General features: G+C 38.3%; 2 protein-coding genes across 6 annotated transcripts; one reads left to right on the top strand and one right to left on the bottom strand.

Moving 5' to 3' along the window:
* Positions 1-4,089: 4,089 nt before the first annotated feature.
* Positions 4,090-20,714, bottom strand: MLC1 (modulator of VRAC current 1). Its single transcript, XM_010395559.4, has 13 exons — positions 20,626-20,714; positions 19,972-20,109; positions 19,122-19,305; positions 16,929-17,018; positions 14,860-14,913; positions 14,595-14,696; positions 10,987-11,088; positions 10,031-10,102; positions 9,491-9,607; positions 8,711-8,767; positions 7,457-7,579; positions 5,858-6,025; positions 4,090-4,658 (listed from the first exon to the last, which is right to left on the bottom strand). Exons 3-13 carry the CDS (start codon positions 19,299-19,301, stop codon positions 4,584-4,586), a joined length of 1,140 nt encoding a protein of 379 aa, XP_010393861.1. The 5' UTR covers positions 19,302-19,305; positions 19,972-20,109; positions 20,626-20,714; the 3' UTR covers positions 4,090-4,583.
* A 3,209-nt stretch (positions 20,715-23,923) lies between these two features.
* MOV10L1 (Mov10 like RISC complex RNA helicase 1) lies at positions 23,924-59,403 on the top strand. 5 transcript variants are annotated; one of them, XM_019283527.3, is made up of 27 exons: positions 23,924-24,112; positions 28,108-28,289; positions 31,318-31,474; positions 31,870-31,982; positions 32,779-32,969; positions 35,032-35,172; positions 36,059-36,300; positions 36,434-36,629; positions 39,138-39,332; positions 41,463-41,577; positions 43,017-43,194; positions 43,796-43,866; positions 44,244-44,335; positions 45,054-45,112; positions 45,666-45,781; positions 46,884-46,911; positions 48,049-48,227; positions 48,745-48,891; positions 49,608-49,729; positions 50,527-50,626; positions 51,021-51,185; positions 52,567-52,740; positions 53,503-53,652; positions 55,327-55,434; positions 56,128-56,265; positions 57,060-57,151; positions 57,662-59,403. In XM_019283527.3, the coding sequence occupies exons 1-27, from the start codon at positions 24,034-24,036 to the stop codon at positions 57,669-57,671; spliced, it is 3,540 nt and encodes a 1,179-aa protein (XP_019139072.3). In that variant the 5' UTR covers positions 23,924-24,033; the 3' UTR covers positions 57,672-59,403. The 5 variants fall into 5 exon arrangements, with proteins under 5 accessions (XP_019139072.3, XP_020440820.2, XP_020440819.2 ...); XM_020585231.2 differs by having other exon boundaries at positions 39,267-39,332; XM_020585230.2 differs by lacking the exon at positions 46,884-46,911 and having other exon boundaries at positions 45,666-45,776.
* The last annotated feature ends 12,686 nt before the right edge of the window (positions 59,404-72,089 follow it).

The following is a 72,089-nucleotide window of genomic DNA, read 5'->3' on the forward strand; positions in this document are numbered from 1 at the left end:
AAGTATGAAAAGCAATTTTTTCTTATATTTGATGGAAATAATTAGATATTAACAAAATACTGATTAGGAAATAATTAGCCACAAACTGTTCTCATGGGCATTTCTTTCTTCATTGCTTAAAGATAGAAGGCATGTTTTTCCTTTTGCATGAATCTCATTCATCACAGCACATTCAGCTCTATCACTGTTACTTCACTCCTTGGCTGCCTTTCCTATAAATATATGGGCATAAAAACAGTTTACTGTGAAATATCTCAGAATTAGACAGGTAAAGGGGAAAAAAAAAAATCCAAAACTCATATTTTGAAGATACTTTACCTTGGATACTACTATTTATAAAATGGATTATACTAATATTTTCTTTTTCCTCAGTGTCTCCCTGAGGCACTTCCCACTCAGTAATAACCAAAATTACTTACAATGTTTGAAAAAACAGGAAATCATTATAAAACCCAAGCAGCTACCAGGGAAGCCTGACTATTCCAGTTTCTGAAACCAATTTAGATTCTGTTATTTTGATCCCATGTGTTTAAAAACAAAAGATCCAGATCACGAAACATGCAATCTTTTACCTGAGAGACTCCAGCTATTATTTACAGTGATCTACAGACAAACTGATTACATGGTCAGTTTGAAGTTGTCATTCCTGGTATGGATCATGTGCAAGTCTACTTTTTCAAACAGGGAATGGAGAAGGGCATATCATCAAGGCAAAACATAGACAAGGAATGTGATGGGAAAGGTCAAAAGAAGTGCTAACAAAAGACAAAAAACCTGTTGATCTTCCTCCAATGAGGTAGAAGTCCTGTTCTACATTCAGTTGGTATGAAGACATAGCCAAGATCTTATAGCCCCTATGAGTCTGCTTGTGTGCTAACCTGGCTAAATCAGCAGGATACTATTCAATTCTTAATCAATATTTATTTTCTGCCAGTCTAATAGATACCAGCCCCAGCTAGGACAAAGGAAGGGGAGACAACCCCATTCAGCACTGAGTTAGATCAGCTAATTCATCTTCTTAATATTATAAGAAATATCTAAAAAACTCCTACCAGTTTAGACTTACCCATGCAGAACACACGTGCATAAAAAACCCCATATGCATGGTGCATTTGGCACAAGGACACCCTTGGATACAGAGAGCTCTGCATTCCTGCTGTGGGAAGGCAGTGGGTCACTTCATCCAGATCTCTCATTCCAGCTGAGCACCCAAAGGCACTGTAAGCCCAGGTTCATATCAGTAGCTTAGGTCCAATGAACCCACAGACATATTGTTTTTCTAACCATTAACTAGTCAAGTGTCTAAACAGAAAAACAGTTGATAGAAACACCAAAGGTAAGATTTGATAAATTAGATCCAAACTGCAGTTTTCCCCCTCACGTGCCTGTTCTTATGAAGCAAGTTACTATGAAAACAAAAAATATATATCAAAAGTCAACAGTGTGTTCTTGTTTCTGGAGAGATGCTGCAAGAAATTCACCTGCAGAGAGGATCAAAATATGCTCTTAAAACTGCACGTTTTCCCTTCACTTTCCTAGCTTTTCCTAGCTAAATTTTTAGCTGAGGAAGCATTCATGCACCATGTGCACACAATTTTTTTTTCAGGAGATGCTTCAGTCTGCTTTTTTGCTTTATTTTACCCACGGCTATATCTTTTTAAGCTAGGAACCTAACTCCTGGTATAAGCTAAGCAGCAGCCCATGGCATTAATTCTAGTGATAACCAGCAAGGCAGGCATTTCCGAGCAGAAACTCTTCTAACCTGGCACATACACATTTACCTTACCAGGCTGACCTCAGAGAGGGGTATGATTTTTGTCCTTTGAACAGGCTTTCTAGCTGTGTTGTGGAAACAGATCATCTACCAGCAGACTCTAATTAAAGCTTCAAGCCATCTAGATTTACTCTCTGTCAAACACCAATACAAAAAATTCCTTGGTAAAGAAGGGCATATGGGAGGGTGTTGTTTTGAGTTACAAAAACATTGGCCCACAGAGTGATATTTACAGTGAAACTTTCTCTGCCTGAGAAATGCTTTTCATGTCAGCAGCCAGCCCAACATTAGATATGATTTTAAAAGCCTGCCTCTTACCTCCATGATTTTCCTTCTTGCAGGGTATGAGAAAATTCAGCCTCCGGAGGGGTATCCATGGTGGGGCTCCTAATTTACCAGGCATGCAGGGAGAAGTCCTGGCAGCTGGCAGATTGTCCAGGCTCCACTGTGCTGAACAGAGCAGGAAGGGAGCCATGGCCAGGCAGAGAGCCCTGGGGTGCTCATCTTCACTGGAAAGCAGAATCTATGGCTGGCAGCTCTATGACAACCTCTTTTTTTATTCCCATCTATTCCTTACCCTTGTTAATCTAAGATGACTACAAAACCTCAGATACAGTCATATATCTCAACCATTACTCAGGGTCAATCCATATTTTAACTCAATCATCCTGTTTAGCCTATTTAGTTTCCCTCTTTCTTTTGATGAATGCTATTTTCTTCACTTCTTAATAAAACACTAAATCATTTTAGTTCCCCAAAAGAAATGCAAGTATCTCCTATTACATATCCTGTCATTAGTTTCTTTGCAGTCAACCCAATAGCAAAAAAAAAAAAAAAAAAAAAAGGAGCTGTTTAAAAGAATCTCACTTTTTAGAAGAGAGCACCTCGAGCCATTTGACTCAAAAGGAGGTTAAAGTGCCTTTGTCTGCTTTGTTGGTATAAGCATTTTGTTAAAAGGAAATTCCATCAGCTGTGCAACTTCACTTAATTTCTTTTCCCACCCAAATCATTTACAAAAGTAGTATCTCCTTATATCTAACCTGGATAACCAAAGCTAATCATCACTTGACAGAAAAGAAACAGATAATCTCTGAAAGAACAAGATTCAGTTAAACAAAGGCAAAATGTTTTACCACATAAAGGAAAACAAAGCACTAAGAAAACAGTCAAGTTACATTTGCACTATTCTGCATATTACTATCTTTTCACTTTACAATAATTCATGAAGAAATTCTACACTGTCTACAGTCTTTCTCCACTTTCACGTATGATATTTAGAAAGTTGTTTAGATGTTTATTTTTAGGTAGAACTGTCATTATTTCTTTGCAGCTTTAAAAAAATAGTGTACCATCAAACCCTAACTTTTCCTACTTGCAAAATCAGTAGGACTGTGGCGGATATAAAATCAATTAGCTGTTAGGTTGAGAGAATGTTCACACAAGTACCACCAGTACAGGCATGAAATTTTGCAATGTTTAAGAAACAGCAGCTGCAGCCTCTGGTTGTTGATGTACTACTCTGGACCAAAAGCATAGCCTATTATTTTAGGTGGACAGGGAGGTTGCTGTGTACAAGCTCTTAAGAAGCACTGCTCTAAACTTGAAAGAGTACCCTCCATGTATTTAAATCCCATAATAACTGCCAGCTTTCCCAAAATGAAAAGAAACATGCTAGTGTACCTGAAAGGCTCTGCACTCTACACACCTTTTTCTTTTTCTTTCCCCTTCTCCAAAGCAAAGAGTTAAGCTTTACAGCATGCTCTGAACAAATGAAATTATCTGAGTTATTTCAGATTAAAAAAAGAATGAACTTTGAAGTCTTTAACCTCTCAAAAATCATCAATAAAATGATAAAAACAGGAAAAAATAATCCCACCACCATCTTGTCAGCAGCTATCACCCTGGTTACACCAAAATTCCTATTAACATGGAAATTCTAATAGTGTTTGAAATCTACATGATCATACACACAGTTCAGCTATAGGAAAAGGTAATCTGTATGGGGGACGTCCCTTGTTTCAGGGCAGCTACATTTCATAGGTTTTCAAGATAGTTAGGAAAATAAATAAATGAAAAGTAATATACCTAAAAATAAGTTTTCCTATGTGAAAAAATCCTCTTTTAATGTCAGTATTATCTCCCGTTATTTGGCCAATTGCTTCTGTTTGTTGGATGTTTTTGTTTTGGCTAGTAGCTTTTGTGTCCCAGCACTCAGAAAATGCCACTTCCCCTTTTAATAGTCCAGAAATTGAAGTTTAATGGGAAAGAATATTCTGTAGTCACCTCTCTGATTAGAATGTCAATCCACATTCTCAAGTTTCCACATAATAAAGACTTTTATTTATATAAAAGCAATAAGATGCAGAACAACTTTACAACTCCTACAAAAGTGAAGTATAAGCAAAAACATCAATTATGACTTGTACTCATAACTTTACAAAAGCATTTATCAGTCACACTGACTGCATAACTGCAGTTATAACAATCTCTTGCAAATATATGAAGCCTACTACGTATTGCAATATTTTACTTTGCCATCCGCATAAATCCATGTGACTCATTACCTTTTTCTAAAGGTATCTTCTAAAGCAACTCTAGACTACAGATACCAACAGAAAAGACAGATACGTTAAAAATATTATCAAGGTATTTTGAAATTATTAGAAAGATACATCATTTACTGTGTTATTCCATGGCTCCTACTGCTGCAACTATATTGCTGTTTAAAAATTGAAAAGTTTTTAAACCTTAATTCAGTTGATTGACTGTATTGGATTGTGCTGTATTGGCTGCATTTGTAGAATCCAAACTATTGAGCCATCTGCACCACAACTGCTTTCCAAGCTTTATCTTTGTCAAAATCCTTTAAGGTATTATTGGAAACCTAAAAGCAAAAAAATTTCAGACAAATGCAAACATGAAAAAATGTTTTGATTAAAACCTGAAGTTCAAGCAAATAAATAGCTGAGAGAAGCTAGGAGAATGCAAATGTGAATAGTTACAGCCAGAGCTATTAAAATATTCTATACGTTTGTAAATCACATAGTTTTGTATATTACAGAGTTTATATTTAGGATATAAAACATAATAGTGTAAATTGTATAATATTTGAAACATTTGGGTCAAAGAAATTTGGCCAAATTCCTATTTTAAACTTGTTACTTAAGATACTTTTTCGAGATTTTTTCTAAAACATGACTGAAAGCCCTCACACCTAAACCTTTAAGCCCAAAGCCAGAAGCAGCCCCTAGTGGTGCAACTGAAGCAAGACTCACCTACGTACATGCAAGCAAATTAAGGCCTTGCCTAAGAACACAGACTTCTGAGAAGCCAAAGGGACCTGCAACTTCACCTATAACATTATTCATGTGTTTAAATACTAAAAGGTAAGCAAAAAAAGTGTTGCTTTTGTGGAGAAAGTGCTCCTTTTAGCATTTAACTCGCCCAGTTTTTCAGTGACTCACAAACCAGGAATATTTTTGTAAATAATCCTCAGCAGAGACGTGTTCAGCCGTGCCATGACCTATGCTCCAAAATGTGACTTGCAGCAGTGAAGTGCTGCTGTGCTTCATCTTTTATACAAAACATAAGTCTCAGGACACAGATCCAGAAAATAAGCAACCTACACCAAATACCCTCAGCAGCCTGAGGGGACACAATTCCAAAGCTTCCACTTTCCATTAGCAGCTGTTTACTGACTTGACTGATTCCAGTCTCTGCTCCCAGTGCTTTCTATCCAGTGCTGTTTCAGTCCAGATGCTCTCCTTAGAGCAGGGACTGAATTCAGCACTCTCTTTCTAGTGCAGTAAGCATGAGTTACTCATGCTTAAGGGTCTTTAATCTTTAAGGGTGTGGCTCTGTACAGCAAAGAGGAAAGCCTAAGGGGTACAGTTCTGTGCCCTATGTCATGCCCAGTTATCATCCAACCAGCGAACTATTATCTCTTGATTACAAAATTCTGTTTCATAGAACAGCTTTTAATTGTTGTCTGAATTAAGATCAGAAATTAAGACCACAAAACATTACCAAAAGATTATTTTAAAATAGATATTTTCAAATTTTCTCATGGGTATAAATACATACCTCTGTTGTTCTGTATTCCTGTTTTTTAACCTGTGATGGTGTCCATGATGAATCTTGTAGTTTCATTTTTGTCTTGTAATTCACACACTGTATTACAGTTCCAATAGTAAGGCATGCCTGAATTAGCAGCATCAACATCAGAAGCAACAGGAGTACATCATAAGATTGCTGAAAATAGACATACATTTTTAACTAATAACAGAATAAAATATTTTATAATGTCCCCACCTCTATAAAGATTCATATCTAGATTTTTTAATTCAAATTATCATTTACAGTTTATTTCAGCATAAAGTTTCAACTAAAATTTTAGTGCCTGAGTTTGCTGAAAGTAGAAGAGATCTGTAATTTTTAAAAAAATGTTAATTTGCCAAATTATCTTTTCCTCTGGAAACAGAACAGAATTGAGGAAATCATCCTCTAAAACAGTGTCTTACTGCTGTTTCTGGCCTAAGCAATGTCCCAGCTATGCCTGGGCCTGGCCCTGTGCCTTGCTGGCCTGACCTTGCCCTGCTGACCTGAGTTCCTGGATGACCTTAGATCTGTCTCAGTACTGTAGACTTACCTGGCAATCACTGAAGCATTGATTGAACCTGGCTACCATGGCTGGACCTGCCTTGCTTAACTATTTTTTGGGGTGCTGTAGGACTGCCCTGCTTGCAAATGAAGTTACTGTTCTTTTTCTGCCTTGCTGTTACTCCTGCTCTGTTGTTCATCCTCCTGTGCAGAGCAGCCCACTGTTGCTGTAACCAGACACAGAGTAAGAATATAAGAAATGCTCTGCAGGGCATACCAACTGTCTAGACAGTGCAGTCATCTGTCTCCAACATGTGTGACAGGAGAAGCTACTTAAAGAGGGTATGTAAGCGGTGGCCACTCCTGAGGTTCAACAACACAGTACACTCCTCCAGAATAAGAACAGGATCACATACTCAGAAGCTGATTTTCCAGTCCCTGAGATACCAATTTAATAAACATTTTCCATCCTTTCTTCTAAAATTACAAGACTACTTAATGACTAGTGGATGCTAAGAGTAAAGACTCTTACTGACACTGGTCTAACGCCCATAAGTGGTTCTCTGAACATTGTCAGGGATTGGTAAACACTGCCAGTAGAGCCCTGGAAAGCTCTTCAGCAGTGCATGAGTAACACTTCATACCAAAATAATTTAAACTTTGCAAACTTTTTCTTCTCTGTCCCAATCCAGACTTTGAATGAATCCAGGTACAGACTTACAATCCCGACTATTAGTAAACATCCTAAGAAACAGAAAAATGTATTCTTCAAGGAGACCTAGAATCTTTAATTTAAATGCTACAAATTATAAAAGCCTCAAGGAGTCTAGCATATTGTATATTATTTTTACTGTGCCTTTAAAATAATATCCTACTTTTTTTAAACTCTAATTCTGGGGTGCCAATAGATGTAACATACTTTCAATTATATCATAAGTTAAACAAAAGTCGTTAAATATTTTCTATAACATTTCATTCAATCTTTATAATGCAGTACCTTGTCTTCATATATTGCCTAATTTACTACTAACTTGCTACTGTAATAGATAGAGGTTCATTTTTCAATTGCATAAAAACACCTACTTTAACAGCAGGTGGATAACTTTTAAAGATGTCAACCACTTGCATGATACTGAAGGATAAGTATGCTGAAGCGGTGAACAACAAAGGAGAGGTAACACTGCTAATGGCAATCAGGACCTCAACCTAAAAAATAAGATAATAAATGTTAAATAATAATTTTAAAAGTTAACTCTGGTTTGTGAATTGTTTCCTTGAAGCAAGCATAACAAAAGTGTGCAAAACTGTGTAAGATTACACATAAAAGGCAAATACTAAGAGCCATCCACATTTCATGGAGATACAGAAGCAAGCTTTGAATAACTTAAGTTTCCTAGCCAAAACACTGTTGATTTGTAATTCATATTTCATTCAATACAGATGATGATGTTTTTGCTTTATTTTACAAGTGCCTTTCATATGCACATAGAGGAAGCAATACCCAATCTGAAGAGCCAGTATAGAAGTACCATTTATTCTTCAATTTATATGAACTCATGAGAATTAACAACAGATATTGCAGATTTGCAACCTAAAAAAATCTTATGCAAATAAATTTGAGTTGCCCTGAGGCAAATTTATTGCCATACAACAGCAGCCAAGTTTCATTCAAATATCACCCCTACGGGGATTATATTCTGACTTCAATTGTGGTCATGCATCATTACTCACTTAAATATGGTTGCATGACTATTACTTGGAACAGATATTTTAAGGAGCCTTAACTGCACATCTAGAACATTCAAGGAATAAATGCACTCTACTAAATACACTTAGTTCTTGTTGCTAATCATGAAGAATTTGTTTAAAATAGGTTCTAGGTCCAGTGTAGCCTGCACACCTAATTTTCTTCTTTCAGAAACCACAACTGATAATGAAAGAAAAAGGGAACCTCATCTCACAAGCTTGAGAGCAGTTCTGGGCATACCATATGAAGCATGTCATTTTTCTATAGTAATATCTTTGCCCAAGGAATCACTACCAAAAAAAAAAAAAAAAAAAAAAAAAAAAATCCAAAACAAAAAACAAAACAAAACAAAACAAAACAAAAAAAAAAAAGAAACCAAACTCTTCAAATTCTTTTCTAGAACTGATGAAATTAAGCCTCCAAAGGATCTACCAGAGTTCTTTTAAGGGATACCAGCTAACACATTTCTGTCACATTTTGTAGAAGCAGCTAAAAACAAGTGAGCAAACTTGATTAGTGCCCACTGTCAGGCAGACTTTCTTAGCATTATTCCACTCTAATGACAAAATCCAAGAATTTTACACACTTACCAGACATTTACTTGGATATTCAGCAGCTACATGACTTGCAATAGCACTTGGAAAGCACTAAACAAAAAAGTGTAACAAAGTAAGTATTTATTGACTTGAAAACTACAAAAATTACAATTGAGTTACAGTAATTCCCACTATTCACAGCTTTTTTTCTTTTGTGAATTCTGAATGCTGAAAAGCTTGTTTATGAACTTTTCCCACTCCATGCAGAGGAATTTTACAGACACAGGAGCCATATATAAACCTAATCATCATTGTCTTCTTTCTCAATCAGTTCCTTTGTGGCAAGCAGGGTGGCACAACATCCTTTATGAATCCATTGCTCACAGGTACAGGCTGTTATTAGGGATAAGGGCTACCAATCACAGGCTCAGACTTTTAAAACAGTTAAAACTGAGAGGTTAAATAAGATGTTCTAAGGATTCTACCACGCTGAAACTAAACTCAACTTTTTCTTTTGCATCCTGAAATATTCTAGAACCTATGACTTTTTTGACAAAACACCTCATTTCTAATATCCTTAATACTCATTTCTATTTTACTGAATTGAGGGCTGAAAATGTATCAGAACACTTTACCTAAGTATTGCAAACCAAAACAGAACAAAAATATTGCATAAATATATTAAGTATATTGAAGTACTAATTCATTTGCTAAGCAGCAATTCCCAAACAGTATTAGAGCCAAATAAATACTCCGGTAGGGAGGAGAAAAGTGAAAAAAACATTAAATAAAAGCCATTGTTTTAAAAGAGTACCTTCCATTTGCACTACTTACAGCAACTAAGATCCAAAAGAACGTTACTGAGAGGTATGGACCTGAGACTAGAACATCCATATTCAAAGCAATTATTCCACCAAATACTGATGAAATTCCAATAATCACCTCAATTACCTAAAACAAATAAGACCACAGAAATTTTTAACAACGTATTTGAACGCAAAATTTCCTACTTGCATATAGAAAGGAAATCACTGGAAAGAAAAAAATGCATTTATGCTACTAGCTAGGCATGAAGTCTACTTTCTCACAACTAAAATATGGAAAAATGCTACCTAGCTTACATATTTATGCTTTCATTTATTAGCTCCACCAAACAACAGTTCAGTTTACACTATTTATCCTTAAGTCATTAAATAGTCTCCTTCCCATAATAAAGAGCAGTTATGATTTATCTTGCAATTTTACTATGTATCTCTCATTTTGTCTTTATTCTTTAAGTTCTTAACTACACTGATCTCATCCTGGCTTTAGAGAACCTTAGCACTTAGAAAGATGAAGTAATAAATTGATTTAATGAAGCAATGCTTTTCTTACTGAGTATGATTTCAGAATTCGAGCAGGAAAGCTGACATTGCTCAAAACAATGGCACTGTCATATGCAGTATTCTAGAGGGAATAAAAAAATCATGATAAAAAAATATACAAAGCCAATACATTTCTTTCTAATATCTTGTACAACCTGCTACAGATCCTAACAGTGGTATGCAACACCTGGTTGGCCCAGAAGAGGTGACAGTGACACATCAGGATGTCTTCCAGTGCCAGACCACATCAATTACATTAAAACAAAATTAATTAGTCCCAGATTAGTTGTTCCACAGCCACCATTTGATAACAAAATATTGTCATCTTGTCTCCCTTTTCCACTTTCTTCCTGAGCCTTCAGATTTTACAGATGTGGACTAGCAGGAGCCAAAGGAGGACAAGACACTACACAATTTTATCAGTCAGCATTTCCAATGGCATAGCATGTTTGCTTCATTCTTACTTAAAAGAAGTACTGTTGTAGAAAAATGAGTGGAGTTTGGGAAAGTACATGTGAATAAAAAGAATTTTATCAATAGCCCCAAATCCAGAAGCCAAGATTCATTGTCCAGATACCACGAAACTGGCATACAAGACAAATACTTCCTCTACATCAGGCTTCAAAAAGGTATTGCTTGCATACATACAAGTTATCATACTCTAATATTTCACACATGACCAAGTTTCATTCTATAAAACAGAAATAAAACATTTGCCATGCCCATTCGTAAGATATTCAAAGAACTCTGTGCTGTATAATTTTGAACAGGTAATTTTGCAGAGGGGTCACTGCACTTTTAAAAGATAGAAGAAGCAATAACTGTTTTGTATGGTACTTTTATTTATAGTTCAAATATAGTTTTAGCATGCAAAGTTATATACTAGAGTTGCCAATAAATTGTCAGTGTATGTAATACAGGAAAATGGAAAATTTTTGGACACACACAATCCTTAAGGGTACCTACTTTCTTTCTTGTACAGCAGTCTTCAGTAGACCTAGCTGAAATGATCACAGTAGTTGCCATGAAGATTTCCAGCAGAATAAGTAGAATCAAGTTGAAATTTATCTGTCAGTAAAATCCCAGACATAAATGAGTTATGTCTTCCATACTAAAAATAAAGGAAGGGGCTGAGTCTAGCATGATTAGGCAGGTTGTCTGGTTTCTGTCAGATTTAGTCATATCTATTGATTACATATTTCATTAACTATTTTATTGGCTCTTGATGAATTTCAAGAACAACTCAGAATCATATTCAGAGTGCCTAACCTAAAAAAGAAACATTTACTTCATTTATGGAAATATTCTGCCTGGATTTTATCGCTGTCTTCCAGAAGAGGAGCTTATGACAAGGGAGCGTTTGCTGTGCACATTTGCTTTTTGCAGGCCCTTCCACGTGAAACTGGAACACTGCAGCAACTATGGAAGATTCTTCGGGGAAGGAGGGCCACAAGTCACAACTCCTAGGCTGCAGTCCCAAATGGTGCGCTACCATAGTGGATGCTGAACAAAAACACAAACCAAAGAACTGCAGCAAGGATCCCAGTTCTGTGGCCTGCCTACTGCTAGTAAAGCATTCACAGACACTCTTCATGGTTTCATGACTCTCGCAGACTACATTGTTGTGCAAAAACATGGGCGCCACCATTGGTCATATCCAAGAGACAAGTAAGTAAATGCAATACTTAACATTGCTCTTTTGTTCCTTATTATTCTTATGAAAAGAGGTAGATACCTACACTAAATGGACAGAAACATTTCCTAGAGGCACACAAGTTAGGCAGAGTGGATCTCCCTTTCTTGTCTTCAAAAGCACCATGTTTTTTCCACCAGCAGCACAAGAAAACATCTGGTAGTCAGTCAAGCCACTGGGGCAAAGTACCAAAAGTCTAAGGAGAACTGACTCCATTCCAAACCATACAATTATAGTAAACCATTGTTCGACAAATTAGAACAGATTTATATTGTTTCCTCATGTCAGACCTGCTTTGTTGATGATGAAATCTCAGTTTTTCTCTGCCACCTATCTTGCAGCACGTGTTTTTTGAAAAAAGTAGTAAGTGGTAGATTTAGGAGGCTTCTTTGGACACTGAAATTCACTTTCGCTTAGGAAATGATAGTTGGAACTATGTGCCTTGCTGTACCCAACAGACTGTACAGTTGCACTAACTCCACAAACAGCAAAAAATGTCATTGTGGTAAACTTCTAGAAAATGTGCTACAGTGAAGAATACAGGAATTATTAGGCAAAAGAAGAGGTTTCAAATGTGTGACCCGCAGAACAATTTAAACCAGATTATAAATTCCCATGACTTAAGACATGTTTTAGTACAGCACTAATACTGATGTGAGCTGGCAAGGCCACACATCACACTTGGCAGTGCAGTGCCAAGTAGATGCACAAGTGTGAGTCCAGAAGCAATGTAACAAAACTGATGGACCATCTCACTTAGTACAAGTGAGGTATAACCAGGTACAAGAAGTAAATAACAAAAATTTAAAAAATAACAGTAAACAAATTAGAGTTTTATCTTTCCAGTATTACTTTCTGATACGACATATCTAGAGTATCAGATAGATTCTTTCACTCATAAAATTAGTTCAGTACACCTAGAACAATATAAAACTATCTCATCTCCAATTTCAGAGCTTAGATAATTTTCTTGAGTTTATTTCTCAAAAAGAAGTACAGCTAAAGCTAGAAGTACCTTCTGTAACAATGGGAGATTCAATGTTGGATTTTTAAGAGCTAAAGAAAATTCCCTGTACAACTACTACTGTACATAGAATCCATCACTAGATACAGAGAACCAGACTAGCTGTGTCCCTAACCCTCTTCCATGACTAAAGAACATGCAAGTGCAACTGAGTAGAAAGTAGTAAATTACCACAACTTTAATCCAATTTTCTCTGAACCTGCATCAGGTATTAAAATGTGGTTCACTGAAACTGTATGAAAGGGTTGAATTAATGTCAAGTTTAATAATTTTAAGTTCAATACAGTTGTTTAAATCCACACTTTTAATATGATTTAAGATATCCTATAGATGTTTCAAGACATCTGCACAGGTCTGACAAATGACAGAGGATCTAAAGGACACTGGTACCCTCCTGGACCAGTGGCTGCAGCAATGCAGGACAAGCAAGCACACACCTAATGGAGACACACATTTATGGTTAGGCAATCAAATCAAGCACCTACACTCCAGTAGATGCATGCACCCACATTCTCTATATTTCCATTACTGTCAGTGGAGATCTTTTCCATAAGAGAAAAAAGAGGGAGCCTTAAAAGCTACTGGGCCAAGCAGTAACTAGAGGTGGAGTTCAATTATACCAGCTGCATGGAGAATGTGCCTGCATGAATGGGATGTTGGACACAAGACTGAGGGGAAACCCTCACCCATCCAGAGTAGACACAGAAGTCGGCCAGAATATCTCACAGCACTTTTAAGGAAGAGAAGTTTAAGTTCAGGCCAGGGAATCCTGACTTAGCCATCTATGCTGAGGAAAACAAGATTGCAGGGTCCCACCGACTGTATCCCACAAACTATAATGAAGGTACAGACACTCAGCTTGCAAGGACAAAAAAAAAAAAAAAATGCATGTACACAATTTGGAGTTAATTTGAATCCTGTTCAAGATCTGAACACTTTCAGTTGCAGTGGCCAGCATGCACAAGGTTCCACTTATTTCTGTCCACCAGGTTTCTTATTTTAAGAGCTGGGAAGGAACAGAGTGGCAGCTTGGATCTTTACACATCGCATCCATCATGTTGATAGCAAACTAATGACAGAACTGTACCCTCCTGGAGTGGTCCTACACAGTCATGGACTAGGGCATAGCTCGTATCTTGCATTCCATCTATCTATCTAAAGTTATTTCATGGAAATATGTATCAACACAAGTAACACCAATGAGGGATTATCCAGGTCTTTAATGTGAATTGACTTAATTGGATAAACTTACCCTTTTTATGAGTCTTACTGCTTTTAAACTACCAGCAGTGATTTCAAAGACCTACTATTAGTTTCTTGTGCAGTTTCCCATGGGAAAGCAAAATAAATATGATGATGAAAGAATAGTTAGAGATGGTATTCCACATCTTCCTTGTACCACATGGGTAATGGAAAACAGCTGGCAGTGAACCGCCTAACAGTGAGACTGTCTCACTGGAACAGTACCCTTTGAAGAGGAGGGCAAGTCAGCAGCTGAATTACTCTTAAGACAGAAGAGTTAAAAAAAAGCATCAGAGCCAGATTTGCACACACAGTTATTCTCCCTTATCTTTCTTCAGTAATCAACCACACAGTATGGACAAGAAATAGGCAAGTGAAAAGAATTAAAATCACATAATCATGGACATCTTGTGAATATTATTGCAAGTAACTAACATTGGTCAAAGAGAAATGTAAAGTTATGCTATATGATCTCTCCTCACAGACCAAGCAGGAACACCGGGATATTGGCAGCAAAGTAATGACATGTGATCTCCAGCCACCTAATGTCCTGCCCCGCCTTGCTTTTTAACAAACATAAATGTATCACAATTAGTAATTGTTTTAGTAACTTACATTTATAGCTGATGGATTGAGGACAAGTTTGCATCCAAACCAAATTAAACACGTTGTTGTAACAGCAAATGTAGAGACAAACAGAATCTGAAAATTTGGTATCTGAAAAACAGTTTCAGAATGGGTTTCTCTCTCATTTGAAACACGTGGGGAATATGAACACACACACACACAGATATAGATATAGAGAGAGAGAGAGAGATACACAGATACATACAGACAGACAGATAGATAGATAAAATTGACAATAAAATTTCATACTTACCACATTAATTTTATTCCTTGCTATAGCAAAGCTCACAACTGCTGAAGGAATACACTGGAAAAATTAAAAGAGAAGACTAGTGGGATATTCTGCACAACAAATTTTATATATACTTTTATAGATGTATTTTATGTGTCTGAATTTATATTTCAGTACACTTAGACAAACAGAAGACCAAAAACTCTGAAGAAAATGTGTTACTTGACTGAGCTCATTAATCACAATCAGTGTCTGAGGATTACAAGAAGTTTAAATATACCTTCCATATCCCTCAGTTTTGATTAACTACCCAGCACAACGTGATGAACAAAAGAAAGAAAGTCTTTCATGAGGAATTTCATGGCTTTGTTAGTTTAAATTAACTCTAGAAGGCCTGAGATCCTTGAGCAGGAGAAAACAGTGCTACTCCCAAACTGGGCCTGCACATTCTTTAAACAGACATCATCCCAGTTGAGTAAGCTAAAATTTGCCCAATCTCAGAACAGTTCCGAAGGACCTTGCGAAAAATCTGCTGAGTCAAGATACACTTGGAGAATTGTGCCTGGGATCTCCACTCTGTTCACGAAAATCTATGTTTCCATACTTGAGGGCAAAGATAAATGGAAAAGTCATGCATAAATGAAAATTCTCGCAAAGTAATTTCTCTGTCCCTTAGCTGTTCCCCACCACAAAAGACATGGCTCCATTACAGATCCAACTCTATTTTACACAAATGCCTAAAATAGTAATTAAAATGTTCTTATATTAAATAATGAATCATGCAATAAATGCCACATTTCTAATTCTCCTCCCACACATCTGAACACTGACAGCTTAATAATGGAATACTATAAAGAGATTAATACTGATATGTAAAATTCTTGGCAGCACTTCCTTAACACCTAAATGACCTTTACTGAACATAATTAAAGCATCCTTTTATGTCCTGGATACATAGGAATCTCTAGAACACTACAGGACTATGTTTAGGCAACTGAGTCCTAGTACTAGTCCAGATGGTGAATGTCTAGAGAGCAATTGAGCTTCAGGCTAAATGAGATACTTGGTGGCCAGCTGGCTCCACATCTGCCTAGGCTCTTCTGACTGCACTGATGCCATTACCTGCAGTAGGAGCTCTAACACTTTCCTCACATACAGACACACAAACATATACACCTTCAAACCCAATGTGATAACAACCTGCATCCAAAGATCCAGCAGGTCTTTGGAAATTCTCAATAAACATGAAGTTCAAAGAGTCGAGATTAGGGGCAGAGAAAGAGACATCTCAGTAACTAACACTAATGTTGCAGAGAATAATGTATCTGTGAGGATACTGACTGCAAAAAACTACTCCAACTTTATTTTAACACCTTTAGTGGAAACTCAAGTGATAACTTATTCACAGAGTAACTCCTGGGACTTGTTTGTTCCAAGTAAAGCACTAGTCTTGGACCTAACTTAAATATATAAGTCAATTTGAGAAAATAACAATGACAGAACAGAATACTGCCATAAAGCAAGTACATCAGACTCATGAATATCTAAAGTGTAAAATACAGTAAAGATATATATGCACCCCTAAAAATATAGTAAAAAATACTGGGCTTTGGAAAATGTCAGGCATCTTTAATGCATACTTTACTAATAAAATAATAATATTCAACAAAACTTTAGTCTGCTTCACTACTTGGACATGATTGCAAAATAAACTCAAAAATCAATACTTTGAGATACAATCTGAAATAAATTTTGATACCATATAGCCAGAAAACTTCCCAAATGCATAGCAATCAAAATTTTCTTAAAATCAAGCACAGAGAAACTCCTCAGCAGATGAATATTGCATGCCAGTGGTGAGCTGATTAACAAAAATGGTAACACAAACCCAGTTGTCTTTATGACAACTGTTACTCCCTTAACCATGGGACAAAAATCCATTTAATGAACTGTTAAATAGAATTAAATCTTCCATGAAGAAAATTAGTTGTAAAAAAAAGACAGATAGAATAAAAGACATAAACCCACAAAAAATATTTACTATTCCATTTGCTGTCAAACAGCCGCAGCAAATAATTAAGAATGCTTACTGAACCTGCTGCACAACGTAAATAATCCATTTCAGATGGAAAAATATTTCCCAGATATAGTGAAAATCCAGAAGTAATAAGGAGGCAAGTCTGGAAAGCAAGAAATAAAATAAATTTATATTAATAAAACTATTTAAAAAGTAACAACTAGTCAGATAAAAATCAGTAATCAATCCCTTTCAAACTGAGCTACTGATGAACTTTTAAGAATGCAGGTTTTGTGTGAATAAATTTGAAGAAAAACATCAAAATATGCTGACTTCCAGCGATATTTTGCTGATTACCAAGACCTAATAATGAATAATGTTCATGTTTAAATCAAGCATTTTGTCCTGACCTGGCAAATACCTCAATAAAATACTGAAAAGGTAACTGCAGTCTTTACTGGTACAAATGTTTCCAAAACCTCAGCTATGGCTCTACTTTGCATTCTCTGCTTGACTCCACCAACATTCATTATGCATATGGGCAGCTGGGCAATTGCCAGCTAGAACACAGCAGCAAAAATAGTATTGGGATACATTAATGAGGTTTCTTCCACTATGTTCCTGCATCCCTCCAAATTCTCTTCCTGCTTTCATTCAGCTGCACATCCAAAAATGTTCAATTGCTCCTCTTCCCTTAATAAGTCTTCTGTTTATTTCATAACTACCACAGTTACACACTCTGCAATAAGTGATTAGAGTCTTCTAGTAACATTATTTTGTTTTTCCTTGTCATTCTTCTGAGTAGGCATTTTTTTTAAGGGGCTGGGGAAGGTAAGAGAACGGCTCTTTTGTTTTATTTGGGTATTTTTTTCATGTTAGAAAATTACTGGAGGTCTTTAAAAATCCTTGTTAAATAAAGACAGAAAATAAGGATAGTATATGTGCATGTATAAACACAGAGAGAACTCTGGCAGACTGGAAGAACAGTCTATGGACCACAAGCTGAAATTGTGCTTGAAGCTCATCAAATTGTTTCTGCACAAAACCAGCCCATCAGCCACTCTGATATCACTCTACAGTTTGCAACCGCTCCTTGAAGCATCATTCTGTTCACTATGACTTACGTTGCTCAGCATACAGACTTTCTTTTCTGGACACTGTCTTTCAGTAGAGCTGATAGAGACTAAATGCTTGGGAGAAAAATCTGATAGGAATTTATTCCATTAGTTTATGAATAAAACTGCATTTTCATTTTTCCATGAAGTTTATTCTTCTTGATAATATGACTTCAGCAAATTATCATTAGACATTATTGTCTCCAAAAATTTACAACAACTCAGTAAATTACAGGCAGTTGTCCTTTTTGACAATTAAGTTTGAGAAAATTTAGTGCAAAGAAGGCCAGCACTTCTTTTGCTCTCTTTTCATGTGAGAGTACATCTGAAAGGAAATCCAAGCCTTGCAGTTTGTCAGAAAGGAAAAAATGTTCAGCTGTTTCCACAAAAATAAGGCAATACTTTTATTCACTGTGTAAAAACAAGCAATTACCATATTAACAGTGAGACACTTTTAGCACTTAATAAAAATTACGCTTCAAAACACACGAGCTGACAGAAAAAGAAAAGATCAAATTCTAATTGCTATAATGAAGTTTAATTAACTTGGCTCAGAACATGGATAAGCATATGATGTACATGCAAGATGAGTATCCTGTGATTCTAGCAGTGACAAAAAAAATTCAAATCACTGTGATGTTCATGTAAGAAACACAAGTATACACCTCACTACATAATGATTATACCAAATAATTATGTGGCTATTGAACCCTGACAGATGAATGTGGCAAGTATATTTTTAACGCCAAAATGCTATCATGGCAGCCACAGTACATTTAATAGTTAAAAATATTTTTAAAAGAATGCATATGGTCAGCATACTCTATATGCTCTACCAAAAGGCACAGCTTATACATACACATGGGCTGGTATTTACCACTATCACACTTATTGTCTGCTTATATGATTAATGTTAATGATAAAAATAAGCCTCACATATCATCTCTGATTAGTAAAAAAATATCCAAAGAATACCAGTAGTCAGTGAATTACTACATTCCAGATTTGCTAATACGTTTCTATTTTTACAAAGATTTTTTTCAACACTATCAATGAAATTATGAGTCTTCAAATGATGTCAAACAGAACAGACTGCTGGGCACTAAGGCCTCACATATATTTTTAAATTTGGTATCATTTAAAGTACTTACTCCCATCAGCAAAGAAAATATCCATGTTTTGTAACTAAAGCAAGGATGCAGCCTCTTTGACAGCTGAAGGTCACTGGATTTGATATCTGGTATATAATTTCCATTCTCTTGTTTTCCTCGCTCCAAAGTTGCCATCCTGTCATAGCTAAATTCTTCTCTGTAACCTTCTTCCCTGGTCATAACACTTCAGAAAGGCAATTAAATAATAATGGAAATTACGAAGAAAGAGAAAAAAATATTAGTTAGATCCTTCACATACTCAGATCAGTGCTCAACTAGGTTTTTTTGTGTATTCAAGACAAAATAAATAAAAGCAATATTTAATTACTGGATGTATTCACATTTCAAAGTATGTAAGCTTTCTAACAACTTACTTGAATACATTAAGTAAATTACATCCTACAGTCACAGTTCATAATAATACAGTACAAGTACCAACAAACTGAAAGTTTGTGTATCTATGATACCTCAATAGATTCTTATTTCAAGACCTAAGAACCAGTTTTAGAGGTATTTAGTTAGTGCATACCTCTATAACCAAAGCTTTTTTCTTTTTCAACTCCAGGACAGAAAAGATAATCAAACAGGTTTCAATATAAATTCCATTTGATTTCAACACTTTTTATCACCTATGAGTCTTCCCTATGAGTCCCATGAACACACATACTCACAATAACTCAGCTACAGCAAACTGTTTCTAATTTACCCAGTATCAACCATTTCTCTCGTTCACTTCGTCCTTTTCTGTTCACCTCTCTGCTTGACAATCTGTTAAAATACCTTGAGGAGTATCTTATATTAGAATTAAGTTACTGCAGATTTTTCAACAGTTAAAAACCTTTGTGCTTACCTTCCACTGAAAAGTTAACTGTCAGTTTAAAACAGCCCTGTGGACACAGCTGCCTGTACACTTTGTGATATTCTCACCGTTCAGTGAGTCATGCCGGCTTTGAAAAGTTCTCCCTTACACTTTGGCTTTCAACAACATCTATTCAGATATGGAACAAAAGCACAGCAAGAACTTCAGTTAAGCCAGGGAACAGGAAAATGCCTCCTGAATTTTAATTAACAGAACACACTAGAAAATGACTGTACTACATCTCATAGGGCTGCTTCCAAATCAGACCAACAAATTAAAAGTTTCATGTCTCTTTCTTATTTGAATACTACGCCTTACTTAGCATCTTAAATAAAAGCTTCCTCACAGTTGAACAGTTTTAGCTACCATAATAGCCAGTGATCACAATATCCAACAAACGAGTTCTTGTTTCAAAAGAGTAAAATGTACTTACAATACAATATTCTCCTAGAAAAAACTACAAATAAAAATTCAAGTATTACAGTAGCTCAACAAGTTGGGAGGTTCAAAAGTTAGAGGTTAGAAATCTATCAACATTATGATTTTCACTGTAGAACACTTCTTTGTCCTTTTCCACTAACCCCAGTCTTCTGGAGTGGTCAGATAAACCCCATACACTTCAATTGTGCCATCATTTATACTTACAGAACAACCAGATGACTAAACAACATATTTTAAATCTAGCAGGCAGCAGTGACATGCAATGGCCAGCGTACTTTGGATCCAGTCCTCCTGCTTATTAGGCAATGAAAAGGGAAACAAAAAAGAACATTTTTATCTTGAAGATGTTGGCACCTTGACAGCTACAGCAATGACAGGGTCTTTTGTCTAAACTTTAAACACTCTTGTAACCAAGACACAATTAAATCTTCAGTATTCTGAAGGGCATCACCTTCAAAGTATGCTAGAAAAACTTCTGAACAGCACAACTTCTCAGTTTGTACAGACTGTAGATTTTCCTTTTTTCATGTCAGCCAATACTGAAAGAATATTAAAATGTTACAGTTGTTTTAATAGATTTAAACAGGGAAATTATTACACTATACACAGCAGTAGACACAGCTGTAAACTGTGCTAGAAAAGAGGGGGAAAAAAGACTGTACAGTCAAGCAAAATTGTCTGAAGTAATTAAGCCCTTCTGTTCCTCTGCTCATGGAAGGAACACTGCACAACTATTTCCATTATCTGTAACTTTCCAAAGACTATGGTTTAATGGAAAAAGGGTATTGTTTACCTGACAGCTTTTTCAATGAATGCTAACACAAATTATCATAGATACAAAACACAATCATATTTTAACCCTTCTGACCAGTTTAGGGAGAAGGTTTGTTTTGGGGGTTTTTTAAATAAAATTGGTGAGATATTCAGGTATTTGCTTGATCTAATCTCTTTGAATAAAAAGAATTTGTAAAGTCCTGTACTGCTGACCAGAGCAGGCTTCAAACCCTGAACAATTTGTTCACAATTCCAAGTGTTTGAGCCAGTATTGTACCTGAAAGTTCCCTCTCTAAAGCATGGTATTACAGTGTCTTCTCAGGTTATAGTGAAATTCCTCCTACCCCCTTTCCTGTGCACTTCTCAGTATTTCCCATTTCCCTTTTGCACAGAGGTTCACCACATAATTACTGTATCCTTTGCATCAGCATCAACAAAAAACACTTAAACTTCAAAGTTCAGCTTCTACTCTAAAAATTTTCTGGGGCCCTTATTTTAGGTTCCCTTCATTTCATGTTCCTAATTCCAGAAAAAGTCTCTTTTTTGCGGATACACAACTATAAGACAAGATCTGGTAACTAGAACACAAGTCACTGACCAAGACCTTGTAATGTTAAATAAGGTACAAATGTGCTGTACAAAGAGATTCCTCCTAATTCTAAAGAATGCATAGGAATCCAACACAAAGAATGCTCCATGTATAACAAATCCAACACAACATGACAGGCTTCTGAAAAGGATTTAAAAATTAAGTGTTTTAATTCTATCTTAGGCCAAAGAATGTCAAGGGACAACAATCAAATCAAACTGTGAGCAGCTATGAAGAACTACATACTTCCACCACAGGACTGACCACTGAACAAATGCAGCTGTAGCAGATACTTGGTCATTTGCCACAGGCTGTGCAATGCCCCCACAGTAATCACAAAAGATAAAAAATAGATTAACAGTTATAACTCAAGTGCCAAGGGATAGTGTGACGAATAGGTACATAAGCTTGTCATAGTCCTACTTTTACTATCAAAGACTAATGAAAAAGAATTCTGTCCTGGGCCAGGTTCCCTAGCCCTGAACAAAGGTTTGCCACATGTTCCCAAATCTAAATGAAAACTGCACCTGAAGCTCTGGTGAAATTTACATTTACCATCCTGACTAACTCTTCCATTTTCTGGTAAGTTAACAGCTGCACTACACTTGTATTCTTCCACACGATATTTAACTACACTATTTTAGCTCGTTACCTGTAGTCTTTGTTCAATATTTTCAGCTCTTTTAAAATCAGCTCTTTGATGTATTTTCTCTGAAGCTTATTCCTCAGTCCATGATTCCTAGCTCTTGTCTTGGGGCATGTACTGAACCAAGATCAAAATGTAGAGCAAATAGCTTCAAACTGATGTCTTGCTCCCCCAGAGTAACATTTACTCCCCCAGTATAATGCAAACTTCTTTGAATTTAGTCCTTCATGTAAACCATCATCTTCTCCAGAAACACAATTTCTTCATCCATCACATTTTGGCCAACTAACAGTCCCCTGCCAGAACTCCACTGGAAACTCGGTGAAAGAAAACAGTAGTTGAAATTCTTTAAACCAATGTATCAAAAGAGGCTAACACTCTCTCAGCACTTTTCTAAACACAGCATTGACTACAGAAATCATACATGTTTCTCCTTCCAATAGCACCATCTCAGTTACTTCAGAATGAAAACTGGAACCTCTGTGCAGTTACTAGCAACCAGAATTTATTCTGGTCTAAGAACTGTACAGAACTCTGTGTTAAAGCACCTCAAATGCATTCCTAGCCCTTCTTTGCCTAAATAACGCTGAGTGAACCATACAAGCAGAAACCAAAAAGTTGCCAAAGACAACTGGTGCTTCAGTCACACAACTTAGGCAGTGTATTCTGTGATTTCTACAAAAAAGCACACACTGCTCTGCTCAACCTCCTGAAACCACCTCCTCTAACAGCTTTATATGGCAGTTCCTATTGAAACTACTGGGATGCTGAGCTCGTCAACTCAAAAAGCTTTGCCTTGTGAAATACTGTTAAACAAAATGCAAAGAGGGCTTATACGAGATATCTGAAGTGCACTGTGTGAAGAGAACTGGCGAAAGTATGAACTACAGACATAGTAAGCAAGTCAGTAAAATTCTATTTCCGCTAGCACTACAGCAGCTCCTCCATTCATGATATTAAGACATAACCACCGGTTTTTTTCCTGTTCGGCAAGTTTATCATGTTCTAGAGCTTATCATTTTGAAACCGGCTGCTACAGAGAGCATCAAACCCCATCAACATGCCATTTGCACGTGAATACTCTTCCAACCCGCTCCGTTTCACCACACTGGAAGGACTCCATTCCTGGCTTATTCCCAGGGCCACGGAAGGGCACGGAGAGGTCTCAGCCCAGGCGAGGTGAGATCCTGTCCTTGGGTTCTCCCTGGGCGTCTTACCAAAGAAACCCCGTCACACACTACGACCACAATTTCGGACAGCACCACCAGCAAGCAACAAGCTGCACGCACCCCTTTCCTTTAAGCTTTTCTGTGGTAACCTCGTGCGACACCACCTCTAGAGTGCCCCCAAGCCCGCCAGCCAACACCCCGGGACAGAGACCGCGCGCCCCCCGCCGCTCCCCAGGGGCTGCGCTGAGGGCGGCTCCCGGAGCGACCCCTGCGCGGCCGCGCGGGAGCCCCCGCGGCGCACGGCGCTGCCCCGTGACCGCAGCGAGCAGCGCCATTAGCCGCGGCGGCGCGGGCTCGGGGCGCTCCCGGGGAGGTTTCACGCCTCGGCCGGGCGGACTTTGCAGCGCTCTGACCCTGCGCTGAGGCTCTCCGGCATGCTGTCTTTCCTTTCTAAGGCGGTCTCCTTCTTCTGGAGACGCGCAGATGACGAAGATAAGAGATGGGCTCCCTCAGGTAGGAATTCCGGGCCGGTTGCGGGTTTGTGGTGCAGCTTCTGAGCTGTTAGGTGTGCTTGTCCCCCACGTGAGTGCAATTGAGGGCAGACCTGTTTCCTTAAGAAAAGAAGCGTTAGGAAAATTAGTCCACAAACACCAGAGGTTTATGTCCAAAAAGCAGACGGAGGAGTCCTGTTACATTATTCAAATAAGGGGAGAGGTCTTGGGCATTTCCTATGGGGTCTCTCAGGCTGTTTGAGGACGCGGCCTCCTTTTTATCCTAATTTCCCGGCCGCATTTCCCTCCCTTTCCCCATTGGCTGAGGTACTTGAGAGGCACAGACTTCCCGAATTGCCTAGTAAAGACCCTCTTCTAATGTGTACCCCCCCCTTCTTTTCTTTTTTTTTTTGTGTCTCTGTTCTTTTTCTCTGAATCGAGGGATTTAACGAAGTCTTGAGTGACAGTCTGTGTCAATTAGTGGAGTTCCTGTGGAATTTATGGTTCCTCCCATTGCTTCTTTCATCTCTCAGTATCTGGCTTTATCTACAGCAGGCCCACAGTTTGTTAAGACACCTCCTTCTCACTCCTTTCAGAAGTAAGGAGAAGATTGAGATTATAAGGCATCATTTTGAGTACACAGCATGTGGAAGTTTTCCCCGAAGTGCTTTTTTGCCGTTTCCTGGGTAGGACAGGTTACTTTTGCTGCTGAGAGTATGGAGTGAGGTGTAGGAGCAGTGTTGTGGTGAAGCTTTGGGTTTTCCCTTGTGCTAGTATCCTAATGAATAAACTTTCGTTTTACTTGGGCTGTAGAATGGAGATGATAGTGTAGTTTTCATATTTCAAAATTATGTACATTTAAGAATGCTTCTAGTAGCATTATTCAATGTAGCAGGAAATGCCTTTTCATATTTATGAATGCTTGAAAGAAAAAAAAAACACTTTTTGTCTTGACTGTAAGTGTAGCAAGTAATATATTCGAAGTCTAAACTAGCATATTTCAGCCCACGTTTAAGTCTGAAGTTGCAGGGCAGTGCAGTTGAGTTGTCTGTGTGATACATGAGTAGATAGTACGTATAATCCAAAAGACTAAAAACTTCTAGGTTTACAGAGAAACATCGCTACATCTAGGTTCAGAAGTATATTAACTATAATATCATTTAAACAAATCTGAAGAATTAATTTGTATAGCTTGTTTACTTTTCCTGCTTTTTCAGTATAGAAATCTTAACTATGTTGGAGTCCCCATGCAAACAGTGCTGACGAGTTTCTTTTGCTGTAGGAAATCTTAAAAATAGTTGATGCCTCACAGCTTTTGGGAGAAGCTATTTAGTGTGCAGGTATTTATTTATTTATTTCAAATTTTTCAGCATATTTGAATAATTTTTTTTAATATATATATTTGTATTCAAGTGTCAGATTCTGAAATGGAGTAATCCTGGCCTGACTGAACAGAAGGCTTTGGCTGAACCTCAGGAAAAGAACAAGAGAGTTTGACTTTTGGAAGAAGGCACAGGCAGCTCAGGATAACTACAAGGATGTCATGTGGTTATGCAGGGAGTAAATTAGAAGGGGCAAAGCCCAGCTAAACGTTTCTGTAAATGTAATAGCAACAAAAGGAGGACTAAAGAGAGCCCCCATCTATTTTGGGTCTGGAGGGAAACACAGTAATAAAGGATGAGGAAAATGTTGAGGTGCTTGATGCCCTTATTGCCTCAGTCTTTAATAGCAATACCAGTGGTACCCAGCCTACTGAGCTGGAAGATAGGGGTGAGGAGCAGAATGAAGCACCTGTAGCCCAAAGGCATGAGTCCATGGGATGGGACAGGATCCACCCCAGAGCACTGAGGGAGCTGGCAGAGAAAGTCACCAAGCCACTTCCCATCATTTACCAGCAGTCTTGGCTAAGCAAGGAGATCCCCATATGCAAGATGGCAAATGTGACAGTCATCTAAATGAAAGGTGGGAAGGATGGTCTGGGAACTATAGGCCTATCATCCTGACCTCAGTGCTGGGGAAGACTGTGGAGCAGATCATGTTGTGTGGCATGTGCAGAACACCAAGGGAACAGGCTCAGCCAGCATGGATTTGTGAAACACATCAAGCAACCTCATCTCCTCCTAGGAGGTGACCCACTTAGTGGATGAGGAAAATGCTGTGACTATTATCTTTACCAGTGATCTGAAGGGATGAAGGGATCAAAGACACCCTCAGTTAGTTTGCAGATGATCCCAAGTTGGGTGGGAGTGTTGATCTGTTTGAGGGTAGGAAGGGTCAGCAGAGGGCTCTGGACAGGCTGGATCAATGGGCCACGGGCATGAGGTTCAACAAGTTCACGTGATGAGTCCTGTATTTGGGTCACAACCCCATGCAGAGCTAAAGGCTTGGGGCAGAGTGGCTGGAAAGAGGCCCAGCAGAAAAAGACCTGGAATGCTGGTCAACAGTGGCTGAATATGAGTCAGCGTGTGCCCGGGTGGCCCAAGGAGGCCAATGGCATCCTGGTCTGGATCAGAAATAGTGTGGCCAGCAGGACCAGGGCAGTGATTGTCCTCCTGTATGCAGCACTGAGGAGGCTGCACGTCAAATCCTGTGTTGAATTCTGGTCCCCTCACTACAAGAAAGACATTGAGATGCTGGAGCATCAAAGTGTCCGAAGAAGGGCAACAAAGCTGGTGAAAGGTCTGGAGCACCTGCTGAGGAGTGACTGAGAGAGCTGGGGGTTGTTCAGTGTGAAGAAAAAGAGGCTCAGGGGAGGCCTTACTGCTCTCCACAACTGCCTGAAAGGAGGTTGTAGTGAGGTGGGGGTCAGTCTCATCTCCCAAGAAACAAGGGATAGGATGAGGGGAAATGGCCTCAAGTTGCACAAGGGGAGTTTTATACTGGATATTAGAAACTATTTCTTCATGGAAAGGGTTGTTAAGCATTGGAACAGGCTGCCCAGGGAAGTGATTGAGTCAACATCCCTGAAGATACTTGAAAAGCTGTGTAGATGTTGCTCTTAGGGACAAGGTTTAGTAGTGGACTTGTTAATGTTAGATTTACAGTTGGATTTCCTGATCTTAAAGATCCTTTTCAACCTGAATGGAAAAAAAAGATGGGTACAGAGGCTGGACAGCACCTGTGTAGAATGAGATCAGAGAGTTTGGGTCAATGGCAAGTTGAATATGAGTCAGCAGTGCCCTGGCAGCCAAGACGGCCAACTGTGTCCTGTCCTCAGGCACAGCATCGTTGGCTGGGTGAGGGAGGGGATTGTCCCACTCTGCTCTGCACTGGGGCAGCCTCACCTCAAGTCCTGTGTGCTACATCAAACCATTATGGTAGGTCTAGTAGAGGCCGACCAAGATGGTGAAAGGTCTTGAGGCTGTGACTTAGGAGAAGCAGCTGAGGTCACTCGGCTTGTTCAGCTTGGAGAAAAGAAGGCTGAGGTGTGACCTCATCACAGTCAACACCTTGGGTGTGGGGGATGGTGCTGATCTCTCCCTGAGGACCAGTGATAGGACACAAGGAAGTGGAAGGAAGCTGCATCAGGGGAGATTCAAACTGTACAGTAGGAAAAGGCTGTTCTCCATTGGGAGGGTGGTCAGTCACTGGAACAGGCTTCCCAGGGAAGACACCAAGCCTCTCAGAGTTCAAGGGGCGTCTGGATGATGCACTGAATCATATTGCTTAGTTTTAGGTAGTCCTGTGAGGAGCAGGGAGTTGGACTCCATGATCCTTATGGGTCTCTTTCAGTGTGACATATTCTGTGATTTTTTTTTTTTTTTTTTTTTAAATGGAGCTTAGAGCATGTTGGTTTTAAAATGTAGTTTGTATTTAACTAGCTTTATTAATTGGTTGAAACCATAAATGGCAATAAGACTTCAAGTCTTAATTGTGAAAATAATTAGTTGGCAACTGTTGCTATTTCCATTTGGCTTTTTGATGGAATGGATGTCCCTTTTAGTAGCATTCATAACTTTTTGCATAGTTCTATAAACAAGTGATTTGAGTTTGTGAACACTTTTCCTTTTGATGCAGGTGATAAGGAATTGAAAAGGATACAAGGAGTAGTGACAAGACTTTGCCATGATTATGGGATGATAGATGACATGATAGTCTTCACGAAGGATGTTACAAAAAACATGCTGCTGGCTGTTGGACAAGAAGTCATTGCCACTGTGGAAGAGGATATAACATCAGGTGGCCTGAAGGCTGTCAGGGTAAGAGGTGAAGATAAATAGCACTCTCACTTTTTCCATAAGCACCTGGAGGCTTTGTTTTGGAAGTTGCTATAGTTTTAGCCTCACAAATTCTACAAAATAGGAGAAATCGCAAGCCCTTCACCTAGTGGGAATAAGCTGGATTTTCTGGGTTGTTTTATTCCATCTCCTTTCAAATTATGTGTAATACTGATTCTCTGAATACACGTGTAGATGTAGTGAATAAGAAGCTATTAGTTGAGATAGTTGCATCAGAATTTTAGTCATAGCTACTCCAGATCTGTACAAGTTTTCCAAGTTTCACAGTCAATTTTATGTTACTGTTATATGAATGGATAAGAAGATCAAAGCAGTTTGATCTTGTGCAAAGTTTGCTCTTTTTGCACTGAAGTAATTTATGTTCTTGTGAATAAGAACAGACATTTCAAAACTTCTTGTTGTAAAAATTGGCAAGTTAATGTTATAGACAACTATAAAAATGGAGCTTTTGCTACCTTTCTTGCTTGACATTTCATTTGCAAACCTATTTCAACCTTGATTATATCTTGTCACAAATTTTGAGGGGAGTTTTTCACAAGAGAAACACAAATGTAGTTTCACTGATAAAATAAAACCAAAGAAAGATTTAGTGGGGAGACAGTTTTATTCTGCAATCCAAAATTAAACGTAGGAGGAAAGTAAATGGGAAGACTTGTTTCTAAAGTATTACCAGCTCTAGTGCTATCAAAAACCTAGTGTCTTGTAAGATAACCTTATGGCTCTTCTTATTTGCTTCTGTTTCTCCTTTTTAAATTTAAATTACTTTCTTGCATAAAAACTAAGTATTGTTTGTCCAACAAGCAATTGCAATGCTATTTGGTAAAATAGTACTCACAGTCAGAAAATGGAGTAGTTTAAATCTTACTTTTTCTTCCTTGTTTTTCTTCTGACTGACAGCTTTCACCATACTGATGAAATACTGTCATTGCTCCAAAATATGTAAACCTGGTAACTGAGAAACTGCATATGGATCTACAAAGCAACTAGAATATTTTAGCAGCTGTGGCATGTTTTGCTGTATGTTCTAGATAATGGCAATTTTCAAAAGTACTTTTTTTCAAAAGCGTGATGATTTATCTTATTCCAGTTCGTGAGCCATAATCCTGCAGGCATCTTGGACTGTTGGCAGTGTAAGTTGGTGGCTGGGTGAAAAGCTTAGAGACAAGTTTATGTCAAGAGCTGACTGTACTCTGTAGAAAGTCAACGTCCAAGGGCAGTCTTAATACAATAAGCAAGAAGAAAAAGCTCATTTCATCAAAGTCTGTTCTAAGAACATAACAAAAACCCCTAAACTGTTCTGTACTTTGTGATGTATTGTGTTACTTTCCATATAGAGGCACAAACTTGAGATACTCTGAACATTTGATAAGAAGAGACAACAGTATTTGAATAATAGTTGTCTTGGATGGTGGAGAACTAAGTCCCTTTTAAACCCATAGTTAGAGGAGAAAATTTAGCTTCCTGACAAGCATAATTATTAAATACTATACAAAATGATGCTTGGATACCAGTACTATCTCCTTCCAGATAACTGAGATACTACCACTTAACTTTGTTTTTTAAGTGATCTAGAAGGTACTCCTCTAATTGCAGAGATGAGTGCAAGCTCTGCAGCCTGGACACTGCAGTTGGGGGGAGAATCTGGAAGGTGCAGTTTAAACTTTGGTGCTGTCAGTGTGGTTATGTTACTTGCTTTAAGAAAGAGTGTGGTCAGCCTTGGATGGCTCTCTGCTCAATGTACTGTTTCAGCTGCTCTTTGGAGGTTCTGGCCATGTGTTTTGGAAAGATCCTGGCTCGAAAGTCTGGATTTCAGTTTATTTGAGGTCAAGTCCTAATTAAACTTTGCATGAAATGATTATAGGTTCTGTAGCAAGCTTTAAAACCAGGCTGCTGCCAGAGGTAGTAGGAAGGCCATTTTGATCAAGTATGAGAAAGAACTTTACAGTTTTATTGGTAAGGAAAAATTGACAAGTATCAAAAGAAAATGTATGTTGGGAGTTTTAAGGTGTTTTCATGTCTTAAAAATATTTCATTAGGTCTACAAATTACTTTCAAGTATAACTCCATGTGTAATTTACATGAAATGTAAATTTACTAGTCTTCTGAGGAACAGTTTGCTTACTCATGTTCTATCCCTATGAAGCCATAAAAATCACTTAGGAGAAAGTTTGATATTCTCAGATCTTCTCGGTGAATGTGAAGATATGACTAGAACAAAACATAGATTTTTTTTTTTTCAGTAAGTTTTCTTGTCATCAAAAGGAATATTATGTAATAATAGTTCTTTTAATGAAGTAAAACAGTATGGACTAAAAAATAAATAGCTTTATATCGTGAACTGTAGTGTTTGCAAAACTCTGAAGTATCGGTAGACACAGGCTATTTATTACTATTGTAAATGGTAAGCGTTATGTTCAACAAAATCATATAAGAATTAGTATGATAGTATACTTCAGATTGGATCAGACTTCAGTAACTTACATGTGAGGTGGTGATATGAAGAGTCTGTAAGAAGTAGCTCTAGGGCTTTTCTTAATCAAATAATTAAAAAATGGCAGAGAGTCAGTTTGAAATACATGTAGTGTTTATAAATACCACCTTGAAAACATGTTTTTTGCTTTCTGAAAGAGTCATTTTCTAGTTCCAGCTGTGTGTAGTCACACTGCTGGGGATGGTCCTCTTGTTAATATGAAGAAAATTCTGAAGCAGACCTAAAGAGAGGAGTGTGTGAGAAAGATTTGAAAAATCAGCATGTAATTATAGTAGTTGTCAGCACTGCAGCGTGTAGAGTTGTCAGCACTCTTTAAAAGGGAAGTAACTGTTTGTTATTCGTTGTTTTTGTGTACAAAGTCACAGCTACAGTAAGTAATTCTCTAATAAGAAGCTTTGCCTCCATAAGCAGTTGAAATTCTGTATATTTATTGTAGCAATATATGCTTCATTCTAAGTATCAGCTGTTTAAATGTTGGGGTTTTTATTATATTAATAGGTAGACACCATCCGGAATACACAAGAAGATTTCAGTCCTACTTGTGACGCCTCTGAACTAAATAAGAAAACGTTAATTGGCAGTATTACCTCTCTCTCTGTGGATGGTGGCTATATTAATCAGAATACTTACTTTGCAATGCAAGACGTCTGGGAAGGTGTGTAGGGACTTCTTGTTTCCTCTTTCTTAATATTTGTGTGTATACAATAGAAATATCTTCTGATAAAGTTGCCATTGTCATCTCAAATAAGTTCTGATGGAGTATGCAGTGAAACAGGCAGACATGGATGAGGAAAGCTGCCTGTTGGTTCTCACTGAGCATGACCTGCATTTAAGCATAAGTTACATGTAAGCAAGTGTATTTTTCCACTAGCATCTCCTACGTAGTTTGTCATAACCAGCAAGGCGAAGGTCTGCAAAAAGAACTTTGGACTCGGTGGGCCTGAATAAAGCATTGTTCTGGCTTATATTTAACTTACACTAGTTCTGTAGGGGAGTATTGTATATGTTATCAATAGTAATTAACCTTGAGAAATGCTCTGTTTTGTATAGATTTCAAACCTTGTGAGGGTGACTGGGTGCAAGCAAAATATTATATTAACTCTAAAACATGGAAGAGTGAAGCAGTTGCTGTAAGGCCTTTGAGGTATAAACAAGTAAACAAGGTAAATGTTCTGCACATTGTTTTTGGCAAGAGGAATCTTGGGTGAAGTGAGGTTTCCAGTTGGTTTCAGTTTACAAATATTGGCAGATCTTCTATAACACATCTTTAATTAAAAGATAAAATGTATCAATTCATCCATTTAGAGGATGTTTCTAAAATAATAAGGCATTTTGAAAATGTATACACATTTTGGGTTGAACAGGAAGAGTAACTTACCTATTATGAATTGCTGATTTGTATGCTTACTGTTGGTTATAATGATGTCATGACTGGGGAATTTATTATGCTTCATTTTTTCAAGTGTTTTGGCTTAAAAACCACCATATTATGCCTTTTTTTTATTTTAATTGAAAGTATTTGTTCACTCTAGTAATGCATAGGCTATACTAGGTTTATGGTTTATTGTCTTTGTCTTAACTGTATGTATTGAATATTTGCATGTCAAGCATAGGAAAAAAATTCTTCTCATTACTGCTAGTATGGAAGTATAAATTAGATAAGTTGATATGTTACAAGAGTCATGATTAAGTCAAGTGCACATTTTGTAGTATGCACTTCAGTGAAACTTAATGCCTGTCTGAAGTACTTGTGTTTCTTTACACTTCTAAATCTGAAGACAAGCACAGGGATTCTGGGTTAGAACTCTATGTTTACCTCCTGTGAATAACTGTAATTTCAGAATGCCTTTTTATTAATGGTAGAAGGGCTGTTTCAGGGGAAAAAAAAATAGGCAATGTTGGTACGTCTGTTAGCTTAAGAAGATACTATCAAGTAACAGTGAATACAAACTATTACAGGTTCGCATTTCCAGCATCTGTGGAAGAACTGGGACAGTAGATGACAGTATATTTTTCACTTTGGATTCACTGAGACTTCCTGATGGTTACTCACCTCATAAGCATGATCTAGTGAACACGATTGTGGTGGAGAGCAGTCAGTCCTGTTACATTTGGAGAGCTCTCTGCTTGGTGCCAGTCAGCCAGGATGGGTAACATTGTTTTGTTCTCTTTATAACTGTTAGAGACATAGTGCTTACATACAGCTTACATTTCATTGCATCTGTTAAGCAAGGAATACTGTGAGTATTTCCCTAGTTGACTAGAAGGCGTAATAGACCATTGGAAAAACCAGAGCATGATATGATTTGGCTCTTTTTGTTGGTTGTTTTTTTTTTCCTTCTTCCAGTAGGTGGGGACGTGAGTGCTTACTAGAGAACCAAAACTGGTAGCAGCAGAGCTACTAGGAGCATGAGGGATATTGCTAGGCAGGAAAGGAGTTTGGCATGCATATTAGAAAAATGCCAAGTGCATGTGTTCCTACTAGAGGAGCACAATTCAGAAGAGACTTTACTGTTTGAAAACAATTCTCAGCAAAACTCATATAAAATTCATGTTTCTTTATTTGATTTTTGCTTAAGTTACAGTGATGGTTCAGATATCTGTCCTAAAAGGAAAGTTTTCATAATCTAAATAATAGAGATTCATTGGGCTTGCAGGTACTGAACTGAGAGGTTCTGCAGGCACTTTAGGTGTTATATGTGGTGTGAGGAGGATCTGAACAGACTGCAGAAGAGGTTGGAAAATGTAGATGGTGTTCAGTATGGAGAAGAAGCAAAACTTAGTGAAATAATCAAATACACAAAGGTAAAATAGGCAACTAGTCAGACCTCAGCAAAGATCTGGAATATGACGTGCGAGTTTAAGTGTCTGTCCTGTGAAACACACAAATATCACCTAAATAAATAGATCTATTACCTGTAAAATCTATCACTTTCCATGCTGAGGTCTTGGCAGGATTAGACAGTCTAATTCTGCAGGCCAAAAATAAATTGTCAATCAATTGGAAAGTCCAAAGGGGAGAGCAAAAGGACATTCTGATATTTTTTAAACATAGTCTTTGGGAGTTCTCTAGGAAATTTAGCCAAGGCAGTATGTAAGTCTTCAAAGGATCTATAAAGAATGGAATAAGCTGTTTTCTCTAGAGATAACAGATACAATAAATTGTACCTAGATGGAACTTGAAATGCATACATCATTTTGCAAAACAGTACAAACTGTTCGCATATTTTGTTCAGTTGCACCTATTTTTAGTGATGGATTTTATACATAAATTTATTACTAAAGCCAAATTACAAAAGTAGACTTTCGGGTTGATTTCTCAGGTTGAGTGTACATCCTACCATATCGAAAACTGCAGCTTAAGCTGCAGTGGGAGACACCTAGTGGGCTTGGCTAGTGAATTGATGTAGCTAATGAAAAGCAGCTGCGCTCACTTTCTACTTCAGTATGTCAGATAACTTGGGAATACTAAGGGTGTGTACATATTAGTGATATTATTAAAATATTTCTAATTTATTTCCATGCCACTTTATCTAAATGAATAGTTTCTTAATTACAGAATAGAAACCATGTAAAAAATTGTTTCTACAGGTAGAAGACACCAAGATGTTAGACCTGTGCTCAGTGTTTTTGACAGGAAAGAGCATGTGCCTGGTTTCATAGGCATTTTTCATCAGTTGTACGTGATAAAAGTTTTTAAGGGCACTTTTGGGTTTCCAGCTGTTTTTTAATTTTGACTTCAGCTTGCTGATTTCAGATTGGAACAGTAAGCAGAAGACACAAGTGCATAGGTTGAAACACTTCCAGTCTAGTCATTTTATCTCTTAGCTGCAGTGCTAATCATGACTCCTGCTAAGGAGCTGGTCTTTGTTGTGTCTTTGTTCAGCCCCCAAAGAGAGCCATAATGACTTCACTCACCATTTGATTCAGCTCTTCATCAGGGATTAGTTAACTTCTCAATCATTTTAGTCTTGCATCCAAAGTTTTATGCTGGTTTATTGTGCTACTGACAAAAGACTTGTTGCTGCTTAAATTAGTAAAGTTAATCTAATTGTCATCTAATAAATGAACAAAATGAACTGTCTCACCTGCTTCTTTCTAAATATTGTGACTATGCCTTGGTATAGTGTTTCTTAAACCTGTGCTAAATTAAAGATACTTGCTGAGTCTCTATTAGTGTTTAAAATTTGCTACCTAAAATTATTTTTACAGACAGTCTCACTCTAATGGAGGTAATATGGATGAAGCTTATGAAGACTTAATGAGAGACAAAGGAGAGTTGAAAGTATCAAGAATGACTAACTTTGGAACTCTGAAGCAGGGGGAATCTAAACAAATGATCGTTTGGATAGAGTAAGCCTTTCTGATTGTTTGAAGATTTCTTTATTTCCATCACTCCGCAGTCTGTTCGCCTGTCTTACATACAGAAGCCTTTTCTACTGGAGCCTTGTGGTTTGTGATCTTCAGTTAACCTCCAGATATTATGGAATTAAAGAATTTCATGCTGAATTTAATGTCTGTAGGATAGCCTTTTTGATATTGAGCATTTATCCTGCAGATAGTGCTTTGAGACTCCCCAATCCTATATCTCTTTTCAATCCTAGTAAAATCCTTCTTAGAACAAGGATTGAAGTAAAATAGATTACTTGGGTGTTTAATTTAAACTGCAGATAGTCTGCCATCTTCAAAATCTTAGAACAAGAGAACTGGTGCATATTCATGTATTAAAAGCAGACCAGATTTTTTTTTTCCTGGGGTTTTTTTTTTGTAAACTTTGATGCTGAAGAACTATGTTGGTGTATCCTTGGGAGGTTTTTGTTTTGGTGGGTTTTTCTTTTTTTTTTTTTGTTCTTCTTTTTTTTTTTTGGTTCTTTCTTTTTTACATCTGGGTATAAAGGCTTAAATGAATACACACGTGAATACCCATTATTTGTTCTTCTGTGTTCTTTCCTTAGAGTTAGTTACCTGAAGATGAATTTTAAGCTCCCATTGGTTTTTATTAAACACAGTATTTGTATATGCTTTATATGGTAGTTGATGTGACCTAGGAATATTAACATAAAGCAGAGGTACTTGTCCTCATGAGTTAGAAGCAGCAGTGCGATTTCTTTCTGATAGCAGTTATGAAATCAGGGTGAGCTAACGTGCTACAGACAATTTTATTTGACTTCAGGTAGAAATCAAATAAGAACATTTGCCATGAACTTAATTATGCAACTAATCACGTAACTACTTCTAGGAATAAAGGGAGTGTACCACAGTCCTTAATCAGCTGCAGATTAGCTGGATGGGTGAAAGACAAGCAGTTCAGTGTTGAGATTCCTCAAAAAGGTGAAAACAGTCCAGAACCATGTCTGCTATCTGTTCCAAAAAATCAAGAAAACCTCTCAAAAGCTGAAATTAATTCATTTAACAACAGTGGAGGAACAACATACGAGTCATTGAACCATACATCCATTATGAAGAGTGCAGTCATTCCAGGTACAGTGAAATGATAACATTTGAGTGCTGAATGTTAGCTCCTCAGAAGACCATTAGGTTTGTTGGAGAAGACTTGCCTATGTTAGCAATAGAAATTGTGATAACAAAATTTATTGTTATGTGTTTACTACAGAAGGAATTAATTTTCAAGATACAAATTTATCAAGGACAAAAGAAAACATTTCCTGGGTGAAAGATGAAAATCTACAAAATGGAGAAAGTGAGCAAAAAGATGATGTGGAGCAACCAATTAAGCACAGCAATATTACTGCAGAAATTGTGATACCGCCAGGTGAAAAAATATTCGTAGTGATTATATGCACAGCTGTGTAAGTATTTCTGTCCATTATTTCTAACTAACACAATGGCAACAAGTAATGAAAATAGACTTAATAGTTCCCTCATTCTGGGCATAGTTCTCTTGGCATGTTGTGCTTTAACCCCAGCTGGCAACTAATCCCCATTCAGCTGCTCGCTCACTCCTTCCAGCAGAACGGTGGAGACAATGGGAAGAGTAAAAGTGAGAAAACTCATAGGTTGAGATAAAGTTTAAAAGGTAAAGCAAAAGCCTCATACACAAGGAAAATAAAACAAGGAATTTATTTACCACTTTCCATGGGTAGGCAGGTGTTCGGCCATCCCCAGGACAGCAGGGCTCTGTCACACATGATGGTGACTTTAGAAGAAAAGTGCCATCACTCAGAATGTCCTCCCTTCTTCCTTTCCCCAGCTTTATATACTGAGCATGATGCCCTATGATGTGGAATATCCCTTGGGTCAGTTGGTGTCAGCTGTCCCAGCTGTGTCCCCTTCCAACTCCATGTGCACCCTCAGCCTCCTCGCTGGTGGGGCAATATAAGAAGGGGAAAAAGCCTTGACTCTGTGTTAGCCCTTTTCAACACAATAAAAACATCCCTGTGTTATCAAGACTTTTTTCAGCACAGACCCAAAACAGAACCCCATACTAACATACTTCATAGCTACTAGCTATGCAGAAAATAACTCTACCCCAGTCAAAACCAGTACATGGTGTAGTGTAAAGTAAGCCAATACATATCAGCAGATTATCTGGAAAACTATGTTAGACTTTGAAAGTAGTTAGCATTTTAGTGCTTGATCCTGAATATTTATTGAAAGAAAATGGTAGTAGTTAATGAAACAATATTAGTTGGAGTAGGTAACATCTCTAAAATGACACGGTGAGGTGAAGATAATGCCTACAGATGGATATATTCTTTGCAGGATATCCATTGTTCCATGAGCACTAGAGCTAATGCAGATTTCCTGGGAATTGCTGTGTTACGTCTGATACGTTTCTTCTAGTCTTCAGTATCTTGTATTGCTACATGCCCTGATTTCAAGTTTTCCTTTTTTGTGATAGGAGATTAAAGTTATGTATGCTGAAATAACAAAGAAAAAGCTTTCTTCACTGAAGATGTAATTCACAGAGGAAGTAGTTTGCAAGTCTTAGAAAACCCTTCAGAAACAAAAAATACTCTGCTGTACAAAATATTTTATTAATTTAGTTAAGAATGGAAGGTGCCTTTGTGGGAGCGCTTTCATTCATGTAGGGGTAGGAACCTTATGCAGCAAAGCTTACGTTTGTGTACTTTTCACTTATTTCCAGCTGTAGCTCTGCAGACTTTGTGTTCCACTGCCATTGATTCCTAGGATGGTAAAGTAAAAAATTGGATAGAGGAAAACCAGGTTTCATTCATCAAAGTAATGCTGCAATAGTATTCACACTACTTCTCTTATCATTTTAAATAGCGAGGCAAGGGGTAGAAAATTTCTTAGGAGGATGATTTAGCTCTAGTTTGGAAGAGCTCAGGCCTGGCTTGCCTTAATGGAGATAGACATGAAGAAAGAACAATTTATATTTCACTGTAAATCTGTAAAAGCCATAAAGTATAAAGTCTTAGAATATTCTAATAATAGAGAGTAATCCACACAAAACTCCATGGAAGGCTACAGCATGAACTTAACAAGTGTTTGCTGTCCACTTAAGAGACCGTAGAGGCTGCAAACTTAGACCATAAATTTGGACACTTCAGTGTCTGGTTTGAGTTTTTATAACAGAGAAAAACCAGGCTATAGTTTTAACCTGAGCAGGTAGTGTTAGTTGGCAAAAGGTTAAGAAGTGGCTCTCCTGCCAAAGAGAAGGTAAGCTGGAGTCCTTCTGGGATACATTTGTTTCAGACGCATGGAAGCAGTGTTGGACCATGTAGTTAGAGAATTGCACTGTAGTTGTGCTTAAGTTTCTTAGAAACACTCTGAAGAAACCTTTTCCTCCTGATTTCTTCCCGTTTGTCACTCCCCAAGCAACACTTGTAGAAATAAAGTAAGTTTTTCAGAATTAAAGGGTTTTTCTTACTTTCTCCAAGTGTTTTTAGTTAGGATTCATTTCTGGGTAGCCTTTTGCAAGGTGCTGCAAAGCTGTTGCTGCAGACAGTGAAAGGATTTGCATCAGGTTCGTCTGATGGAGCTGTCTGGCTCATCTTTTTCAGTAGCAGTAATTCCAAGATGTTCCTTGTGAGAGAAGTATTAATTCTGTACCCTAGTATGTTGAGTGGAGGAATCCTGCTCTTTTTTTGATGAAATTGTGGGGTTGACATTTTTGCTGTGGTTTTGGGTTGGGTCTTTTTGGTTGATTGGTTGGTTGAGTTTTTCAGTTATTTATAATACCTGGATTGAACTTGAGGTGGGGAGTAAAGTGTGAGGGATTACCCTAAGTTAGCAATTCTCATATGTAACTGAAATGAGAATCTATCTCATGGCCAGGGAAAATGAAGTGTGAACATGTTGGTTTTAAGAAGATAACTTCTGTTTACTTGAAGGATTCAGGGACACAGTAAAGAGCTTCTGTTGCTTGGCTTTCCTGATTTTACTGTTGGCCGCTATATTGAAGCCACTGTAACAAATCAAGAAGAATTACTTATAGCACCTGTACAACCTTTTTCTCCAAGAAAGCCTAAAATTACTCCAGATTGTCAGCCAAGGAAGACAACAGTGGCTGGCCCTAAACACAGAAGGTACTGTCACTTAGAGCAAAAAAATAACACCTAACACTGTTCTGTTTGGTGTTGCTATATCTGTTCTGTAATGCTGAGAAAGAAGATATGAAACTGGGAGAATCTGTACATGTTAAAATATATATATATATATATATATATGTACAGTAAACAAGATGGTCGTGAACATTGCTGATAGAAGAGGTTGTTTAAGTAATTAACTGTGATTTCTTTGTAGATTTTTCGAACAGGATCTCTAATATGTAATGTGGTGATAAACAAGATAAAACACTGTTGCTTAGTTATCTACTTAGTAACAACTGTGTTATTAAGAAAAAAGACAGGAAACTGAAAATAGATTTCTGAAATAAGCTTCTTAATTGTTTACACAACTTTAATGTCTACATCTGGCTAATGTCTCCTATCTTTCATTCAAAACTTTAGTTTTGCAAATAAGCTTCCATTTTAATTACAGTATTTGCTTAGTTATAAAAATATACCTAATCTGAAAAAGTAGAAACAGTGTTTTCAAATGATCTGTATGAATAACGCTTATTATACAATAGCCTGAGCTGAAAGGGACCCATAGGGATCATCAAGTCCAGCTCCTGGCCCTGCACAGAACCACCCCAAGAGTCACACCATGTGCTTGAGAGCTTTGTCCAAACACTTCTTGAATTCTCTCAGGTTTGGGGCTGTGACCACTTCCCTGTTCCAGTGCTTAGCCACACTCTGGGTGAAGAATATGTTCCTAATATCCAACTTCGACCTCTCCTGACACAGCTTCATGCCATTTCCTGAGGTCCTGTGCGCTGGTCACTGGATCGGTGCCTGTCCCTCCTCTTCCCGTCACAAGGAAGTTGCAACTGCAGTGAGGTCTCCCCTCAGTCTCCTCCAGGCTGAAAAGAGCAAGTGAGTCAGCAGTTCCTCATAAGGCATCTCCTCTATGCCATTCACCATCCTCGTGGTGGGACAGTCCCTTCCCTTGCCCAGCTGGCAATGCTGTGCCTGATGCACGCCGGGACACACTTGGCCCTCCTGGCTGCCAGGGCACTGCTGACTCATGTTCAACTTGCCATCCACCAGGACCCCCAGGTCCCTTTCCGCAGTGCTGCTTTTCAGTGTCTTGTCCCCCAGTCTCTCCATACATCCAGGTGGACCAGGTGCAGAATCTGGCACTTGTCTTTGTTCAGTGTCATACATACAGTTGGTGGTTGTCCATCTTTCTAATTTGTGTAGGTCTCTCTTCAGCACCTCTCTGCATTTGAAGGAGTCAGCAGGTCCTCCCAATTTAGTATCATTGGCAAACTTACTCCGTATACCTTCAAATCCTGCATCCAAATCATTTGACGAGATGTTGAAGAAAACTGGCCCTGAGATGGAGCCCTGCATAACCCCACTAGTGACAGGTCACCAGTCAGATGTTACCCCCTTCACTGTAACCCTTTGTGCCCAACCTATGAGCCGTTGCCCACTCATCACATGATGTATTTATCCAGCTGTGGGCTAGATATTTTGTCCTGAAGGGTGCTCTGAGAGACAGTATGAAAAGCTTTACTGTCTTGTGACATCAGCCAGCTCTTTGAGTACTTCGATGAACACCATAAGGCCCCATAGACTTATAGGGATCCAGCAGGAGCAGCAAATCCTGCAGAAGTTCAGGTTCAACTTGGAGTTCATCATTCTTACAGTCATGGCCCTCCAGGTGAGGGAACTGGCGCCCCCTTAGTCCCTCATTGCTGTTGAAGATGGAGGCAAAGAAAGCATTAAACATCTGTGCCTTGTCTGTGTCCCTGTGTGTGAGGTGACCATCCTCATCCTGTAATGGGCTGATGTTGTTTCTGCGGTGCTTTTGGCTCCTGGCACATTTTTAAAACCTTTTTATTGTCTCCCTCAATGCTGGACAGCTTCACCTTCAATTGAGCTTTGGCCACATGAATTTTTTCCCTGCAGTGTCGAGTAGCATTTTTGTAGAGGATCTCTTTTTTCCCAGTGTAACAAACTTCTCAGTTGTCCCTTTGAAGGAGTCATTAGTCTGTTATGTGTGTGTGTTTTGGCTTTATAATCTTGGTGATGTGGCATGCTAATTAGCTGTTTTTCACATACATTACTTGAGAAAGCTAAATGATATGTCATACATTTTCATTTTAGAAATAAGAGATGGTGGTGTTCAAACTTTCTCCCACATTATACCATACCGGATGAGTTAAGAAAATGTGTAGAACAGCACTTGGACATACTGACCTTTCAGCCCCTCCTAGCAGAGGTATGTAAGTGTAGCTTTTATAAAAAAAAGTATTTTCTTACATGGTGCTTTTTTTAAGCTTCCTTAACTTAAAAAAATGTGTAGTCCCTAGTGTAAGAGAAGATGACATAACTCTGTTGTTGGGTAGACTTAGACTTCAATCTGGATCCCATAACTTCCATGGTTTTCAGTATGTTACAGAATCCAAGCTTACAAAACCACAAAAGCATAAATGTGAAAAGAGAGTAGAAGTATAACTTCTGTTTATGTGGGGGGGACATCAGAGAAGCTGAACAAAGATTTCTCTGTATTCTCGTTTCTTAGGCATCACTGGAAAGGGTTTTTTGAGGTGTCAGAACAGTTATTTCATAGAAAATGAAAGCACAATTTCTTAAATTACTGCAGTAACAGAGGATTCTTTTCTGGTTGTTCAAAGTTGTTTTCTTAAGCATCTTCAGCTTTAATTCACTACAGCATGTTCAAATTCTCCACAAGTATAGCAGTTTCAGAATACGTACAAAACACCCCCAAAAAAGCTATAAAGTCTTAACAAGAATATTACAATGATTCCTTTTCCAAAACTTTGCCCTGATTTCTGGTAGAACATTGCTGCAACTCACTTTTTTTTTTTTTTTTTTTAATGGTAAATTTTTAAGTACTTATAAACTGGAGCTGACACTTTTTTAAGAGGCTGTGTTGTCTGCTGACTGAACAGCTCACATTAAACCTGAGGTCCCAGCATTAAGCTAATAGGTTAGTGATCCTCTCTCTGAAAGAAGATCTGTAGTGTTTAAAATAATTTTACACTGAAGGCCTGCTATTAATGGCTACTTCTTTTTAACCACACCTTAAGTTCTGGCTGGTACTGGTGACTTAAATGTCTGCATCAGAAGGTGCTGCTTATTGGCCTTGTATTTGAATGAGAAGATACCAAGTAAAAAGCATTCTGTGCTATCATTGTTTAGATAGGACGTTGTACTGTTGGAGAATACCTCTGCAGTGAGATTCATTAAGCTCTGAGTGAGAAAATTCAGGTTATTTCAGCTTGCCATAAATTTTATAATCATCAGCCAAGGCCAAGACTGACATAGCTCTCTCTTTTCAGCTGTCTCTGTCCATGTATTTAGATTACGCTTTCTGGGAATAAACTGAGCATAGAACTCAGTTTGTAGAGTGCCCCTGAATTCAGATGTTGAAACTGCCACTGTAGTAGGGAGAGACTTGGTTAACTCTTTAGCTGAGTGGCTATTGTATTTGAGCTCCAAGGACTGTACTAATTTTGCTTTGACTATTAAGGGAGTTTAAAATATTATCTAGTGTATGGATGCATGTACTTAGGTATTTTATTTGGCAACCCAGTTGCTGTGCAGTCTATCTTAAGAGGTGTTTTGTATAACATTAGCAATAGTGGGTTCCATATCGTAGTGTACAACAATAATGTATACTGTTTTGTTTTTCAGCGTCTTAACCTAGATAATTATAAAGCAAACTTTTCTACTCTTTTATGGCTTGAAGAGATCCAAGCAGAAATGGATTTAAAAGATTACTACATGAGTGGGGTTATTTTAAAAAGGAATGGGAACTTATTAGTGCTGGAAGTGCCAGGAGTAGAAGAGGGCAGACCTCGCCTGGTTCCAGGTAGGAATGAACATGAGATAAAATCAAATAGCATGTTGATCTGTATTTTCACTCCAATGCAAACTCTGTTGTTGATTCATTTGTTTAAAGAAGTCTTTCACATATTTGAGCACAAAGTTACTCATTTAGGTGATTGGGGACACAGGAACACAGTGTCTCAGTCTTAAAGGTGCTGCTATCTGAAGCAGCGTTGCACGTGTCTGTTCTTACAAATGTTTCAACACTATAGGATTTTTCTTTTACAATGTAAATCAGTGGGGTTTTCAGCAACAATAAACTGCAGTGTAGCAATAGCTTAAAAAGCAAAAAGCTGTGAAAGCAGCTAAAATTAAATTCAGAATTTCAAGTAATATAATAAACAAGATAGCGTTTTCAGGAGGTGTTGTCTGATGGCATCAATACTAGATGTCTTTTAAAATGTAATATACAACTACATATGGCATTTCAGAACAGTACTGATGGATACAGCAACTTTGCTGAAGTTAGCCTCTTCAAATTCCTAATTTAAACATGCAGAAGAGAAAAAGAAATTATATGCTGCAGTAAAAATGTTGCTATTCCTTGTAACAGTATTTTGCCTTTTAACTTTTTTTACAATTAGGTGATAAGGTGATACTGAAAAGTCAGATCTACTCGGAGCATATCATAGAGTACATCGCTTATGTTTCTGAGGTAAGCAAAGTGTCTCTCCTCTTGAAAATACTGTGGTCCACAGGTTTTATAAGAGAAGCTTGTAATTCATGGAGTCACAGACTAGTTTAACCTGACTTCAGAGAAGCTAGGTTTATTTATCTATATTTTGAATGGTGATTTTGTATTTTTATTGTATTTTTGAAGACTCTGCCTTCCCTATTCTTTTGAGATTATAATCTTTGCCTGCTCTGAAAGCACTTTTAACATAATCTAGTTTTGTAATATGTTGACAGTAGGTAAACCTAGATGTACTTTTTGGTGTTGATGGGGGTTCAGTGCTTTCAGAGGTGCTTCTTTATGTTTAAAGTACTAAATCTTCATGATTATCCTGACTTTTTTTTTAATCTTTGTAACAGATATGTGAGGAAGATGTTACACTTAAGGTTAATGCAGACTTTGAACAGACTTACAACTTGGAACCCATGGATGTGGAATTTGTTCATTGCAGGTGTTTTTATAAGCTTCCAAAGCTGCATTTAATGATTCCTCTAGTAAAGTGACTTTTAAAATATGATCATTTATTTTGGTAGTTACAATCTTTTAACAGTGAATATGATGGCAAAATTGTGTTGAGGAAAATAAGTAAAAAAATTGGCAAGATTTTAAGTATGTCCTTCTCTGTAACTGTACAAGTGTACAAAGAGCTATTATCTTAATCATTTCTAGATAGTCACACTGATGTCAGACAGTGAAATGAGGGGGAATGAGGTGAGGTGTTCGTAGGTATTTTTCTTAGTTTTTCTTTTTTAAAAAATGTGACAATATGGTTGCAAGACTATGCAGGACAAAAAAATAGCTGGTGATAATCACCCATTCTTTTATGCTTTTGTTTTATTCATGGGATGTTGTTATCTGTTTGAAGTTACATAATCTTCTCTGTAAATTCAGCCTTGTAAAGAAGTTCATTGAAAGTGTTGAACACCAGGCCATCCTTGTATCACTGAAAAGCTAGAGAATATGTGTATCAATATTATCCATAGCAAAGATGTTTATACTTCTGCAGCATATTTCTCAATAGGTGGTTTTTTTTTAAAATACGCATTTTATATAAAACTTTTTTTTTTATGCATAGTAAAAAGTACCAGATACCTCATAGGTGTGTGCTGTCATAGTATATGAAAATGTAAGCTTTTACTTTAATCTACAAATCTGTGTTGTGGTTACAGGATTCCTAGCAGGCGATGCCAGTTGGCCATTCAGCAAGCTCTCTACCTGGGTGAAAAAGGTACACTTCATTTGACTATTAAGTTGTCTAGAGGAGTTTCTGTGTGCGGAGTCTTGTGGGTTTTATTGCTTTCACATCAGGGCATACTGAGAAGAATGCATTGTAATTTGTTCTTACAGGAGTTTTCCATGTGTTGTTGGGGGCTTTTTGGTTTGGTTTTTAAGAAAAAAAAATGCTGAATGTAGTGAAGGTTTTGTCCAAATTATTTCATCTGTTGGCCATCACAGGCAGGGTGGGTGGAAGCAAACTTTGTGAACTGTTAGAGCCAACAAGAAATGTAGGACTCGTACATACTGCTATAATAATAGCCAGTGAAATGGCCATGTTTTGTGTTATCTCAAAATTTGTTAAAAAACACTGATTTTTTTGTTCTGTGGTTGAGTTGAATGATGCATATGACCTTCATGCAGGTCTTTACCACATTAGTTCTGATAAATCAATTTTGGCAGCTCAGACTAAGCTGATGTATCACAGTAACATTAATCAGTGAAACATAAAGTGTTTGTGTGACTTTGAAATTTCTCTACTTTCTTTTTCTCTGCTAAATGTGAAGTGTTATTTCCGGAAAGGCTTGTGTTACAATCACCACAAGCTGTCAAGACCCAGAACACTGCAGAGTATTGTGCTGTTGATGATGGCCTTAAACAGCCTTCACAGCAGGAAAGTAAGGTATCTATTCTGTAAATGTTCCTTAAAATGTTAACCTCCATTCAGATTGGTTACAGATACTAACTGTACAGCTATTGGCAGGAAGGAATTGCATAATGGAGTATCAAAGAATCAAAGCTGTATTCTGATGACAGAAGTTTTTGTTTGCTGCCTGGAGATGGGGGATTTTATGATAACTGATACTATAAAGCTAACAAAATGGAAAGTGCGTATTAAAAAAATGTGTGATTGTGATGGGAATTATCAGATTTGCCTTAGACTAGTTTTCATAGCTACTGTTGAGTAGATACTTAAGTCCAGTCACTGTAGCAGGAAATAATACTGTGATAGAAGGTAATCATCCTCTTCTGAGTAGATTTACCCAGGTTCAGCTGCCACTTTTATTAATAAAATGTAGAAATACTTCTTAGAACAGACTTTAGGAGGCTGCCTAATTCTCTTTCCTTTTTGAAGCAGGACTGTCACCAGCAGTAAATCAGTCAGCTTGGGAGATGTGGGCAGCATTTCTTTACTTTTGTCTAGAGTTTTCACAGCGTCTGCATAACCTATGCTTCACCACCTTTACGCTCAAGATTTTTTCCTAATTCCCTAATTATTTCAGCTGCAATTTGTCTTTTGCAACAAGGAGTAATCAATCAATCTGGTTTGAAATCAGTATTATTAAGATGATTGAGGCATGATGTCCAGAACCTTGCCAACACCACATTCCCTACAAGCAGTTTTCTCCCATGCTACAGTCTGAAAGGACATGTCCACTAAGGAAGATGCATGTATCTGTGCATCTTGTGTAGTGGTCTGGAATGTGGCTGCTTTTGTGGAAGCAAACAAGTTGTGTAGTCATGGCTTCAAAATCCTCATCTGAGCCTGCAAAATATTTGTGGAATATATGTTTAATGTTAGCAGAGCCAAGCTATTAGAAATCTTAAACTTAAAATGCCAATTCCTGGCACCATCATCTACTACTCTTACCTTTCTGTCTTAACAGTAGATACTCTATTTAATGGGAAAAAATTAAAGCTTAGCAACTTCAAAAGTATTAGGGAAGATAGTTGCCTGTCTTCTTAAGGTTATAAATGCATTTGTCTTCACTTACTGTTTTCAGGTCAAAAAAAAGAACAAACAGACAAAAGGTATGACATCGAGGGAGGTGGACATAACAGGCGTGATGGAAGTAACTGTACAAACAAGCCAACTTGGTGTATTTTCTGTGCTTGAATAATAAGTATCACATCAGTAAATCAGGGCTGAGTAAGATACCTTTAACATGTCCTTGTGCTCTGTCTTTTAAAGACAGATTCTAGAACTACTAACAGGAGGTTTCTGTGGAGACTTTTGGTGCATTACTTAAACATCGCTAATTCACAGAATCCTAGAATGGTTTGGTTTGGAAAGGACCTTAAAGATCACCTAGTTCCAGCCCTTCTGCCACAGTCAGGAACACCTTCCACTAGACCAGGTTGCTCAGAGTCCCATCCAGGCTGGCCTTGAACACTTTCGGGGAAGGGGGCGCAAGCATCTGATTATATATTTTTTTAATGAATAAATTGTCATATCCCAGTCATTTACTCAAAACTTTTTGGTCATACTGAGGGTTTTCAGTTTGTTACTGGGATGCTGTCTTTCATCTTTGGGAAAGCTTCACTAAAGATGCTAAAACTTTTTCAAGTATCTCAGATTATTCTTACGCTATTTTTGGAAAATGTGACTTTAAATATCACTGTACTGAAATGCCTAAGAGGGTAATTGTGTCATTTTTTTATCAAAAGGGTGCTAAAGAATTACTGAGTAATTACCTAGAATGCACTTCTGTCCAAGGGTTAGTAAGATTCTGCTGTTGAAAGCTAAAGCTAGACTAATTCAGACAGGATTAAGAAAAAAATTCCAGCAGTTGTAAGAGAGGACTGATCATGTAGTACTGGTACCATCCCCGAAGTGCCAGTTACTGGAAGTTTCTCAAGTTTTGCTATTCTAGGACAAGAAAGTGAGCTTGATTCTAAAATTACTGAATAGAGCTTTTATGGATTGTTGGGTTATGTAATCATGGTCCTTTTCTGGCTTTCAATAAAAAGCCAGTACACCTCGGAAATATTAATGGCTTATTTTCTACTTGGTATTCTATGAAAACTGATTTTTGAGAAATTCATTAGTTGTTACAACAAAAGGAAAATAAAAATTTGCAGAAGCATATTGTGAATTGGAATTGCTTTTATCTACATATGTTAAAAATGCATATGTGAAGTTCTGAGATATGCTTGTCTTGATTATAGTTGGTGAAACTGTGGCACTTAAACAGAGAGATGGTGGATTTTTCAATCCTGTGCTGAATGTGCAACAGAAACTGGCAGTGAAAAGGATACTGAGCGGTGAATGTCGCCCCACACCTTATCTTCTCTTTGGACCACCAGGAACTGGAAAAACAGTAACAGTAATTGAAGCTATTTTACAGGTAGTGGTGAATGACAAATCAGTCATCTCTAGTCTTTTCCATGTTGGAACATTTATAGTATTTCTGTAAGTACCATCATATATTTTTCCCAAGGAGTTTTCAAAATACTCTTTTTAAAATCATTTTCTATAGTTCCATGAAGGAGGAAAATCCCATCTTCATATGGATGTAACAGAATTCTGAATGGCTTATTTTCAAGTCTTTTTGTCTTTAAAACTTCAGTGAACAGTGTCTACCTTGTGATTCCAGTAGTCCATAATGTATTCGTGAAGCACAGGTATACATTGATATGATAACCATGAATTAATTCTGTTGTGGATACACTCAGTTTGAGAGGACTTAGTCGTGACCATTGACAGGAGTGTTACTGAACTGCAGAAGAATGAGTGGATATCACACATGTGCAAAACTCTTCTGGGTTCCATATTCAATGAAATAAAATGGGAATGTTGGTGCTATTGATGCTTCTTAAGTAACCTTTTTTTTTTTTTTTTAATATCTGTATTCTTTAATATAGATACATTTTAGTCTCCCAGATAGTCGGATTTTGGTATGTGCACCATCAAATGCTGCAACAGATCTGATCTGCTTGCGGCTGCATCAGAGCAATCTCTTAAAACCAGGAACTATGGTCCGAGTTAATGCTGCCTTCAGGTCAGCAGAGGTAAGTATTACAGATACCTGCCACTTAATATTTCCATTTTAATATTTTTACCTTAAAATGCTGATTTAGTATTTTAACTCTCAGTGGCTATTAGGCTGCTTAGGCTTGCTGAGGATCCAAAGTATTGCTTCAGCTTTTCCAGAAAGTGGAAAATGTTGATCATAATCCTTAATTTGACTGTATGAGCATAAGATCTTCACCTCTTTCTTGTAGTGCTTAACTCTACAAGCAGCAAATAGGCATTCTGGGGATTTTTTATTTGATTCGTTGTTTTTGGGTTTTTTATCAGTCCAAGTTAAGACTACTTAGACAGAAAGTAAGCAAGTAGAACCATCATCTCTATGCAGGACACATACATTGTGGGTTCATTACATATATACATATATATTTATACATATGTATATATATTTATACATAGGTGTGTGTGTATATATAGAGATATATTTGTGTATATATATATATGTGTGTGTGGATGTATATATAGATACGTATATGAAGTATCCCAGTGTTCCATATTGATCCTTATAATAAAGCACAGATGTCCTGCATATGTACTGCTTTGCTTAGGCTAATTCATTCATTCATTTTGGTGTATGAATGGGTCTAAATCTATGTGTTTTGCTCAGCTTTTAAAATAGTCTTCAGAGAGCTTTTCTATTCAAATTTTAAAATTCTGGTTTAGGCTGGCATTTTGTTACACCATTTTTGTTTTGCAGCAAATTGATGACATGGTGAAACCTTACTGCAAAGATGGGGATGATATTCAGAAAGCGTTGTGGTCCAGGATTGTAGTTACAACATGCAGCAGTGCAGGATTGTTTTATCAAACAAATACACGGTACAGTACCATAGATAGGAATATCACTGAAATGGCTGGATGACACAAACCCCAGAGCTTTTAAAGACTGTCTGAACTGTAACTTGGGCTGTTTTAATCGTTTATTGCGTGCACCTTTATTGTGAAGAAAGCAAAGCACTTGGTTTTGGTAATGTTTCAGCAGGAACTTTCTTCATGGTAAATTTAAGAATTATCTTGAGTAGTGTTTTAAGGTTTTTGAAACAATAACTTCTCTGCCACCAGTGGAAATTGTATTGCTCTTGACAATGATTTTGGCTCAAAATGATTGCCACACTAAAAATTATATTGTATTTGGCTTTTACCAAGCCACCTTTACTAACTGTAAACAACTATCAATCATATCAGGTGCTATTAACCAAGGTTGTCTCTGTCTTGGATTTTACCTTTGGAAAAGGACACTCTGAAGCCTTACTATCTTGAGTTGTTTGGCAGAAACAAAGCTTGGGGATTGTCTTTGCTATATCAAGTGCATTGTTTTAACTTAATACCTTAAGGAAACCGAGAATAAGGGAAGCTTATTGGTACAAACAATGTTTTAATTAAGGGTTATGTATATCAGAGTATGTAAGTGAAATCAAAGATGAGAACTTAAAGTTACAGAGTTGTTTTTTCTATATTTCCTTCTGGAAATACCCATCTTTGTTCTGTGTCTGTGGGGTTGCCTGGCATACTTGCTTGTCAAGGATGTTAACAGAATTGCTGAGGTCAACCACAGGGTGGCAGAATGAAGTAATCTGAAAAGAGCCCTGTTTCAGGTTAATGTTGTTTAATTACAGGCTTGGACATTTCACTCATGTGATTGTGGATGAGGCAGGCCAAGCAAGTGAACCGGAGAGTCTGATTCCAGTTGGGTTGGTTTCAGAAGCTGATGGGCAGGTAGTTCTCTTAACATCATTTACTGAAAGGGAAAAAGCTTGTTTTTTATTTTCATATTTTGTGAATTATGTAGAAGGCAAGCAGCCATTTTGGTAATGAGTTTTTTAATAGAGATTATTCATGCATAATATCAATTCTCTACACTAAAACAACTTTCTTTACATCTAGAACAAGTCTATGTTGGTAGGACTGGGTCAGTGTGTGGAAGATATCAAAATAAAAGTATGCGTTCCATTTAAGACAAAAACATACTTCTGTCCTTTGCAAAAAAGTGTTTGAAGGAAAGCAGATATTAATTGATCTCTGAATTCTGAAATGTGTATGTCATTATAAAATGAAGTTTCAATAACAATTGGTTTAATCTAAGATGGATGTTTTTAAATTTCATATACAGATAATTCTCGTTGGAGATCCAAAGCAGTTAGGGCCAGCAATAAAATCGAAACTTGCGCAGACTTTTGGATTAAGTATGTCCTTGCTAGAAAGACTGTCATCAAGAGAGCTATATCAGAGAGATGAGGATGCTTTTGGTTCCTGTGGAGCATATAATCCTTTATTGGTGAGTTAAACTTTCCATTAGCCCTTTTCAGCTCAGTCAAAAAAGGAGAAGTTGTGGTTACTTACCATGATTTTGCTCCCTGATGCTTAGTGACAAGTCTATCTTGAGCATTAGTTTTCTAGAAAAGCTTGATTAGTTTGCATATGTAGTCTGAACAGTAAAGATGCTGAGCCCTCCAGCATGTTAAAACTTTTCCTTGAAGGGGTCCTCTATTCTTAAGCAGTATAAGTCAAATATGGTGCACAATAATTTCAAATTCCCTTTCATCTTCATTGTCCGCATTTACCATACCATCATAACTTATTTTTTCAAGATGAAAAAATGAAATTTCTGCTTTTAATGTAGAAGAATTAAGCAGAATCTCTTCTTTGATGATAAATTTTGCAAACATCATGTTTCACAAAGGGAAGAAGAGAAACTGTTCTTATTTCTTGATCATCTCTTCCTTTGAAGGATAGCTTCCCCAGACTCTTGTATGGGCAAGTAGCTAAAGTCCACATTAAGTGGCAGAGGTAGCATAGTATTTAAACATGTACAGATGTTTGAGCTGCTTTCAATTACTGTCTGAATCTGAAAAACAGGGCTGATTTTAAGCTTCCTAAGATGCCTTCCTATTCTCATGGTAACATATTTCGAAGAATTAAACTGAGAGCAAAGGATGACTAGATGACCGTGGAAGTAGAGAAGGCAGGAAATCTGATGGCAGATTTAAGGTGAAAGTGAGGGTATTTGGCCCTCCTCAAATCTGTTACCACAAACTTTGGTTGTTGTGTTCCATATGCAGTGCTTAAGGAGATTTGGCATAGTGAGAGAGCAGGAAGTGTGAGGGCTTTAAGGATACGTTTCAACTGGAATATCCTACATTATCCTTTCTACAGCACTGGGTTTTTTTGAGCTGGTTATTACTGTCTGGAATGCTTCCTTGAGACTGTTCTTTCATTTAAAGACAAATAGTTTCAGATGTCTTAAGGCCAGCTTCTATCAGCTGTTCTGATGCTCCCTTTTTGCCTGTAAGTACTTCCTCAGAAGAACATGTTACATCCATGGAAACTCCATGGAAATAATCTGTCCCTTAAAAAAAGATGATATGTCTGTAGATCAAATGTTTTAAGAAACTGGAGAATGACCAATTCATCTATCATGTACATTCAATTCTCTTGGTTTCCCCTTTGGAGGGGAAGGAGATGGTCCTTCAAAAAAACTGCTTTGGTGTACTTTTTACTTACAGAACACCACACCTGCAGTTTTTGCCTTGAATACAGTTCTTCGGCAGCTTTAGAAATGCTGAATGCTAGCAGATGGTAAGGTAGTAGGTGTGTTCTGAGAAGTCTGATGAATAATTACCTGTTTCAGTTACTGATTTTGGGGTTTGTCTTTGCAGATCACTAAACTCAGAAAGAACTACAGGTCGCATTCTGCATTGCTTGCCTTGCCATCTAAATTGTTTTATCATAAGGAGCTAGAAGTTTGTGCAGATACTTCAGTAGTAACTTCTTTTTTGAATTGGGGGAAATTGCCCAGGAAGGGATTTCCATTAATTTTTCATGGAATAAAGGTATGTAAAATGTTCATACAGTGAACTGTATAGGCTTGCTAGCAGTTTGCTGATTTCTTTAGAATAAATTCTAGAAAGGACATGAAAAAGATTAAACTGTCTCTCACAAGTAATGTGACTTCCTAGCCATCTGGTTTTAGAAACAACTGCTGAAGTCAAATGTTTGCTAAGAACTTGAGCAGCTGCCTCTTGAGGTGCATTGTGGAGACATTTTCATACAGGTTTAAATTCATAGCAGATGACCAGGATGGAGTTACCATCAGCTGCTTTAGATTGGTTTTGATGAGAGTTTGCTATGTTAGGATGGATACAAGCCTCTAAAACTGAAGGATCATGAGGGTTTAACTTGGCAGAGGAAAAAATAGTACCTTGGAAAGTAAGGTTTCTTTAGTCTTCCAAGAAGTTAATAAGAAGTGGTAATACCTGCTGCTTGGAGAAGCTTGGTTTTGAGCTCTTCCGTCTTGCACAAAAGCAAGATACCAGCTTGTTAGCACATGTTACTCTGAGTTGAGATGTAACTCCTTTGTTGCATACTTATAATAATGTTGTCATATCAATTATATTTATAAATGTATAAAAAATATATATAAATTGTGAGGTGATACTTGTTCATTAGAAAAGGTGTATAGAGAGGAAAAGAAATTATATATAACATTCCATCACTTTTTTTGCATTCAGGAGGTATAAGAATAATCTATTAATAAATACATAGTCATTTCTGCACCTGATCTCCATCGTGTCATTTCCTTTCCCCTAATACAGGGCAGTGAAACACGTGAAGGTTGCAGTCCTTCATGGTTTAATCCAACTGAAGCAGTTCAAGTAATGCAGTACTGCTGCCAACTGGCTAAAAGTGAAGCCTCTGCAGTATCAGTGACAGATATTGGAGTGATTGCACCATATCGTAAACAGGTATAATGTTTAACAGGTCTGATGTCCTAAGAGCTTCAAAGTTGCTGTATTTCATCTCATGTATTTATATGGTGGCTGTGGTTTGTTCAAGCAGGAGGGCATATGTCAGAATTTCACTGTTGTGTGAAATTGTGATGTTACACAGTGTATTATCAGTCATCAACGGTGCTGCCGTTGAAATCTGAACCTAGAGAAAGACAGCAATAGTGACGTTCTACTGGTTTTTTAGTTTTAAAAATCAAGCAATTAAGGAGACCAATTTGGAAATAGAAGAGATTTTTCAGTTGCTGGAACTAAAGAGTGCAAGTCAAGAATTTATTATCCAACAGCTGGAACAGCAGTCTGATTCTGTCACTCTCTGCACTGAAGACTGGAACAAAAGGGAATTATTGTGAAGTAGGTGGCATGACACCTTGTTGTGGCCTTGAGGAGACTAGAGGAAACAATTACTGTGACTTCTTAGCTGTCCTGTAGTCAGACTTGAAGTTTGTACTGCTATTGAAACCTCTAGACAATGCTGAACATTAACTTGAAATGCTGTGCTTTATTTTTTAATGTATTTGTATCGAGGTGTGTTAAATATGTGATGTTTACTTTCATTTTAAAAATAAACTTAATCCCCTTTCTGTTGCAGAGAAGGTTTTGGACAGTGCACATAATTCTTTTTGGTATTCACATCTCAGCGTTCGTAACCTTGCACATGTGGCTTGGGGGAAACACTGGGAGGTGTGTAGAAAAGACCAAGCCCTTGTGAAGAAACCTCACTTGCAAATTAAAGCTTGTACCGATCCGACGGGTCAGGTGCATGCACCTGCCTGTGTTTGCAGTCATTTGGTTTTTTCAAATATGTATTCATAGAATTGATATGACTGAATTTCTTATACTCCCTAAATGATGATTTCACATGATTTAATGTGTCCTTCATCTGCCCATAATACAAGGCATGTGATAGTATGGTCCACATTAAGAAAGTCACTTTGTATTGCAGGAGCACTGATTAGAAAGTAGTGTTTGACCATAATCTTCAGCTTAGTCAGGCATGATTTCTTCTTAAATCTTTTGGAGCACTTCAGTTAAAATCTCTAAACAGCTTTTAGCAGATGGCAGTACAGCAATCCCACATGTACCAGGATCGCAGTGCCTGAAACTCCTTGTTCTCTTTCTGGTTTGGGAGGGTACTTAAGATCATATCTCACATCTGCCTTTCACTCTGCATGATGCATCTGGCAAGCAAAGGTGGAATCTTTGTAGTCTTCTTGATGGGCTAAGGGAAGCTGCTTGCCCTGCCACGTCTGTGGTGTGCATGGTTTCGGATATGATGCATACTGGAAAAAGAGAGTTTAAGGATCTAAGTTATTCTTTTTAAAATCTGGACTACTAAAAATCTCTCGCCTTCTGCTCAATTTATGGTAGAAGATGAAGGAGTAGTCTCTAAGTTGTGTATTAACTGTGACACTTTCTTGTAGGAAAAGTTACTATTTTATTCTAAAATCTTGCTAATGATTGATGGTTAAGCTCGGTGTAGTCATTCCTTTCGACATTGCCATGTTGAAGCGCATACATATATATGTGGTATGGTTTTGGTTTTAAAGCAGCCCACTCTCAAATGTAAAACTAAATTCAAACCCTTTGGTTTTGCTTTGGTTTTTTGGTTTTTTTTTTTTTTTTTTGTAGGTGGAAAAAATTAGATTTCTTCTCAGAAGTATTGATTTGGAAGACATAAAAGTTGGCACAGTAGAAGAGTTTCAAGGGCAGGAGTATATGGTTATCATCTTATCAACAGTATGTAAATTTACTGTGGTCCTTTTGAGAATTTTTACATGTGTAATTCTTTGTGTCTCCTTTTTGATATAGGCCTCTAAAAGAAAATTTAGAAGCCATATTTTTGTCAGTCTGTCACAGTATTTGAAAGCAGAGCTTATTAAGTGCATGCATGTAGAGTTATTTTGCTCTTTAAAATCTGGATTATTAAAAATCTGTTGCTTTCTGTTTAAAATATGGTAGTAGTATTTCACATTTGTAGCTTGGAGGAAGACTCTGGGGTTTTCTCACTTGTGGTTTTTTTCCTGAGGGCAATGGTACTGAGCTTACTTTCAGTGTTCCACATCGTACCATAGCTTTTCAATCCACCATTGGATCTCTCTTAAAGTAGTTCTAAGTATGTACTATGGTCTTATTTATAAGAACTCGTTATTTAGGTTATGAAAATTTTCTTTTTTCAAAGATAGGTTCAAATATAGATGAAATATGGGTGAAAATCTAATGAGTCATAGTTTTAGCACACTACTTGCTTTGGCTGTTTTTCCTATGCTAAGTCAAAGCACACTGATGAGGCTATTGAAGAAGGCGTACTGAAAGACACATTGTGAAATGTCATTCACCTGAGTGGATTGTTGGAGTAAGGAAATATGTTAAAGTTACCCTGTGTTGTGATCTTACTATTTTATTTCTAAAACTATCTATAATTAATTTTAGGTACGATCTCAGAAAGTCCTAATTGATGATGAAAAACACTGTTTGGGCTTTCTCTGTAACCCAAAGAGATTTAATGTAGCAATTACTAGAGCAAAAGCTTTGCTGATTGTCGTGGGAAACCCTCACGTTCTTGTGAAAGTAAGTTTTGGGTTCATATCTTTGAATTGCATGTGTTATTTGCCACAGCAGTTGAATGATTTTGTGGTTTAACCTGATGTGAGGGAGCATCAGAATATGCTAGGAATTTGTACATTGTCCTCAGTCTGCATTTAGGAATATCTGAACTCCTTGGGTTCCCATACGAAAGGACAGTTCAGGAACACATACAGTAGATTTCCAAGCGCAAAGGAAGTGGTGCTCTGTGCATGCAGACTCCTAGCTCCTTTTTGTTTCCAGCATGGAGGCTCTGACCTCCTCTAAAGTTCTCCAGCAGCCTGCAAGTCCAGTAAGCATGTTCCGAATAAACTCATGCAATCAGATTCTTCACAAAATGCAATTGCTTCACTTTTTAAATGGAGTGTGGCAGAAGTGATTGTTCCCAATTGATGCAATGAGTGCCAGGGAAGAGGACTCCTTTTGAACTCATGCATGGTCCTTTCACAGGAATAAGTTGAGCTTGTCTTAATATCTAATTTTATTCTATTTTATTTGTTTTATTATTTAGTCTTACTTCAGGAACAAGAAGGAAAACAGTATTCCAGAAATGGTCTGAGTAAAAATTTAATTCACCCATACCTAACATGTAATTACATGTAATTTAGAGCAGCTGTAGATACCTTCCTCACATGTTACACCATGCTTGCACCATTTGTAGAGTTGTTTTTGGAAGAGGTCCTATTAAATCTCTTACATTCATGTGCCATGTTAATTTGTTTGAAAATTCACTTCACAGTGCACCGTGATTACAGTTACATATTAATCTTCTCTTGTAGGATCCCTGTTTTTGTGCACTGTTAGAATACAGTTTAATGAACAGAGTTTATATAGGTTGTGACCTCCCCGCAGAGCTGGAACACCTGCAGAAGTAAGTGTCTTGTCTTCACTTTAACCTTGCTAGATATCGATCCATTTACAGTATTTTTAGAGCTAGTGTCATTTGAAAGATTGATCAATACAACAACCTGTGATATCATAGTAGGATTGGATTTTGCATTCCTAAGTAAATGTTATGTGAACATAATGACATGTAATGTAACTCTGTTTTCTCCCATCCCATAAGAGAGTCTGAGTATTAATTATTAAATATGAGCTGTTGTTGACTTTGGTATCTTATGTATCCCCAAATGATGATGGCATATTTGATGATCATAAGGTGGGGGAGTGTACAGCAGAAATGGTTAAGGTGATTTCACTGTAGTTAAAAACGAAGTGCTTGGAATTTGATTTAAGTATGTCCCTTCTGATAACATGTAATAAATACAGTGTTAAATGGGTATTATACACCAGATTATACTACTGGGTTTTTATAATCAAAAAATCATGTTGTTTATGGAAAGGTAAGCAAGATTTTTATGTGACTCTCTTTAATTGACAGGTGTGACTAGTTTTTTGGTATTCAGGATGCAGTCACGGTTTTAGTATTCAACTGTTTTGAAACTAACACTTAACAGAAACTCAGTCCTGAGCAGATCAAGCGCCTGTTGTCCTCAGAGAGAGGCACATGTTCTGAAATGGATAGAAGTTTCTGCAAACAAGATTTTTTTTTTTAAAAGAAGTGAAAAAGTTGTAATTAATAAGATAAAATAGTACTGGCAACTTACTAGCTTCTGTGTTTAAAATGTGTATTGCTGTGCCTCTGCAAAGAACAGGATGCCTGAATCCTTCAGGCATCAGGAGAAAAGTATTGAAGGACTCCTATGTAAGCTTTTCCTTATTCTGTAATTGTTTCAGCTTCTCAGTTTTCTTGGACTTGTGTAGTGCCACCTAAAACTGGACTGTCCCAAGAACGTAGATGTGTCACATCATTGTTGTGGGAGTGTTACAGTAACATATCTAGGATGTGAACTGGAATGATACATTAAATGTCTCCATTCAACTGATGCTGAGTACCTTAAGCCAAAACCCTACTCCTAGTTTTTAAGGCCTTTGTATATACAGCTGAGATCACACAGGGTGTTCTTGGTTTCCACTGCAGTCCATCCATCTGCTGTGGTGTATGTCAGAGCAATGCCTTAACTGGCAGTTAAAGAAAAAAAGAAAATTAAAACTGTGTTTTGCCTTTCTGTAAACAAGGTATAAAATAAAGTATTGTGTTTTATTTTGGCAAAATTAAAACAAAATGATAGGTTAGCAGTATTTCTGCTCTTGGCTTAATTTGGCACTGTGCTTTCCCATTAAACAGTATTTTTCTCTCTTCCTTGTCCTCTCCTTGGTGATTAAGTCTTGCACTTTAGGAGTAGCTGGACAACTAGACACTGTGTTTAAGAATTGCCAGTACAACAAGATGGCTTTCTGTAACAAACAGAAGTGTGTTAGATAGGACTATAGGCTACAGAGAAGCAAATGAAGGAAGAAAGAAAGCTTTTGTTTGCCTTGTTTACAGTCCTCTCATGTCACTTCTGTTCTTGGTGTGCACTGTGCTTCTTTCCCTTGCAATGCACAATATGCAGATACTGCAACTTACAAGATGGCAAGTGGGGTAAAACATCAAAGCCCAGGATATAGGGTACCTGCACTTACTGTGATACAGGGTGGAGTGCCCAGATCTGCCTCTCACCCAGACTGCACTGTCAGAGTGCATCCAGGGTGTCACAGCTGCATTTGAGCAGCACTCCAGACTATTCAGCCCAGTATCTTTGATGTTGTATTATGCTGCTTAAATTGCTTTCGTTCATGACAGGCCAGGATAGATGGTTTGTGTTGTTGCAGTATGGTGCTGAAAATACCAGCACTGATGCCATGTCAATATTCTACATTCAACTCAAGAAATTGTTTAACTAAGATCTCTTCTAGTTGCCTTCGGAAAGACCTCTTGCTTCAGGATTGTGTTAGAATGTACCACATCTCACAAACCACTGCTTCCAACCTTGGATTTTGTTAGTGTGCTCATGCTCTCTTGAGAGAACAGGGAAGAGATCATAATGGAGATGGATTATGCTTACTGTATTGCAAGATACCATCTAGAACTTTTGACTAGTATTCCCATGACATCTGCAGGGCAAAGTAGCAAAGGACTGATTGTGATACTTAATAGCTACAATTTAATAACCTTTTGACTGTAATAGTTTGCATGTTGGCATCAGTTTCTGCAAAATAAACTACTTGATTTATATTTGAGCATTGGGCATTTATTACTCAGTAAAAGTCAGATTACAAATGCTTATTATCATACATGGTGTTCGGTTTTTTTAGAAGAGCTCTCAGCTTAAAGAGCAAGTACAAAATAACATTCACATGTAGACAAGTCCTGGACAAAACTTGGGTCCTTTTGCACTTGCTTTTGTACACTTTAATATTATAGAATGCAGTTACCATCTTCAAGGAAAATACTGCTTTTGTTTTTACACATGTATGCACAATGTAAAAGGTAGAAGTATGTCAATGTGGTTCATGGGTCACACTTCTCAGTTGGGAAAAAATGTGTGTCTAAACAATATCAAAATTAAGGGAAGGTGGAAATGCAGAGTAGGAATGATTGCACAGATAAATAATGGAGAAGTATTTCCATGTGCACTCCTCTTAAGGAAAAGTAGTAGCATTGAATCTGCACATGGGTACCTGAAGGTGCTATTCTAGCGGGTGGCTGAGGGAGCTGGGTGGTGCTTTGTGGCTTCTCAGTTCTTTCATAAAATCACACAGGTGATAATGCAGAAGGTCCATGAAACATATCCTGTGTGTCAGGTCCTAACATGCTTGGGCACGTCTTTACTAGCACACGCTAAAGCTAAGGTCCCAAAAACTATTTTGCTTCAATCAAAGCTGGGGTATTTGGTGTGAACACAGAGCTCTCTGTTAATGTGCCTTTAGTACAATGATGCTTAGCAGAAGTCTGTGTTTTCATTAGAGATCCATGTATTCCTAACAATATAACATTTCCCCATCTCTGGAAGTGTTCACGGCCAGGCTGGATGGAGCTCTGAGCAAGCTGGTCTAGTGGAAGGTGTTCCTGTCCGTGCAAAGGGGTGTCGAACTAGATGATCTTTAAGGTCCCTTCCAGCCCAGGCTCTTCAATAGCCTGTGATGCTCTGTCTGTCAAACAATAAAACATGTCTCTGTATGAGTACTAGAGAGATGATCCCAGTCACTGACAACCTGGAAGGTGATGGCTATCACAATATTTGTGTGGGTTTAGAGGGTGCATAGCAACCAAAAGAGCAATGAAGCTGCTGTAAGGGGAAAGGGGATGCAGTGTTGTGCCTCATAGTGAGACTTTAAGCAACAATGTGTCCCATGTTGACAGAAAGACAAAACTGTGCTCCAAAAGGGAGCAAGTGCTAATGCTGCAAATTTGTTGTTTCAATTGGTCCTTGACAGCAGAGTGGCCCTGGGGCAAGGGAGGGTGGCAGGGCCTGCAGCATGACCTGGCAGAGCAGCGCAGCTGGAGCAAGGTGCAGTTCCTGCTGCACTGGAAGGCCTGCCCTTGGCACAGAGCAGTTGGCCAGGCCAGCTGGGACAGAGAGCTGAGCCAAACCCATACACAGCCCTGGCAGCAGGGAGCAGGGAGGGAAGAAACATGAAAGTATGCATATTGTCAGCTCTTGGCAATTTGCTGAAAATAGCTTTTGGGAAGTCAAGGGTCTTTGGTGGTTTCCATTCTGTTTCTAAGAGCTGTGCCCTGGGGCAATAAAGAGGATGAGGTAGTGAAAGTCTCACTTTTGGCTTCCCTTAAATTAATGAGCAACTTCCCAGATGGGATATGTGAGGCAGAAGAAGAAATCAAACATTCCATTTAGACTGCCTAAAATGAAGCCATTCTTTGTGTGGAACAGAATAGTGACCAAAAGGCATTTTCACCTTGCATCATTTCTGTTTTGGGGAGAGCTCTCTGCAGATTGTTCAGGTCTTGTTATAGAAAAGAACTGTGCCTGTAGCCCTCCAGATGAGTATTTCCATCCTTGAAATAGCATGCTGGTTTTCTTAGGCTCCCTACCTCTGCCACCAGCACAGCAGCCTGTGCAGGAAGGGCAGGTGCTGGCATGGATGTGGAGCCAGTCAAGCCCAGCATGTGCTGGACTGTCGTTTTGCTGGCTGGTGATGCAGTTTCTTCTGTCCAAATTTCTGTAGTCTTGAGGTTGTGCTGGAGTTGCCTCTTTTAAGACGTGACATTTGTCAGATGCGGTGATTTTTAACTTTAGACCCAAGGAATTGCTGGTAATGGGCTAGAAAATACCTGCTATTAACTTTCTTAGGCTGTTCACTAATTTTACTTAAGCTATCACCCATTTTTAAAAACAACCTGTTTGCCAGTCTTCTGTTCGATTTCTTCATCTGAATAATACAATCAAGGGTTTTTTTAAGTGTGTTATACTAGGTACTGCTAGCCAGGCAGTAAGTCATCCCAGATACATTCTGTCCTGTTTGCACTGAAAATGGTAACAATAGTTTATCCCTTTCTACTTTATTATATCCAGAAATTAAGTCTTTAAAATGATTGTGTGCTGCAAGCATGTGTGTCCTCTATGGTAGTGCCCTGTACATGAACCTCATTTGTGTATGGAGTCATTGCTACCACCATAGAAAAATCTAGCCAGAGAAAACTTAAAGAACAGATTTAAAAAGAAAAAAAAGGTGGCTCACAGCAGAACATGTAAGGAAAAAAAAAAGGCAGAATTAATTTTTACTGAATTTATTAATAGTAGAAATAAAAACTAATTACAAGCAGACTAATGCTACTGTTTGTATATTGCTGTGTAATCTTTCTTACTGAGTATTTTTGATACTTTGAAATGCAGCTGCTTTATGCAGTGCAGATACAGGCTCTGTGTAAGGACATTTTCCACTCTCCACTTACTGCAAAGCTAAAAATCCCAAAATCCCATTAAAAGCCCAGGAGGTAATATGATTTTTTTTTTTTTTTTTTTTTTTTTTTTTTAGTTTTCAGGAAGTGCACTGTCTCTACATCAGTGTGTATTTGCATGCATGGGGCTGAAAACATTTAAATTATGACTTTCAGGCAGGTACACGTTGAATCTTTCTCCCTTTTTACCAGGATATTACAGTTTCAGTGCGAATTTTTGAGCAGCTGCTGCCTGTTTTGTGGTACATGTATGCAGTATCTTGATCCATTAACACCTGAGTGGTTCCATTAGCAGAGATAGAATGAGACAGGTACCTCAGCAATTATTCCACCTCACTGACATCATCTGCATCAGCAGCGCCTGGGGAGGCACACACCTCCCTGTCCCTGGCAGAGCAAGGAATTGCTGCACACCCTCTGCCGAGCTGCAAATGCATTGTGTTTAAAGAAACCATGTAGCCTGAGCCAGCTCCTGCTGCCAGCAGTTCCATGCCATGTATTTCAGATTTTGGTAGAGTCACTCCTGCTTTCCATTGTGTGATGCAGAGCAAGGTTTATACAGCACCTTGTTCCTTTGTTCAGAAAACAGGTTTTTGTACGTTTTACTAGTTGACATTCCTTTAACACTATTTTCCAGTTTCATTTCTTTTACTAATCAAAAATTTGTATTTCTCTTACATTCATATAAGAAAATACACTGTGATCTAATATCATAACGACTAATTTTCCTTTTGTGGCTTTAGGATCATGATGAACAGCTACAAGCCCACAAACAGCTGAATGCCCAGGGGCAGCATTATATTTTCTGCAGATATTACCTGTCTTGCTTGACTTGACTGTAATTTTTTTAGTTTTTCTTCTTACGTGAAAATATCATTATATCCTAGTTTAATTCTGCTCCAGCAGAAGCTTTATTTTAAAACATATGCCTATAACCTTTCTCCATCAAATATCTATGCTGCTGTTGTCATATATCTAGCAGCTTGTGAATCAGCATGAAAGTTATTCATATGCTGTAATTTTCTGTATCAAAAAGCTAACAAATAAATATTTAATATCTTAGAAAAGCCTTCAAAAGAATCTAGTACATCAGGTAATTATTTCTGAGTATATCAACCAAATTTGTCATTTTGTCCAAGTGTATTTGATACAGTTGGCTTCAGATGTGGCTTTCTGGGTTCCTGGTGTAACTCCTGCTCTTCTCTCTGGGTTCTCAGCAAAATGTATCAGTCACAAGAGGCTATAGAGACATTACAGCATGGTGAAGAACTGGAAAGCTTTCAGTTCTTGCCAGTAGAAAATACGACATGATCTGACACTAGCAGGGTTAGGAAGAAGGCACATCCATTCCACAGCCTTCATACCAGGAGGGTGTCTGCCCTTTCCTTGTTGATTGGCATTAGCTGTGATACTTACACAGTGTGATCTCTGCAGTTTCTCTTCAGGGCAGACTATGTGGCCCATAGTTCCCCATGTAAAATGGTGGGGTTTTTCCAGTCTAAATAGAACTTCTTCAGGGTTCAAGCAGTTGTTCGGGTTGAAAATTATTGAGATTGTTTTTTAATTAAGTCCTTAATAAATGGATTCCAGACTAGCTGTTTCCGTTAATATGGTGGGGACATGACTATTCTTCATGACTGTTCTAATCACATGACTATTTCTTAATAAGCTCTAGTAGATAATGAGGAGATATAAAGTATCTCCCCTTACTGTAATATATTGGTTTGATCTTCCTGCTACTTTCCGAAGAAAATGCTAATTTAGTGTAACTTTATTTTCTGCATCATGACTGACAACTTTACCATCCCTGTCCACTGTCTCCTCTTTTCAGTTCTCAGGGTTTCATCTGTTCCAAGTCTGTATAAGGAACTTTGCCTCTTGTCTCTGTCCGGACAAACAAAATGGCTTTGATCCATAACTTCTCCTTATAGCTTTAGGCATGCTCTAGCAGTAGGGGCTTGTGTCAAAATCAGTATTTCATAATATAAATAATAATGAGAAATAATGAGAAATGATGCAACCACTGATATTTGCTAGTCAGAGGTAAGTAGTTCAGTGCAGCCAGGATAATCCTGGAGACCTCCACATTACTATACCTAGATTACAGAGCACCCAGCTAAGCCATGCACAAATGCAGACCATTTACAAGCACATGTGCAGTGGTTTAGCTTTACTAATTTCCACTTTTTAAATGTGGCTGACTATGTGGGGCAATAAAATAAAGCGTGTCGGGTTATAGAAGCAAGGAGGTAACCATCAGTAGCTGCAGGTTTGCCAAAGCTAACAAAACACCACATGAATTTAAAAAGTTTTGCCCAAGGCTACATTCACAGGATTTCAAGAAAAACCTGTTATGTTGATAGATGAGAATCCAGCTCTTCATTAGATGTGTTGCATGTAATCTCACCCTAATAGCTCTTAGGGGGAACATGCCTTAAAAGCTCATGTTTGCAGCCAGGAATAGAGGAACATGATTTGCAGCTACTATACAGCACTTAACCACACTGCATCCCCAAGGTGTATTTGCTTTCTGGGTTTGGGCATCTTTCCAGATGTAAGACAGACATGAAATGCTACCTCTGTAACATAAGGCCATACAAGAGGTTTAGTGTGAAAGAGATTTCTGGAGATCACCTAGTCCATTCCCCTTGTTCTGAGCCTGTCCAACAGGGTCTGGTTGCTCAGGGCCATGTACAGTTGGATTTTTAGTAGTTGTAAGGATCCAGACTCCACAGTTTCTCTGGGCAACCTCTTCCAGCATTTGACCACAATTATGGTAATTTTTTTCTTATTCCTAATTTGAATATCTACTGTTCAAATGTGTCCTCAAAGGAACATGAAGAGAAAAATGTTTCTTCAACAATCTGAAATAAGACAAAGTTAATTTTAAAAAGTTAATGTTGTCTAAACTGTCTTAAGCAGGCAGAAATTCCTTGCAACATATCTGGGAGAATATGTTTGCAATTTTGTCCTGTAGAAGGGGTGCTGATAATTACTATCTCAGGATCAAGATAGAATTCATATTATTTCAGTATTATTTATCAGCTTAGTTTGCCTTGTGATAATTTTAAGCATCAAATTTACTTACACACCATTTTAACATAAAATCAGTAGACCTATTCAAGAGGATGTAAATTACAGAAAATATGTTTATTATTCAGGTTTTGAACTGTAATTTTACTTAGTTCAAAGTCACAGGAGGATAGGATGCTCTGAGGGATAGTCCTAAAATAGTCCTAGATAACACAGATGCTGGCAGCAAAAATGACAGTCACACTTAATGACCTTGTGTGACATTGCCCAGCCCTCCAGATTCAAGGGTACTGGTTCCTGATCCTTCCTTCTCAGGCCAGACAGGATTCTTGCCTTTGTCCCATACTGCACATGAGCTACTAAGCTTTGTCAAAAGCTGGGATAAAGCTACTGAATGAGTAGAAGGAATTCACAATTTGTCACTTACTTCTGAGCCTTGGACACTTTAGTTACAGCAGTGGTTCAAACCCAGCTGCTGGACATTGAATCATAGAATCATCTACGTTGGAAAAGTAAAGATCATTGAGTCCAGCACTGCTGAAGTCAACACTAAAGCATGTCCCGAAGTGACACATCTTCAGCTTTTTTAAATACCTCCAGGGATGGTGATTCAACCGCTTCCCTGGGAAGTCAGTTCCAATGCTTGATAACCCTTTCCATGAAGACATCTTTACTGATGTCCAATCTGAACCTCCTCTGGCACAACTTGAGGCCATTTCTTCTTGTCGTGTCATTTGTTACCTGGCAGAAGAAACTGACTCCCACCTGGCTACAACCTCCTTTCAGGTACTTGTAGAGAGTGATAGGGTCTCCCCTAGCCTCCTTTTCTCCAGGCTAAACAACCCCAGCTCCCTCCGCTGCTCCTCATCAGACTTGTGCTCCAGACCCTTCACCAGCTTTGTTGCCCTTCTCTTTACTTGCTCCAGCACCTCAATGAATACAGGACTCAAGGTGCAACCTCACCAGTGCCAAATGCAGGGATCCTGAAGACAAAGGTACAGGCCAGCTAGGGACAAAGAGATCTGGTGCTGGGGATGCTGTGTTTGCAGATACAAACACTGCTGTAGCAGGGAGCCTGCTAGTGCACAGCAAACCTGACTTGGTCAGGCCATACTGGGCTGGGCAGGTAATAGGTGCAGTGTGCATGTAGAAGTTGTGAGGAGTCTCATCTGTGGAAGATTTTGTGCATTTCTGTCAGAAACGGAGCAGGATGCAGTGTAGGTGCTGCCTGCTGCTGCTGCCAGTTCTAATGGGCAAAAACATGTTTCAGCTGTGAAACATAAGGGACTGTCTGTGGCTCTGATATTGCTCATTGCTGTTAAGAATTGACTCTCACATATATTTGAGTTCTAATATTTTTGAGAAATGCTGCAAGAATTTTTTCATTCTCAGCTCTTTACTTCAGTCACTTCTAAATCTCTGAGCTGAAACTAAGCCAAAATACTCTTGTATAAGCTATAGTCAAAGGGGAAAAGATGATTATGAGTTGTTGAATAGTAAAACCAGATATTTTAACTCTTCCTCTTTGTTGCCATATTATTACTAAAAATGGCTTTATTATAAACTTGGCAAAGCACTGGTTTTATTAGGAGTTTTTGTCCAATCTTGTTGAACATGTGTATTTTGGCATCCATGAGGAAATAGGCCTATGTCTAGAAATTAATGCTAGGAAATCTCCATTTGTACATGCCCATTTGCAAACATTAGACAGCAGAAGCCACTGAAGATTGTATTCTGGTTCTTCATTACCTTTTCTGGGATATAAAATGAAGAATGTCACCAGCCAAAGTTCCTGGACACTAAGGTCCTTCCAATACCATATTCAGTTTACACTGGAACATCTCTTGTGGGTAGGCCAATGCCCAAATTGATATGCAGGCATTATCTGCCAGAAGATGTGAGAAAGGCTGCCTGACCCCCACAACTCAATATACAAAAAATAATTGACCTTACAAGCCAGGTAGATGTTGGCAAGTATCCACACATCTGCACATGTGGGTGCCAAGCTTGAGAAAAGTAAATTGCCTTGGCACCACGCATGCTGCCGTGCCTAACAGGCTGCAGTCAGCAGCTCCCAGTGGTCATGCTGTGCCTAACAGTCTTGTGGCAGTTGGTAGGAGCAAATCCACCCTCCGCCATGGAAGTGCAGAACTGCTCCCAGGAGGACACGTTCCTGTGGTGCATTGTGAGACTTGGTTTTTTGTAGCAGGCTCAAGGGCAGAAGTTTGTTGGGCTGCCAAGGCATATGGCTTTGCAGGGCCTGGTTGTGTTTGCTGGCAGCTGTGGTTTGGGACAGTGGATCAGAGGGACATTTCGACATTATGTGAAGGCATTGAGTATGGAGACTGAACACAGAGCATACGATAAATCTGGCAAACAAGGCGAATGCTGCATTCTCATCCGTCAACACTTCAGGGACAGCGGAACAAGACACAGCATGGTAGGTGGGACAGTACTGCCTCGCTGACATGGGATGACCAGTAATGGCTCCACAGTGTCTGGAGGATGGCGTGGCTGCAGGGGGGGGTACTCCAGGCCATGGAACATGACTGACAAAGCCCATTCAAGTACTGAGACAGGCTCTCAGCTATTGTACTTTGCAGTCCAGTACATTTAGAACATTCAGAGTAGGACTGGCCTATGCACGTGGAACACAAAAGCAAAATGGTACTGGCTTGAAAATCACCTGGTTGTCAAGCCTGTACATACAGCCATGACTTGGTATTGTCACAGTCTGTAACTGCAAAACTAGACATGTTATACTGATAACTTAGAGATTTTAATGTTCTTCTGCCTTTTGGGGTTTTTTATTTGAGCACTCCTGGGATGAGGGCACTGTTAATCTTTATGGAGTATTTTGTGCCTAATTAATTGTAAGGACTTAGGTAGCTGAGGGCTTTTATTTTTCTTTACAGAATAAGATATCAATTAAAATGTAAATCTTTACAATTGCTTTCTTAGGGACACGGGGATCCCTATAATTGAACCGTGTAGATTACTCACTGTTTTCAAGTACATTAATAATAATGTGTTGGCACAGCTGCTCTTTCTAAATTCCTTACAACTAAATGGACAATACAAAGAGTTAAAAACAAGTAATGACTTGTATGGATTTTGTCAGTGTATGCAAGGGGGTTAAAATAGTTGTGTAGTTAGATCAGTTGATTGATAATAACATTTAACAATCCCTATCAAAAAGACTACAGCCTGCATGAACAAAAAGTGATGAAAAATGCAGGAGTGTCATTTACTTCCTCATCCCTTCTCATTTCCTTTCCCTTTTACATCTTTACTTGGACATGTGATGCAGGGCTGGCTAGAGGCTACCTGGATGAGAATTGTTTCTCCCCTTCATTTCCTTGAGCTGTCCTCCCTGGAATTGCCTTCATACTGCGGTAGCAAAAATATAAAGGCCAGATTATCTCCCTCTTAAGCATCTGCAAAGGCATGTTTGCAGTGAAAAGCACCTGCCTCTCTCCAGAGTAAGACAGAGAGGTCAGACCCCCACCACAGGGAGAGGGGAGCTGTGTACTCATAGCCCTGTACAGGATCACAGACCCACAAGAAAACTCTCCTTTTTTCTTTATTTTTCATTGAAAATTCTAAAATCCAGTAGCAGAGGAGACAGTGTGATATCCTAGGGGTTAGAGCACTCCCTGGAAGTGAAAAGTCTGAGCCCTCTTCAGCCTGAAGAATTTGAATCTGTAGTTTTCAATAAAATGCCTAATCAGGCTATGAAATGGGCTACAGCAATGGTGTTCTCCGTCTGCCTTGTTGAAGGAGAGCCAGAGTGCAGCATAGTGCAGGATTAATGGGACCAGGGAGAGGGGACAAGCTATAGGGGACCTGTGTGTAGTATAGCAAGATGAGGACTCCCAGCAGTTTATGAGTTCTGGAGAGTTTTGTTCCTTGGCTCCAAATTACATTTATGTATTTTAGCTTGTGATGCTCAATCAAGCAGGACTTGGAGCAGATATCAGGACTCTTATTCCTTCACTTAGGGCTTAACAAAAAGAACCATCATCATCTCATCTGTGCTTCCTTGTTCACTTGCATTACAAGTTTACTTCAACTTTAAATCCTCCTTGCTACAGTGAACTGGAATTATGACTGCCTTCCATGTGATACTTAATACCACTGCCTGGCAGAATGAAGCGTTTCCTTTGCAAGCTTCAGAGTGGAATTTGAAAGAATGTTGCTGATTACAGTCTGTACTGAGAGTAAAGCATTCAGTGTGCTTTGCTTCCTTTTGTCAGAATTCAAAGTTTGAAGCCAGACACTAAAACAAGAAACAAGCTGTCCTGTGTCAACAGAAAGATACAAGTATAAAGACACCCTTAAGTCAATATTGTCATGGTTTAACCCCAGCTGGCAGCTAATCCCCCCGCAGCCACTCGCTCACACTCCCAGTGGGATGGGGGAGACAGTTGGAAGAGTCACAGTGAGACAACTCATGGGTTGAGATAAAGACAGTTTAAAAGGTAAAGCAAAAGCCGTGCACCCAAGCAAAGCCAGCCAGAGAATTCATTTGCTACTTCCCATGGGCGGGCAGGCAGGTGTTCAGGCATCCCCAGGAGGGCAGGGCCCCATCGTGGGTAACAGTGACTTGGGAAGACAAATGCCATCACTCCAAATGACCTCGCTCCTTTTTCCCCCAGTTTTATATACTGAGCATGATGCCATGTGGTCTGGAATATCCCTTGGGTCAGTTGGGGTCAGCTGTCCCTGCTGTGTCCCCTCCCAACTCCTTGTGCACCCCCAGCCTCCTTTCTGGTGGGGCAGTATGAGAAGGGGAAATGGCCTTGACTCTGTGTAAGCACTGCTGAGCAACAGCTAAAAATATCCCAGTGTTATCAACATTGTTTTCAGCACAGATCCAAACCAGAGCCTACTAGCCACTGTGAAAATAATTCACCCTATCCCAGCCAAAACCAGCACAAATACACAATATATTTATGTCTTTAGTCTTCTCTGAAGTAATACAGATTGACAAAATTAATTTCAAATACATTTTTAAGATGCTGTTTTCTTGGGGGTTTTTTTCCCCTTGGTATTAATTCCTGTACTTTCAATGGGCTCTGTCTGAATGTCTCTTCAGTCTCCCATTGGTGATTCCATCTCCAGGTCCCATACACTACCATGCCAGCCTTTCTAACACTGTACACATTTCCTGCCATGAGCAATCCATATGCAGCTGCAGTCTCTGCTACTGAAGTATTTCAGCCCTGTGTCTGACTGTCTTCAGCTGCAGTATAGAGCCCCCACAAAACTCGGGGTTTGCACCACTGCGAGCTGTCTTGGTTCCTCAATGATCAATGTCATAATGACAGTAGAAAAAAAGCACTGCCGGAAAAGCCCCACATCACAGGACACAGAGATACTCCCCATTTCATTTTCTTTGTTGTTGGGAATAATCAGAAAGTCTTGGGGAAATGAAATGGTTTTAGCTTTCTTCAATATAAAATAGCTTTTAAAATAATTATCATGGTATCTTACGTGTCTGACTCTGCTCCTTTAGACTGGAGACCTGATACATAACTAACACTTACAATGTCTATTGATTAATCTACACACCTGTAAGAGACTGATACAACCTTAATTGGCTAATGAAAAATGTCTGATATGAGCAGGACTCACTCACAACTGTATCACTATAAGCACAACAATTATGTTGTCTGTTACTAGTACCACTAATTCGCAATTGCTACGAAGAAACCGTATCATTCCCATGCAAGCTCTATCATGCCACAATTCCTTTCCCTTCTCCACTTACTATTAGGGCACAAGCCTATCCCTTCTCATCCCACCCTTGCACGCCAAGTCTTTTGGACATAGACCTGATGAGAGTGCAGCAGGTTGTCTCAGGGGTGTTGTCCACCATCCTGGGGGGCTTGGGGTCACAGATTAGCTTTACCACTGGAGGTGTTAACACTTCTACAACCAGAATATCCCATTTCTCTTCGTTCTCCACAGGAATATACCTAGTGCCTGTTTTTTAAATTATTTCCTGGGCTTTTTTTCCTATTTAATTATTTTAATTCCTGGTGGTTATTTTCCTGAGCCTACCTTTTCTCCAACCCTGCACCTCTCTTTTCTCTGCCTAGGGTCCTCCCAGACAAACGGGACCTATTCAATGACATGCTTCTAATTATTTTTTCCTCACTGGTCGCAATTGTGCTATATCCACACCCAAATTTGATATTTCTAACACTGTTATCCAGGCAGTTTTGATAAAATATGGTATTGCTCATGCTGTTACCTAGAGAGTCCCAAGACTCCCTTCAGACCCTTTCATTCAAGCTGGTTACGTATCTTCTATACCATATGCTTTTTGAACAGAAATATGTTATCTTACTTTAGCCTTGACTTCCCTACTAGCTATTTCAGCCAAGTAGTTTCTTGATTTATGCAGAGACAGCTTGCATACCAGAGAAACAGAATAATCCATTTTTGTGCTTATACATATAATCTCTTTGCCCTTGAACAGGTTCAATTACCCTCCAGATTCCCATGGTGGCATTAGCTGGTTTTGAAGCCCAATGTTTGAGCCTCTGGCTCACAGTAAGGCTGGAAGGAATGTCCTTGGAGGAGCAGCTGAGTACTTTAGGCCTATCTAGTTTGGACAAAAGAAGGCTGAGAGGTGATCTCATTGCTAATTAGGAAGGTAGGTGGAGAAGGAGACACTAATCCCTTCTCCATGGTATCTAGCGATAGGTCCCATGGCAATGGTTCAGAGCTGCGCCAGGGGAGGTTTTGACTGGACATTAGGGAGCATTTCTTTTCTGAGAGGGTGATAAAACGCTGGCACAGGCTTCCTAGAGAGGTGGTGGATGCCCCAAGCCTGTCAGTGTTTTAGAGTGTTTCAACAATGCCTTTAACAATGTGCTTTAACTTTTGGTCAGCCCTAAAATGGTCAGGCAGTTGAAGTAGATGTTCATTGAATCTGAAATGGTCTATTCTACTCTAAACAACC

This window comes from Corvus cornix, chromosome 1A (assembly GCF_000738735.6).
Source record: "Corvus cornix cornix isolate S_Up_H32 chromosome 1A, ASM73873v5, whole genome shotgun sequence".
Taxonomy (NCBI): domain Eukaryota; kingdom Metazoa; phylum Chordata; class Aves; order Passeriformes; family Corvidae; genus Corvus; species Corvus cornix.

Excerpts from the sequence above, each read along its gene's own strand:
- MLC1 (XM_010395559.4), bottom strand. The coding sequence starts at position 19,301 with ATGACCAGGGAAGAAGGTTACAGAGAAGAATTTAGCTATGACAGGATG. Across the intron at positions 11,089-14,594 it reads TCAATCCATCAGCTATAAAT|ATAAATTTCAACTTGATTCT; the intron begins GTAAGTTACTAA and ends TTTTACTGACAG. Across the intron at positions 9,608-10,030 it reads GAATTCTGAAATCATACTCA|GTAATTGAGGTGATTATTGG; the intron begins GTAAGAAAAGCA and ends TATTTGTTTTAG.
- MOV10L1 (XM_019283527.3), top strand. The coding sequence starts at position 24,034 with ATGCTGTCTTTCCTTTCTAAGGCGGTCTCCTTCTTCTGGAGACGCGCA. Across the intron at positions 32,970-35,031 it reads GTGCCAGTCAGCCAGGATGG|ACAGTCTCACTCTAATGGAG; the intron begins GTAACATTGTTT and ends TTATTTTTACAG. Across the intron at positions 48,892-49,607 it reads CTGCCTTCAGGTCAGCAGAG|CAAATTGATGACATGGTGAA; the intron begins GTAAGTATTACA and ends TTTGTTTTGCAG.